Source organism: Bufo gargarizans, chromosome 4, assembly GCF_014858855.1.
Source record: "Bufo gargarizans isolate SCDJY-AF-19 chromosome 4, ASM1485885v1, whole genome shotgun sequence".
In the NCBI taxonomy this organism is placed as follows: Eukaryota; Metazoa; Chordata; class Amphibia; order Anura; family Bufonidae; genus Bufo; species Bufo gargarizans.
The window spans coordinates 217448992-217521080 of NC_058083.1; the positions used below are offsets into that span (position 1 = coordinate 217448992).

General features: G+C 42.7%; 1 protein-coding gene across 3 annotated transcripts; it reads left to right on the forward strand.

The window, feature by feature from the left end:
- Window positions 1-25759: 25759 nt before the first annotated feature.
- Window positions 25760-57731, forward strand: LOC122935019. Of its 3 annotated transcripts, XM_044290741.1 has the most exons (5): window positions 25760-25925; window positions 26040-26147; window positions 50652-50773; window positions 53719-53805; window positions 57261-57731. In XM_044290741.1, the coding sequence occupies exons 2-5, from the start codon at window positions 26135-26137 to the stop codon at window positions 57570-57572; spliced, it is 534 nt and encodes a 177-aa protein (XP_044146676.1). In that variant the 5' UTR covers window positions 25760-25925; window positions 26040-26134; the 3' UTR covers window positions 57573-57731. The 3 variants fall into 3 exon arrangements, with proteins under 3 accessions (XP_044146676.1, XP_044146673.1, XP_044146675.1); XM_044290738.1 differs by having other exon boundaries at window positions 25760-26147; XM_044290740.1 differs by lacking the exon at window positions 53719-53805 and having other exon boundaries at window positions 25760-26147.
- Window positions 57732-72089: the final 14358 nt, after the last annotated feature.

The following is a 72089-nucleotide window of genomic DNA, read 5'->3' on the forward strand; positions in this document are numbered from 1 at the left end:
CTACAGATATAAAATTAGATTGGCTGTGGTTTGCACCGTATACTGATATCTCAATGATAGTGTATCATTAAGAGTATGTGTAATATACACAGTGCCCACCAACAGTCAATAATATCGACTTCTTAATATAGGTAAATGATTATATGATGTCACAATATAAATCTACTGTGTCAATAATACTAATAGATATTCATTTTCATTGATCTCTCAAAAGAATAAAAGGAAGAAAAGCTATTCTGCTCTGTTCCAGCTCTCCTCGCCGCGCCTTAGAACAGGTGATTGTACAAAAACAGTCTTTTTAAAAGGTTTTCACTGCATCCTATACATTTTGTGATGTTATTTCAGATGACGTCAATCCATGTATTGTTATACTGATCCTGCTGGTTGTTAAAGGTCACGATACTCTTTAGGTGAGTTATCGTATATTACGCAATGAAATTCGCTTGTTCTTAATATACTGTTCTGTATTTGAAATGGTGATTCCCACAATCTTTCTTATGAGGATGTCATTATATCAAGTCTTATAGTTATACTTGCACATGTATATTTGAGTTATTTTAAATCGCCAGTTACTCACTCTTTGCGGGGTTGGAGTTGGGTCCCATATCTGCCATGGTGTCCCACGTGTGTTGCGGTCTGGGAAACCCTTACCTCCACCTTCTTTCTCTCGTGAGTATTGATGCGCAAAATTTCCTGGTTGTATGGCCGCAGGATCGAGCCAGCGAATCCTCTGTACGGAGTGTTGGCAACGTCGGCATCCCACGTGTTTTAGCGCTGTCGTGGCGGAACTCAATTTGCTAATACAACTTCTGTGATTCTTCAGGAGCGCTTCAAATTCTGTAAGTGTAACAAGCAGACTTCCAATATATTGTCAGGGGGGCCTATTCGTACCAAACGCGTTTCGGAGTTAAATACATACTCCTTCTTCAGTGGTTAAGTCCCCTTTATTTTCCGCTTGCTTAAATACCTTATCAAGGATTTCTAGCTGTAGGGTATATCAAAATTCTGGAGTGGATTTGTATTTATATACTCTCGCAATCTCATCAAATATTATCAAATATATATTTGTTAAATACATCAGGTCATCAGCTCATACAGGTGAAACTCAAAAAATTTGAATATCGTGCAAAGTTCTTTTATTTCACCTGTTTCATCTGTGTATTCAATTCTAAACATGTTCACACATTCAAAAATCCATATTCTCAATTGTGTTGCGGTTTCTATGCGGTTCCATTGCGATTTCTCAGCTGTTTTACTCAAAAGCAGATTTACCCATATGGTATAATTCAAAATATAATATCATTTGATCAAGGACTGATTTTGTTGTGTTAATTAATATCCAAATGTAAAAAAATATAAAAATATAGAAATATACTAATATAAAAAAATATAAAAATAGTTTAATTCCACACCATGTGCTTCCCTTGCATTCTAGTGTGAACTTGTACTATACGCGTTTTTTGGAACATAGCTATTCTGTTTTAATTATTAGAAAGCCTCCTTATACTCCCTATGATGAGTAGCGTATACAGTAATTATTCTTCAATTCTCATCTTCTATACAGTTTAGTATGTTGGTAGTAGAAAAATAGGAGGGGACCCTCCACCAAGAACCGATTGGGATGATGTAATCTTACACACCCCGATCTTTCATCTATAGAAACCCAAATACTTCCATTTCAGCATTAAGACCTGCCGGTTGGAGGGAATTCGATCAAATTTCCTCCTTGACTCTAATCTGGACATCTTGCTTATATGGTCCCCACCTCTCCAGTGTTCCTTCACTTTCTCCAATGCCGCAAACTTTAAGCCTGTGGGGTCTTGATTATGTTCTTCATTAAAGTGTTTCGACAATGAATGTTTGTCATATCCCTTCTTAATGTTGGTTATATGCTCCACAATAAGTTTTTTATATTTTTATATTTTTTTACATTTGGATATTAATTAACACAACAAAATCAGTCCTTGATCAAATGATATTATATTTTGAATTATACCATATGGGTAGAGTAATGTAAAATTGAGAATATGAATTTTTTAATAACATGTTTAGAATTGAATATATGAGCTGATGACCTGATGTATTTAACAAATATATATTGGATAATATTTGATGAGATTGCGAGAGTATATGAATACAAATCCACTCCAGGATTTTGATATACCCTACAGCTATAAATCCTGGATAAGGTATTTAAGCAAGGGGAAAACATAGGAACTTAACCACTGAAGAAGGTGTATGCTATTAACTCCGAAACGCGTTTGGTATGAATAAGCCCCCCAGACAATATATTGGAAGTCTGCTTGTTACACTTACAGAATTTGGAGTGCTCCTGAAGAATCACAGAAGTTTCATTAGCAAATTGAGTTCCGCCACGACAGCGCTAAAACACGTGGGACGCCGACATTACCGACATTCCATACAGAGAATTCGCCAGTTCGATCCTGCGGCCATACAACCAGGAAATTTAGCGCATCAATACTCACGAGAGAAAGAAGGTGGCAGTAAGGGTTTCCCTGACCGCAACACACGTGGGACGCCACAGCAGATATGGGACCCAACTCCAACCCAGAAAACAGTGAGTAACTCAAATATACATGTGCAAGTATAACTATAAGACTTGATATATTGACATCCTCATAAGAAAGATTGTGGGAATCACCATTTCGAATACAGTACAGTATATTAAGAACAAGCAAATTTCATTGCGTTGTATACGATAACTCACCTAAAGAGTATCGTGACCTTTAACAACCCGCAGGATTGACGTCATCTGAAATAACATCACAATATGTAAGGGATGCAGTGAAAACCTTTTAAAAAGACAGTTTTTGTACAATTACCTGTTCTAAGGCGTGGAGAGGAGAACTGGAACAGAGCAGAATAGCTTTTCTTCCTTTTATTCTTCTGAGAGATCAATGAAAATGAATATCTGTTAGTAATATTGACACAGGAGATTTATATTGTGACATCATATAATCTTCATTTACCTGTATTAAGAAGTCGATATTATTGAATGTTGGTGGGCACTGTGCATATTACACATACTCTTAATGAAACACTATCATTGAGATATCAGTATACGGTGTAAACCGCAGCCAATCTAATTTTATGTCTGTAGGTTACATTATTAGAAATATTATATTTAATTAATTATATATGGAGTTTTTGGGATATATTTTAATATAGAATACTATCAAATAAAAATAAGTTTTACTAATATTACTGAATCCATTGTGTGTCCAGATGTAGGTGGGCCTAACTATGCTAGAATATACAGTTGCAGGAAAAAGTATGTGAACCGTTTGGAATGATACGGGTTTCCGCACAAATTGGTCATAAAATGTGATCTGATCTTCATCTAAGTCACAATAGACAATCACAGTCTGCTTAAACTAATAACACAAAAAGAATTAAATGTTACCATGTTTTTATTGAACACACCATGTAAACATTCACAGTGCAGGTGGAAAAAGTATGTGAACCCCTATACTAATGACATCTCCAAGAGCTAATTGGAGTGAGGTGTCAGCCAACTGGAGACCAATCAATGAGATGAGATTGGAGGTGTTGGTTACAGCTGCCCTGCCCTATAAAAAACACACACCAGTTCTGGATTTGCTTTTCACTAGAAGCATTGCCTGATGTGAATGATGCCTCGCACAAAAGAGCTCTCAGAAGACCTACGATTAAGAATTGTTGACTTGCATAAAGCTGGAAAGGGTTATAAAAGTATCTCCAAAAGTATCTCCTTGCTGTTCATCAGTCCACGGTAAGACAAATTGTCTGTAAATGGAGAAAGTTCAGCACGGCTGCTACTCTCCCTAGGAGTGGCCGTCCTGTAAAGATGACTGCAAGAGCACAGTGCAGACTGCTCAATAAGGTGAAGAAGAATCCTAGAGTGTCAGCTAAAGACATACAAAAGTCTCTGGCATATTCTAACATCCCTGTTAGCGAATCTATGATACGCAAAACACTGAACAAGAATGGATTTCATGGGAGGATACCACAAAGGAAGCCACTGCCGTCCAAAAGAAACCATTGCTGCATGTTTACAGTTTGCACAAGAGCACCTGGATGTTCCACAGCAGTACTGGCAAAATATTCTATGGACAGATGAAACCAAAGTTGAGTTGTTTGGAAGAAACACACAACACTATGTGTGGAAAAAAAGAGGCACAGCACACCAACATCAAAACCTCTTCCCAACTGTGAAGTATGGTGGTGGGGGCATCATGGTTTGGGGCTGCTTTGCTGCGTCAGGGCCTGGACGGATTGCTATCATCGAAGGAAAAATGAATTCCCAAGTTTATCAAGACATTTTGCAGGAGAACTTAAGGCCATCTGTCCACCAGCTGAAGCTCAACAGAAGATGGGTGTTGCAACAGGACAACGACCCAAAGCATAGAAGTAAATCAACAACAGAATGGCTTAAACAGAAGAAAATACGCCTTCTGGGGTGGCCGAGTCAGAGTCCTGCCCTCAACCCGATTGAGATGCTGTGGCATGAACTCAAGAAAGCGATTCACACCAGACATCCCAAGAATATTGCTGAACTGAAACAGTTCTGTAAAGAGGAATGGTCAAGAATTACTCCTGATTGTTGTGCACGTCTGTTCTGCAACTACAGGAAACGTTTGGTTGAAGTTATTGCTGCCAAAGGAGGTTCAACCAGTTATTAAATCCAAGGGTTCACATACTTTTTCCACCTGCACTGTGAATATTTACATGGTGTGTTCAATAAAAACATTTTAAAATGTAATTCTTTGTGTGTTATTAGTTTAGTTTAAGCAGACTGTGATTGTCTATTGTTATGACTTAGTGGCACAACCAGACAGCTGAGAAGCTCTGACAGAAGCCTTTCAGAACCTCCTCCTTGAGTTTTCTTTGTTGTGGTGTTCAGTTCTTCATCTCGTTAGCCTCTCTCAGCTGTCATGTAGTTGGACTGATTGCTTCCCTTTAAATGCCTCCCCATAATGCATTACTGGGCGGCTTATACTTCTTCCTGGAGTGTGTGTGCATGCTGATCCTATTTCCCAGTCTGCTACAAAGTTAAGTGCTGTACATTTATCTGTTATTTTCTGTTTGCTGGATCCCAGGTGACCCTGACTCCCTCCGTGTCTGGTGTAGGGAGCCGGTGGTCGTGTCCCCTCACTATTGTAGGGTGTTCAGGTGTTATATAGTCGAGGTACGTGGATATGCAACCATCCACCTTTGGGATTTTTGCATAGGCTGAGCAGCCAGGGAAAGTGCCAGGTCTTGTGCAGGGGTCTCCCTTTTGGTTCCTTAGCTTTGGATCCAGTGAGTCATATATGCATGTTGCATTGTCTTGTTTCCTGTACACCATCCGTGACATTATAAGCCGCCAAAACCGTCTCAAGCATGGATCCGGTTTCACTTTTGGCTGAACGCTTCCAGGGTCTTTCATTGGAGGTAGCTGATCTCCGTAAGACTTTCTCAGCTTCAAGTGACCGGTTCAGCTTGCGTTCATGGAGTTTGTTCTGAGCCTAAGATCTCGCTCCCGGATACGTTTTCCGGGGGTAGTGAGAATTTTGTGCGTTTTAGAGAGGCTTGCAAACTCCATTTTCGCCTTCTTCCCCATTCCTCTGGTGATGAGGAACGGAGGGTGGGGATCATTATATCGCTGCTCAGGGGTAACGCTCAGTCTTGGGCCTTTTTGCTGCCGGAGGGGGCACGGCCTCTCCGTTCAGTGGATGAATTGTTTTTAGCCCTGGGTCAGATATATGATGATCCGGATCGTATTGCTCTGGCTGAGTCTAGACTACATCTATTATGCCAGGGTCAACAATCCGCAGAGATATACTGCTCAGAATTTCGGAGATGGGCAGCTGATACTGGTTAGAATGATGCTGCACTCCGAAGTAAATTTTGCCATGGTCTTTCAGAGGGATTGAAAGATGCATTTGCCTTTCATGAGAGGCCTGTTTCCTTGGACTCTGCTATGTCTCAGGCCGTTCGTATTGACAGGCGTCTTAGAGAGAGAGGAGAGATATCTCCTTCCTGTCATACTCAGTCCCAGGACAGTGCAGCGGTCTCATTCTGTGCGCAGGGGTCTCGGTCGCTGTCAGCCCCTTCTGAGCAGGAGCCCATGCAGCTGGGGTTGATTGCTTCTGACAATAGAAGATTCAGCTCGCATGGGAGGGTTTGTTTTTATTGTGGAGGTATAAATCATTTGGCAAATGATTGTCCCTCTAGGAGATTCAGGCAGTTTTCTGGGAGTAATAAAGAAACAAACAGGAAAAAATCTTTTAAAAATGTTCCGTCTGTTACTATTGGCAGGGTTGAGGCGGAAATTGAAGGTTTTCCGTTTGCTTGTAGTTCCCGTTTTGCCCTGCCTGCTAGGGTGGCGCTAGAGAGCAAGAGCATTTTTTGTGAGATTTTTGTGGATAGTGGAGCAGCTGTCAATCTCATTGATAATTAATTTGCAATAACTCATGGTTTCCAGGTGCGCACTTTGGGAAAGGATATTCCTGTTTTTGCTATTGATTCCGCTCCACTTTCTCAGAAATCATTAAAGGGCATAGTTCACAATATCCGTTTAATTGTGAGTGATGCTCATGTTGAGGATGTGTCATGTTTCGTCCTTAGCGGTTTGCCTACTCCTCTAGTGTTGGGGCTACCCTGGCTCACTAAACATAACCCCACCATTGATTGGCAAGCGAGGCAAATAAATGGTTGGAGTGACTTTTGCAGAGAGAATTGCCTCACGACATCTGTTTCTGAGGTTGCTACTAAGACTGTACCATCTTTTCTCTCTGAATTTTTGGATGTCTTCTCTGAGAGTGGAGTTCAGGATTTGCCCCCGCACAGGGAGTACGATTGCCCTATTAATCTCATCCCAGGCGCCAAGCTGCCTAAATCTCATTTATACAATCTTTCCCAACCTGAGAGGATCGCTATGCGTGCTTATATCTCTGACAGTCTGAGAAAAGGACACATACGACCCTCGAAGTCACCTGTTGCCGCAGGTTTTTTCTTTGTTAAGAAAAAAGATGGTTCTTGAAGACCTTGTCTGGATTTCAGGGAGCTGAACAGTATCACTATTCGTGACCCTTATCTGCTTCCTCTGATCCCGGACCTGTTTAACCAGGTTGTTGGGGCTAAAGTATTTTCCAAATTAGATCTAAGAGGGGCATACAACCTGGTCAGGGTCAGAGAAGGAGACGAATGGAAGACGGACTTCAATACCCCTGAGGGCCATTTTGAGAATTTGGTTATGCCTTTTGGTTTGATGAATGCCCCAGCCGTTTTTCAGCATTTCGTGAACAGCATTTTTTATCATTTGATGGGAAAATTTGTATTAGTGTATTTGGATGCCATTTTGATTTTTTCTCCTGATTTCAAGACTCATAAGGAACATTTACGTCAGGTCTTGCTCATCCTGCGGGAGAATAAATTATATGCGAAACTGGAAAAATGTGTGTTTGCGGTTCCAGAAATTCAATTTCTGGGGTTTCTTCTCTCCGCTTCTGGTTTTCGCATGGACCCCGAGAAGGTCCACGCTGTGCTTGAGTGGGAGCTTCCTGAGAATCAGAAGGAGCTGATGCGTTTTTTGGGCTTTGCCAATTATTACAGGAAGTTTATTTTGAATTATTCCTCTATTGTTAAACCACTCACTGATATGACCAGAAAGGGGGTAGATTTTTCTTCTTGGTCAGTAGAGGCGCGTAAGGCTTTTTCTAATATCAAGGAGAGTTTTGCTTCCGCTCCCATCTTGGTGCAACCTGATATTTCTTTACCCTTCATAGTTGAGGTTGATGCTTCTGAGGTGGGTGTGGGGGCGGTCTTGTCTCGGGGTTCCTCTCCTGCCAAATGGCGACCGTGTGCCTTTTTCTCGAAAAAACTCTCCTCCGCAGAGAGAAATTACAATGTGGGAGACAGGGAATTGTTGGCCATCAAGTTGGCTTTTGAGGAATGGCGCCATTGGCTAGAGGGAGCCAGACACCCTATTACCGTATTTACTGATCATAAAAATCTGGCCTACTTGGAGTCAGCCAAGCGTCTGAACCCGAGACAGGCCAGATGGTCTTTGTTCTTTTCTAGGTTTAATTTTGTTGTCACGTTCCGCCCTGGAGTTAAGAATGTGAAGGCAGATGCCCTGTCACGTTGTTTTCCGGGAGGCGGGAATTTTGAAGACCCGGGTCCCATTTTGGCTGAAGGTGTGGTGGTCTCAGCTCTTTTTTCTGAATTGGAGGCAGAGGTGCAGGCAGCCCAGTCAGAGGCTCCTGATCTGTGTCCTCCTGGGAGGTTGTTTGTGCCTCTCGCTTTAAGACACAAGATTTTTAAGGAACACCACGATACGGTCCTTGCTGGGCACCCGGGGGCAAGAGCCACACTGGATCTCATCGCTCGGAGATTCTGGTGGCCTGCGCTTCGTAAGTCGGTTGAGGGTTTTGTGGCAGCCTGCGAGACTAGCGCTCGTGCCAAAGTCCCTCATTCACGGCCATCAGGTCCTCTCCTTCCCTTACCCATTCCTTCCCGTCCTTGGACACATCTGTCCATGGACTTCATAACGGACCTGCCTCGTTCCTCGGGGAAGACTGTGATTCTGGTGGTGGTGGACCGTTTTAGCAAAATGGTGCATTTCATCCCTTTTCCTGGTTTGCCCAATGCTAAGACGCTGGCGCAGGCATTTATTGATCACATTGTCAAATTGCACGGTATTCCTTCAGACATAGTCTCTGATAGGGGCACGCAGTTTGTTTCCAGATTCTGGAAGGCTTTCTGTTCTCGCTTGGGAGTTCGGTTGTCATTCTTTTCTGCTTTCCACCCGCAGTCGAATGGCCAGACAGAGCGCGTCAATCAGAATCTGGAGACATATCTGCGCTGTTTTGTGGCGGAGAATCAAGAGGATTGGTGTTCTTTTTTGTCCCTTGCTGAGTTTGCTTTAAATAACCGTCGTCAGGAGTCCTCTGATAAGTCACCATTTTTTGGTGCATATGGGTTTCATCCGCAGTTTGGGACTTTCTCGGGAGAGGGGTCTTCTGGTTTACCTGATGAGGACAGATTCTCCTCGTCTTTGTCATCTATTTGGCAAAAGATTCAGGATAATCTAAAGAGCATGAGTGAGAGATATAAGCGTGAGGCAGATAAGAGACGTGTGCTTGGTCCGGACCTGAATGTTGGTGATCTGGTGTGGTTGTCTACCAAGAATATCAAATTGAAGGTTCCCTCCTGGAAGTTGGGTCCTAGGTTTATTGGGCCTTACAAAATCCTGTCTGTCACCAATCCTGTTGCCTACCGTCTTGATCTTCCTCAGACTTGGAAGATCCATAATGTTTTTCATAAGTCCTTATTGAAACCTTATGTTCAACCCATTGTACCCTCGTCTTTGCCTCCTCCTCCGATTATGGTTGATGAGAATCTTGAATTTCAGGTCTCTAGGATTGTGGATTCTCGTCATGTCCGCGGTTCTCTTCAGTACCTTGTTCATTGGGAGGGTTATGGTCCTGAGGAGAGGATGTGGGTCCAAGTGACGGACATTAAGGCCTCTCGTCTCATCAGGGCTTTCCATAGGTCCCATCCTGAGAAGGTGGGCTCTGAGTGTCCGGAGTCCACTCGTAGAGGGAGGGGTACTGTCACAACCAGACAGCTGAGAAGCTCTGACAGAAGCCTTTCAGAACCTCCTCCTTGAGTTTTCTTTGTTGTGGTGTTCAGTTCCTCATCTCGTTAGCCTCTCTCAGCTGTCATGTAGTTGGACTGATTGCTTCCCTTTAAATGCCTCCCCATAATGCATTACTGGGCGGCTTATACTTCTTCCTGGAGTGTGTGCGCATGCTGATCCTATTTCCCAGTCTGCTACTAAGTTAAGTGCTGTACATTTATCTGTTATTTTCTGTTTGCTGGATCCCAGGTGACCCTGACTCCCTCAGTGTCTGGTGTAGGGAGCCGGTGGTCGTGTCCCCTCACTATTGTAGGGTGTTCAGGTGTTATATCGTCGAGGTACGTGGATATGCAACCATCCACCTTTGGGATTTTTGCATAGGCTGAGCAGCCAGGGAAAGTGCCAGGTCTTGTGCAGGGGTCTCCCTTTTGGTTCCTTAGCTTTGGATCCAGTGGAGTCATATATGCATGTTGCATTGTCTTGTTTCCTGTACACCGTCCGTGACACTTAGATGAAGATCAGATCACATTTTATGACCAATTTGTGCAGAAATCTATATAATTCCAAAGGGTTCACATACATTTTCTTGCAACTGTATGTACAAATAACATAGACTTGGTGAGTCGAACAGTTAGAGCACCCAATCCGGATTAATTCACCTATACATATGGGGTATAAAAAACCTATACATATGGGGTATTGTTGTAATCGTACTGACCCAGAGAATGGACGGCATGGGTCAGTTTTGCCACAAACGGAACGCCATGGGAACAAAACCCGTAAATCGGTGGAGGAATTGCATTTTTTTGCCCAATTCCACCCCATTTTTTTTTTTTTTTACCACTTCCCACTAATTAATTAATGGTGATATTAGAAAGTATAACTTGTCTCATACAGCTATGTGAACGGAAATATAAAAAAAGTTATGGCTCAAGGAAGATGGAGAAGAAAAATGAAAATGCAAAAAACAAAAAAAATCTCTGGTATCCTAAGGCCCCTTTCACACGAGCGAGTGATCCGCGCGGGTGCAATGCGTGAAGTGAACGCATTGCACCCGCACTGAATCCGGACCCATTCATTTCTATGGGGCTGTTAACATGAATGGTGATTTTCACGCATCACTTGTGTGTTGCGTGAAAATTGCAGCATGCGCCTCTTTGTGCGTTTTTCACGCAATGCAGGCCCCATAGAAGTGAATGGGGTTGCGTGAAAATCGCAAGCATCCGCACGCAAGTGCGGATGCGGTGCGATTTTCCCACACAGTTGCTAGGAGACGATCGGGATGGAGATCCGATCATTATTATTTTCCCTTATAACATGGTTATAAGGGAAAATAATAGCATTCTGAATACAGAATGCATAGTACAATAGCGCTGGAGGGGTTAAAAAAATAAATAATAATTTAACTTACCTTAATCCACTTGCTCGCGCAGCCCGGCATCTCCTTCTGTCTTGATCTTAGCTCTGTGTAGCAACAGGACATTTGGTGACGTCACAGTCATCACATGATCCATCACATGATCTTTTACCATGGTGATGGATCATGTGATGACCGGAGTGACGTCACCACAGGTCCTGCTGCTACACAAAGCTAAGATGAAGACAGAAGGAGATGCTGGCTACGCGGGCAAGTGGACCAAGGTGAGTTAAATTATTTATTTATTTTTAACCCCTCCAGCGCTATTTTACTATGCATCCTGTATTCAGAATGCTATTATCTACCTTCACTGACAGGTAGACTCTTGCAAGAAGGAACAATCGCCAACTGAATTGTCCTGTGTAAAGGGACCTTAACACACTGAGTAAATTGACATTATTATGGCATACTTACCAACATTGCAGGACAAACAGCCCCACCCAGAAATTCTCCTAACCTGATGTGAGAGACTGTTTATGAGCAGGGTTTACATAAGCCCGCCCATTTTCCCACACAGGACAACCCGAATTTGCAGGGACCACTTCTGAAAATTCGGGACAGTCCCTGCAAATTCATTACTGTTGGTAAGTACTCTACAGTGGAAACCAGCTTATGTGTTGTACTGATAGCCCATGCCTGCCTCTGCGCCACTCAAAATAGTGGGCACAGGCTTCACATTACTCACCCAGCTGGCTTCTATGCTTTCCCTTCAGTCCGGACCCGCTTATACTCCTCTACCCACCAGTAGCAGGTCTAACTGCCAGTATTCCATGTGTCATCTCCTGCTGCAGGATGTAGCTTGTGCTTCCTTGCCAGATTCCTCAAGTCTGTCCCTAGGGTGTGTGTGCACTCTCTCAGCCAGCCCATTGTGCACCCTTATCTTATACAGCCAATGACTGGTTACCTCTGGGCACTTAAGACACCTTCCCCTAGAGAAGGGTGCCTGAGGTTTAGGCTGTCTACCTTGCTAGTTCCCTGCAAAAGTGTGCTGTTCTGACTGCCCCTGTACAGACCTATGTCTGTTTACTGATTCTGATCATCCGCTGCCTGATCTGACCTTTGCCTGTTTACTGTATTGACTCTCTGCCACCTGCCCTGATGTCAGAGTAGTTTGACAGATTCACATGTACTCTGCCTGCCCTGAACTCTGCCCATTCCTTACTATGAGTATTGTCTGACCCCTCTCTTGACCCCATGGGTCAGCAGCCAAAAACACCAGGACTATTTCAAGAGGTAGCAGACTGGTGGCTCCCCTGCAGCAAAGTCCAAATCCCTGTACAGGGTTTAAAGGGTGAAAACCATGGGACTACCAGGACAATGCTTTCACTGACTAGCCCTAAGTCTAGTGGTATACAGTAGTAGATATGTTTTCCTGTACAGTTAAAACTGAGTGGTGCAGGAGTTAGTTTCTTTTTTTTCTTAAACTATAAAGGCAGTTTCTTTTCTGGACACTAAAATGAACAGCCCTGTTTCTAGACTTTTGTTATGTTACTGTGTCTATCGGAAACTTTATATATATATATATATATATATATATATATATATATATATATATATACACATATATATATATATATACACAGTACAGACCAAAAGTTTGGACACACCTTCTCATTCAAAGAGTTTTCTTTATTTTCATGACTATGAAAATTGTAGATTCACACTGAAGGCATCAAAACTATGAATTAACACATGTGGAATTATATACATAACAAAAAAGTGTGAAACAACTGAAAATATGTCATATTCTAGGTTCTTCAAAGTAGCCACCTTTTGCTTTGATTACTGCTTTGCACACTCTTGGCATTCTCTTGATGAGCTTCAAGAGGTAGTCACCTGAAATGGTTTTCCAACAGTCTTGAAGGAGTTCCCAGAGATGCTTAGCACTTGTTGCCCCTTTTGCCTTCACTCTGCAGTCCAGCTCACCCCAAACCATCTCGTTTGGGTTCAGGTCCGGTGACTGTGGAGGCCAGGTCATCTGGTGCAGCACCCCATCACTCTCCTTCATGGTCAAATAGCCCTTACACAGCCTGGAGGTGTGTTTGGGGTCATTGTCCTGTTGAAAAATAAATGATGGTCCAACTAAACGCAAACCGGATGGAATAGCATGCCGCTGCAAGATGCTGTGGTAGCCATGCTGGTTCAGTATGCCTTCAATTTTGAATTTATCCACAACAGTGTCACCAGCAAAGCACCCCCACACCATCACACCTCCTCCTCCATGCTTCACGGTGGGAACCAGGCATGTAGAGTCCATTCATTCACCTTTCTGCATCGCACAAAGACACGGTTGTTGGAACCAAAAATCTCAAATTTGGACTCATCAGACCAAAGCACAGATTTCCACTGGTCTAATGTCCATTCCTTGTGTTCTTTAGCCCAAACAAGTCTCTTCTGCTTGTTGCCTGTCCTTAGCAGTGGTTTCCTAGCAGATATTCTACCATGAAGGCCTGATTCACACAGTCTCCTCTTAACAGTTGTTCTAGAGATGTGTCTGCTGCTAGAACTCTGTGTGGCATTGACCTGGTCTCTAATCTGAGCTGCTGTTAACCTGCTATTTCTGAGGCTGGTGACTCGGATGAACTTATCCTCTGCAGCAGAGGTGACTCTTGGTCTTTCTTTCCTGGGGCGGTCCGCATGTGAGCCAGTTTCTTTGTAGCGCTTGATGGTTTTTGTGACTGCACTTGGGGACACTTTCAAAGTTTTCCCAATTTTTCGGACTGACTGACCTTAATTTCTTAAAGTAATGATGGCCACTCGTTTTTCTTGACTTAGCTGCTTTTTTCTTGCCATAATACAAATTCTAACAGTCTATTCAGTAGGACTATCAGCTGTGTATCCACCTGACTTCTCCACAACGCAACTGATGGTCCCAAGTATCGGCCTCCCATCAATAGTCACGTGATCCAAGTCACATGATCGGATACCATCAGGTACACAAACTATATTAGGGAATATTCATGTCAAAATGTAGGTCTGGACCACTGTATACCCGGAAATCCCACAAAGGAACAAATATGGGAATCCAGGATCCAGCGCCCTGTCAACCTTATTGCTGGCCATACAATCACCCTAGCGTGCACATAATAGGCAGGATTGGTGTCCAACGGCAGCGATTGGTCATATCAGCGATCCAATCACTGTCGGGCTGAGGAGGTGACGACATCGCAAAGGTCCTCCCTGCGAACCGTCGTCCACCCCAATGGACCACCTCACCCTCCAATCCGTGCTCAGAGTGTAAATGCCAGAGCTAAATATAATGGTAATAAAAATAAACAACATCTTATTGGAAAACCGTATATATGTATTATATTATGTGGGTAGGCTCCAAACTGGCATGGATCATGCTCCACATCTGCACCAGAGCAGCAGTCGGGTCATCGTGTATGTGGACGTTATCAAGAAAAACTGTGGGTAGCCAACCGGATCAGCGATGTTCCATTCACCATACAGGGCATCAGTCATGACCATGATTAGTGTATAAATCTAAAAAACAAAAGAAAGAATTTTTTGAGAAATTCAAAATCAATTAACTTGATTATTATGTACACATGTACACTCAACCTACAATAGGGGGTAAGGACCCAAGCGTACCAAGCGAGAGACACCACTAATCCACCCTGAAATCTACATTCAACCCGTTGGGCTTCAAGGTTTTTAAAGTACAAATCCAGAAAAGCTCCGGCTTTTTAAGGAGAGCTTGTCTGTCTCCTCCACGCCTTCCTGATTCTATCTGTTCCAATATGCGGAACCTTAGATCTCTCTGTGTGTGTCCTGCCTCTTTAAAGTGGTTGGACACCGGCAGGTCCATCTTTTCTTTTCTGATGGAGTATCGGTGTTGATTTAACTGTGTCTTCACATCCCATGTGGTCTCCCCAGCATACCACTTCCCACAGGGGCATCTCAGCTGGTAGACCATGTAGGACGAATCACACGTCAAATACTGGGTGATTTTAACCATTTTGTTGGTAGCCGGATTGAGGAACGTATTCCCTTTCATCATAAGGTTACAGTTAATACTGTGATAACAAGGGTAGCAGCCAGTCCGTGTGGAGCCGCACAATGCTCTCACACTGGTCTTGGCACTACCCACGTCAGATATCACCAATCTATCCCCCAAATTGCGTCCTCTGCGATAGGAGAATAAAGGAGGTTTATCAAAAAAACCTCGACCTGAGGGAAACTGTTCCCTATCATCCTCCAATATTTCCGAATGACAGCCGCAATTTGCGGACTGTCAGCGGAAAACTGGGAGATGAAGAGAAGACAGGTTTTTTGGGGACCAACCTGGGACTGGTTGTGGTGGCAATGTTATCAACTCACGAGATAGTATCTCTGATCAATTTTTTAGGGTACCCCCGAGTGGCAAATTTCTGGCCCATTTCAGTGAATCTTATGTCTCTGGTTTGTACATCCTTCACGATCCTCTGCACCCGAAGGAGCTGGCTGAAGGGTAATAACCGAATCATAGGGCGGGCATGATGACTGTCATAACGCAACAGCGTATTTTTATCGGTAGACTTCACAAACAAGTCAGTCCTCAAACCCCGTCCTACGATCCGGACCTCCGTATCGAGGAACTGCAATTTATCGGTTGAATGGACCACAGTGAATTTAACTGTTGGATCGATTTCATTGAAAAATGCGTGGAACGTGAGGAGGCCCAACATGTCGCACATCCGCACCAGGAAGATATCGTCGATATAGCGCCACCACCCCAGAACATGTCTGAAGTGGTGGCTGCCATATATAGACGACTCCTCGAGGTGGGCCATGTAGATGTTAGCATAAGTGGGCGCCACGTTGGACCCCATCGCCGTCCCACGCATCTGCACATAAAAATCGTCCTGAAACAGAAAATAATTTTTGCTTAAAACAAATCTCAATAATGTCAGCATGAAAGTTTGGCAAGCCTCAGTGTGATCAGAGGCCTTGAGGCATGTTTCCACTGCCTGGAGGCCCAGTTCATGGTCAATCGACGTGTATAGACTACACACGTCGAATGATACCAGGGCTGCCCCTGCAGGAATGTCATTTATTTTAGATAGAAAATGACCTGTATCTCTGATAAAAGATTTCGCAGAGATGGCATATTGGCGCAACATTTATCAAGGAAAATGGCCACATTACAGAATAGTGACCCCCTCCCGGAGACAATAGGGCATCCGGGGGCGAAACCAAACTTTTGTGGATTTTGGGCAAGGTGTACAAAATGAGCGTACATGGTTTGTCACAGTACAGATATGAGAAAAGTTTATCATCGATGATATCGGCCTCCCGGGCCTGGTTCAGGATATCACGCAATTCTCTAAGTAACCCAAATTTAGGATCCTGTGTAACCCGCTTGTACACCTGTGCATCATTTAGTTGACCATAGATCTCCCGGATGTACTCACTGGTGTCCATAACCACAACCCCACCACCCTTGTCGGCCGACTTGATGGTGAGGCTGTGGTTGGAGACCAGAGAGTCCACTGCGGTGATCTCATCTGATGTAATATTGCCATATCTCAGGCAATTGTCATCGGAAGCATGTTTTAACTCGTCAATATCCCTTCGTATTGCTAGAAAAAAAACATCAACAGCCGGGTGATCAATAACAGGGTTAAAATTGCTCTTAGTATATAGCCCTGTGTTACACAAAGATAATTCAGTTGGTCTAGCCCCATCACATCTAGGGGTTTGACACTGTGTGGAAAACCAAATTTTAAGTTTACTGTTGCGTAGAAACCTATGTAAGTCCATGCTGAACCAATCCGTCTTGGACACCGGGCAAAAAGAAAGCCCCGTGTTCAATATGGATTGCTGTGCATCATTTAAAGGGAAAGAATAAATATTTACCACTGTGTCCTCTTTTTGTTTAAGTAGATAAAAAGAAAGAGACAAGGGGCAGCGCCTCGTGTGTAGAACCGTATGATAATATTAAAAACAACAACATCGAGCCGGCACTTAGCAGACCAACTGTGGGCTGCATACCAATAAGATCTAACACGCCATGCCCGCAAAAGAACATACTTGAGTGGCCGAACTAGCGCGGCACAAACGAAACACACCGCCCACAAAACATCGGGAAAAAAAGCATAAGAGTCACTGCTGGAAGTGCCCAACTCTGCCCACGTATTACGTCACGAAGACCGCACCCACAAGCGAGATGTCAGCAAGGTCCTCCAACACTACACCGTAGCCGGCACTCAGCAGACTGGCTGTGGGCGTCATACCAACAAGAACAACACATGCGTCCAGGTCTCATGGTCTTTGGATCTCGGTCGCATGTTTCTTTTATCAGCAGAAAAATTCTGTCTCCTATCTCCTCCTCTAGTATTTTTGGGATCCCGTTGCCACACATAGATAAACCCAATTGTATAATCCTCCATATCCTGCAACCATTTGTGTTGTTTCTTTTCTTGCAGGTCAGATTTTAATTTATCAAAGTGCGGTGCACATGACGCAATATATGCAGCATATTCCTCAGTGGACAACAATTCTTCCAATAGTGTGGTATTTTTTTGGATGGTTTCCTGTACCACCATTATCTCTTTTTGTAGTAACTCAACATTGAGCAATATCATATCAAAGGCAAACTTATTGCATATTTGGGTAAATCGCGTACAGAAATCAGCATTGTTGGGGAATAAATCTGGTCTCAACTGTGACCTCATGCCACGTGGTATTCTGTGGTTCTGATGGTACTCACACAGAGTGTACATATGGAGCTCCAAATTGATTAGGCGTCTGGATTCATATTCACATTGTTTCTTAGTGTCCAACAATGACTGGTGAATAGAAAAGTGGTGTCTCTCACCGTGTCACGCAGGATCCTCAGTTCATCCTCCCTGCTGTAGGTGAAGACATCTGGGTCACGGATATCAGATGGTGTAGCCATGTTGTAGGTGCAAGCGTCCTCTGGTGCAGGAAATATACTTTGGAAAAATGAGGATGCAGCACACTGTAGGATGCGGGTGCAGATCAAGCCAATGTGAACCGGCACCTGGGTCCAATGCGATAAAATAGTAAAAAAAGGCCAGCAGCACACCACGGATTTCAACGGAAAACGTGTAGTTTATTCACCCAGTGTCAGCAGCGACGTTTCAACAGCTTGTTGCTGTCTTTCTCAAGCTATGTGCACATGTTTTACAGGCAAGGACAGAAATTCATAACAGTAATTTATCTTAATCAACAAAATCCATAAATAGTGTCTCAGGGGTTACAGGATACAGTACATATAGCAAGTGTCAAATAAAAATATATAGTGTTTACAATATAAGACAAGTACTGTAATTACCCCTAATTAGTGCAAGTGTGTCCACGTGATCCCAAAACATTAAAAACTCACAGTCAGCTGATGGTTCACAGCATATGCATATGAAGATACGAGATGTTCAGCACCTGAAACTACGGATACTGGAAGCCTGTGCTAGCTATTCTCCTGCGGTGTTGCTATCAGTGTGTGAAGAGTGGGAGAAGAGGGTTGCATTGACAATCCAACACAATGGGCAGCACATTGAACACATTTTATAAGTGGTCAGAAACTTGTAAATAACTCATGAAAGAATAAAGTTACGTTAAAACCAAGCACACCATTGTTTTTCTTGTGAAATTCCCAATAAGTTTGATGTGTCACATGACCCTCTTCCTATTGAAAAAACAAAAGTTGGATTCAAAATAGCCGACTTCAAAATGGCCACCATGGTCACCACCCATCTTGAAAAGTTTCCCCCCTCACATATACTAATGTGCCACAAACAGGAAGTTAATATCACCAAGTATTCCCATTTTATTAAGGTGTATCCATATAAATGGCCCACCCTGTATATACAGCAGTGTACTGATATGTGAGTCATGAGGTATAATAGATGCAGTGTGTACAGATATATAGCATATACAGTAGTGTACTGATATGTGAGGTATGGGCTATAATTTATACTTCATACCGCACGTTTCAGTACACTGCCAGCCAGGAATAAGTAGTGGGAGCGGCTATGAATGGGGCATGGCGGCCCAATTTAGATTCTTGCTATGTGGCCCAGTGACGTCTATGTACACTCCTTTTTTTGTGAAATACTACATTGGGCAATGCTACAGCCATGGTTCTTTCAATCTAGCTTTTTTTTTTCATTAGATATAGTAATAATCAAATGTTGCAATGCTAAATTAATTAGTAGTGCCTACTCCAGTCTATAGTCACCAATGTCAAGAAAAGACCTGTCCTGTTCAAAAGAAAAATATCACATTACAAAATCAATGCACTGAAGTGAGTAAAGAGTAGAGTAAAACTAAACCAAATGAACAGTAATTACTAAACTATATCTTTCTCTATTCCATGGCCAGAGGAAATATATTAATTATTACTTAGATTGTAAAACAGAAGTAAATTGAAAAGACTACTCCCTTATTCAGGCCAGATTTCCTGTGACACATTTTCAGCTCCACCTTAAAGGGGTTGTGTCACTTCAGCAAAAGGCATTTATTATGTAGAGAAAGTTAATACAAGGCACTTACTAATGTATTGTGCTTATCCGTATTGCTTTCTTTGGTAGCTGGATTAATTTTTCCATGACGATCAGTTGTGGCCGTACTTGCACACTATAAAAAAATAAACACCAGCCCATCATCTGAGCTCCCACAGTCCAGGCCACCAAAGAGGCCGGCACTTTTTTCTATATTGAAAAAACATGAACACTAAGCAAATTTTTGATCTTTGTTTGGAAAGGAGGGAGCATTTCCAGAGGTCCTCCATAGAGGAGAAATTGATACGTTTTGGCAATAAGTCAGATAAACTCCTAGCGAGATTGGCCAAGGGCAGGTTCCCCCCCTACACATATCCAAACACTTTGGTCACCTGAAGGTACCTTGACATCTGACCCTCGTGAGATTAATGACATTTTTCAGAAGTTCTATGCCACTTAGTATTGCAAAACCTCGCAAGATGGCATAGCTCTTCTCAATGAAATATCCTTACCATCAGTATCTCCAGAAGACTTACTGGAGCTGAAGCCAACTACCGAAATAGAAATCAAAACGGCCATACGTAATCTACATAACTCAAAGGCACCTGGCCTGATAGCTTCTCAGGCGAATTCTATAAGATTCTAGTGGACTCCATCACGCTAACACTGGGAGAATATTTCAATACTATTTTTACTACTGGGAAAATTTCAAGTGCCTCAAAAACAGCATACAGCAAACTGCTTTGACCTAAGCCGGGCAACGATGTGCATGACCCTCAGTCATATAGACCCATCTTCCTGATAGACCAGGATGTAAAGCTGATCTCTAAGGCCCCTTTTACACGAGTGAGTACTCTGCGCGGGTTCAATGCATGATGCGAACGCATTGAGCCCGCAGGGAATCAGGACCCATTCATTTCAATGGGTCTGTGTACATGAGCTTTGGTTTTCACGCATCACTTGTGTGTTGCGTGAAAATCACAGCATGTTCTATATTCAGCGATTTTCACACAACGCTGGCCCCGTAGAAGTGAATGGGGCTGCGTGAAAATCGCATCCGCAAGCAAGTGCGGATGAGATGCGTTTTTCACGGATGGTTGCTAAGAGATGTTGTTTGTAAATATTAATTTTTTTACGCGATCGTAAACAAAACTGAATGGACTTGCTTGCGAAATTGCGCATTTTTCGCCTATCACTGTTTCTCCCCACTTTAATAGGTTCAGCAGAGGAGGGGTTCGTTAAAAAGCGAGCAGCTGTCACTAATATCAGAAAGGTACTTGCGGTCCGAGAGAGGACCCATCTAGCCCCTCATCTGGGAGAGCACCCCACAAAAGTAGCCCTGCATGCCGTAAAGGCATTTGACAATGTCAAATGGTCTTGGGTTGGGGAGGTGATGGATAAGATGGGCATCTTGGGAACTTTTAGATCTTTCCTGACAGCTCTATATACCTCCCTAATGGCCTGCGTTCAGACGCCGGGTTTTATATTGACCCCTTTTCCATTAACCAAAGGCACCCAACAGGGGTGCCCCGTTCACCCCTATTATTTAACATAGCTATAGAGACCTTGTATAAGGGAATAAAGGTGGGTTCTCAGGAAGTTAAGGTCACCCTATTCGCAGATGGTGTCCTATTATTTTTTAGTGATCCTTGGAAAGATCTTCAGAGGACTTTGCAATTCATTTCTGACTTTGAACTTCCCTCAGGGTACGGCATAAATCCTGGCAAAAGTGAAATTTTGGATTTAGGGAACCAGGTACCGCCCAGTTTTTGGGAGGTTCTTGGAACGGGGATGAAACCTGCAAAATCTCATATCACATATTTGGGCGTAAAGATTGGGAAAACTCCCTCTTGTATCTATTCCGTAAACTACCCACCGATTTTTCAGAGGATCAAGCAGCAGCTCTCAACATGGTACAACCTCCCCATCTACTTTCTGGGGCAGTGTAATTTGATAAAAATTATGTTGTTCTCGAGATTGTTATACCAGCTACAGACTATCCCATTATTATTATTATTATTATTATTATTATTATTATAATAATATGGATGTTGCTGGAAACTTTCTCTACCTGATAAATGCCACTTGCTGAATGGCACAACCTCGTTAACTTATGCATATCGACTCTCTACTTTAGAGGACCCCCCCAGTAGACCACCTTAATCCAATTTTAGGTGGTTGTCTCAAAGAGATTTCAATGAATTATTTGTTTCTCAAGGTCTTTTTAAAGGGAACAAAGTCCTATAACGATAGTAAAAGCTTGCCTTTATAACTAAAAATACCAAATTACAAGTTCCATATTATACTATCAGGTAGATTACTGTAAAAAGAGTTCTTAAACAGGAAAATATATTCAAACTTCTAGATGTTGTTAACAGATATCTGGCAAATATCCCAAAGTAATGGATTCAAAATAAATTTCTTTCTTGAAACATAAGCACTTTCTATGAAATGACAGTGACCTTCCTGCGGGTCACTCTTATCAGTGTATTCCTGCAGGTGTGTAGAAATGAGTCTGGGAGTCTAGCCATGATCTTAATGTTACCCATCCTTATTTATTGGCTACTCTATAAATAAGAAGTATAAGCTGGATAGATTTTAAATAAACCATATATACTCATGGGAAAGATAATAAAATACACTCTGATAGCTAGGGACTGGATCTATCATCACTAGAAGAAAAGGAAAATGAAAAATATGAAACACATACTATCCCAAAAGAAAATAACGCTGCAATGATTAGTAAAATTACTAATATACAACACAGACTTGCTCTAACACTTACCAATGCAAAAAGAAGATACAAACAGAACCAGTTTCTGTCTGTTAGGTCCACAACCTATGTATGTACTCCAAGGAGTTATATGTACTGGAATTCTGGCAATCCACTAGCTATAGTTCAATTGTGATTATTTTATGGAGCCCATATTTTTTAAGGGTATATATGTGTTGTAAAAAATTTCCAACTATGGTACCTATAGGAAAAAATGGCAGATACACGTGCCAAGAGTATTCATAGTACAAGCCCGTGCTTCTGGTTTGGCACTCTATATAAATATTTCCCCATTACATAACCAATATAGGGTTGGGCGATATCAAAATATTCCCACAGTAACGATATTATGAAATGTATTGTGATAATCTTTATCATGATAAATATCCATTTACAAGAAGAAACACTCAAAACATGTACTTGTGTTTTAGGTCTTTAATGGGAAAGTATAAAAATATTACAGTTACTCCTATTACAGGTAGGCATAGGATTTAGAGAAAAAAAAACTTTATTAACATATCCTGTTAACACTGTCTATCCTGTTAACACTGTCCATTCTGGTCCTCAGGCAGGCCACAGCCCTCCGGCCCAGGCTTGCTGTCCTATAAAGGCTACTAGGAGACATTATACTGTATAGGGGCAAGAAGGAGACATTATACTGTATAGGAGTCACAAGGAGATATTATACTGTATGGGGTTTTACAGTATAATGTCTCCATCAGGGGCGTAGCTATAGGGGAAGCAGGGGAAGCGGCTGCTTTGGGGCCCTGACCCAGAAGGGGCCCAACCAGTAGAAGTAGGACTAAAAGATTTTGTCAGGGCCTCTCAAATTATATACAGTCGCAGTATAGACGGATGGAACATCTTCCGGGCCTGGTCTGAGAGAGAGTTTTTTTACTAGCCACAGGAATGGGGGCGGCATGAAAGGAAGGGGTTGCAAAAAAATTACTGGAGGAGGGGGCCCCCATTCAAAAATGTACTGTGGGGCCCAGTCATTTCTAGCTACGCCACTGGTATCCATGTAGCCCCCATACATTATAGTAATGTCTCCTTGTGGCCCCACTGTCCCACACAATGTAATGAGGCCCAGGTTGCGGAGTGAGGGGTGAACAGGGTTTTACTCACCAGCATCACTACTCTTAGTCTGAGCTCCCTGGTTTTGTTGTGTAACATCACTGTGACACCTATTGTTTTAAGTGTGGAGCGTACTGACAAGTAATGTGCGCCAAATGCCGCTGCTGGGACGTGTTGTGCGTTGGCACACATAACACGTCAGTATGCACCTACGTGGTGCTCGTTTTAGAAGAGGTTAGCTCTTTTAAGTGATATTGCCACATCGCCATCTCTTAATACTACAGTATATTGTAGATACCGGTATATCGCCCAACTCTAAACCAGTATAGGCATGGACTAGGTAACAACATAGAAGTCCCTTGAAGGGCACACAGAAATTGCATTTTGTTACAGTTCTGGGAAAACCTACTTCAGTTTGGTATAGTTACAAGCCAATAGTGGTGATGGGCAATAGAGGCAGTGGCTGGACTTAGATTGTGAACATTTTAGTGTGTCTTACGTATTGAAAAAATGCACAGCTCAACTCCACAGTCAACAACAGGCAAGTTAGGCATACTGCCACTAGGTGGGATCATACAACTGGAGAACCCTGTTGTGCTGTCCCAGCTAATGGCTCTTGTTTAGAATCCATCAAACTTGTGTTATGTCTGTTAACCACTTACTTTGTATACTTTGCTGCCATCTAATAGGTATTGTTATATTTGGTTTATGAAGTTATCTGTGCTGTAATTTCCATATTATTTATCCTGTAACCCCTCCTCTTCTGTGAGCTCATATTCTGTGTCCTTCAGTATTTTTCTGTTTGTCAGACATGCTTCACAGAGAGAGAGGATTTTCCTTTGACCTCAATCACAATTTTTCAAGGTACATTCAATAAATTAACTAAAGATATATCTATTGCATCTCCATCACTTACGTCTACATGCAGCTGGTGTCACTAGAAGAATGACCACAGCAGGTTCACTATCTTTGATTGCTTGTACAAGAGATTGCCACTCACACTAATCAGAGACTTCTCTCACACGCATTGGTGGCAGAATACCTGTATAATGGCAGTACTACTGTACAGGGTCAATGCAGATGCCATCTATCCCTATAGCCCCTGAGCTGGTTACTCTTGCTTTTAGAGGCCTCCTTGTAATGGTTTTACTTTATAGGGGTTGATCTTTACAGATAGGTTATCAATATCAGATCAGTGGGGGTCTGACACCCAGCATCCTTACTGGTTTGCTGTATCAGGCAGCCGTCACACTGGAAAGTATACGGTATATGAAGCAAAGCTCCATACCTGGTGTAGTGGCTGTACTGGGGTAATGCAAGTGCCTTGGCGTTTGCTGGCATTGGAAACGACACGGTGTGCAGAGCCTTTTGTTTCCACTCTGTACACTGTATAGTTTCCGGCTGCCCAAAACAGCTTATCGTGGGGGTACCAGGTGTCAGACCCCCCCATATTCTGATATTTATGAGCTACCCTTTCAATTGAAATGCTCAAGCAATACTTACACCTGAAGGTACTGAATCGATGCTGCTAAACCTGTAAAACAGCTGAGCATAATTTTTATTTGGTCTTCGACAACACAAGTAAGGCTGAGTTCACATCAGTATTCAACCTTACCATTCTCCTGCTCCGTTATAGGAGCAGGAGAATGGAAAGGAGGGATTCGGCACATAACTGAGCCGAACAGGGCCTACAGACCCCATAGAGTATAATGGGGTCCGTTAGGTTTCCGCTCAGAGGAAGATTTTTGAAGCGGAGACAAAAGTCCTGCACGTACAACTTTTGTCTCCGCTTCAAAAATCTTCCTCTGAGCGGAAACCTAGTGAACCCTATTATAGTCTATGGGGTCCGTAGGTTCCATTCGGCTCAGTTAAGTGCCAAATCCGTCATTTCCGTTCTCCTGCTCCTATAATAGAGCAGGAGAACGTAAAGGCTGAAAACTGATGTGAACTCAGCCTAACACTGATAGAACACTAAGCGCCTTTATTCTATTTCAAGTTTTTAGACATCTCAACAAAAAGTTTCTCTTCTGGAACGGTTGAAATCTTGTTTTTAATTTAATAATAGCAACACATTCTACAATTCTGAATTTACTGGTGTCACTCTTTGTCTGAATGTGTGAAAAAAGAGGCCAATTTAGGTTTGGATTACATAATATACAGGTATAATATAGACACAAAATGGTTTGGTTGTATGATGACTTGTTATTGTATGATGGTGTTGGCATAGTATCTAGCTACACGTGCATGGAAAACATTTTGTGCTATAGACTAAAAAATGGAATTGTAAACGTGTAATATGGCCTTCTTTCCTCCTTTTGTTCCTCCTCCAGTGTCATGACAGCCGGAATGTCTTTTGAGATATGTCCTCTGTCACACATAGGACCAAAGTTTCTTTTTGCCCAATGCCCTGACATCTTCCAGAACAACAGGATGTGGATATTTCTTTTGCTTGGCAAGGATTATGGACTGGATTTGCTCAGTTTTGTATTCTTAAAGACATAGTGAGACCCTGACACATTTTCCACTCTTATTCATCCCTTCTATTAACCGGTGACCTCGTCATATCACATCTTTTGACATTCTTTAAAGGTTCCTATTTGTATTTTTTTTAAACTATTGGAAATCATATGAAACATGTTAATCTTTCCCCTAAATTGAATATTTTCCTGAATTTGCCATTCCTCTGTCCTTCTTGTAAACTAGTTCTTCCTTTTTGCTATATAAATGGACCTGGGACATGGTGGATATATGTGCTTCCAACAACACAACAATGGAAACAATGTAAGAACTGGCTGGGAATGGATGTAAACCGTAAGTATTACAGATTTAGACTTATAACTATGTTTCCGTTTGTAATATCTGATTGCTCTGGAAGTTGGAACATCAGTGCTTATATATTATAAAGCTGCAATATTTTTACTGATCTAACCATTTTGTAATAATTCACATAATTAGCCCTGAATAGCCAGGTTGCCTTTTGCTGATAGATGCATGGTTACTTAAGTGGATTAGCTTTTTTTTTTATCGTCCTATCAGCCAAAAACGTCAATAGGGCTTTTTCACTTTTTCCCTATTTTAATGTCTACATTAATCAAACAAGTAGGTTAATACAATGTAGGGTAAAAAAAAAATCATGGCTTCTTCTCATATTTTAAAAAAATCCCCATATCAATTCTGACTGGTTACTGGAATGCTAAAGGTGGAAAAGGTGGAAATGATTGTGTTAATTGCTTTTATCATTGTAGGTGTAGAGTAGTAAATATTTGTTGCATATGGTTTTTGGGGAAAGTGATAGCGGTCATGTCATATGTTTACACGGGTTGACTTCTTGTAGGTACATCATGGCTATATTGCAGTTGTGTAGGACCCTGTTTAAAGCTGTCCTTTGGCATTGTATTTTGTATTTATATCTGATTTAATAGATGGTTTTCGTCCATTTTCAACTGTCTATTTTCCAAGGCAAGACTTTCTGGAAAAAAATTATAATTTATTGGCCAACTTTTATTGCAATGGCTGATTGACTGTGATCAGTCACTGATTAAAGGGGTATTCAGCTTTCTAATATTAATAGTCTATCTCCAGGACAAGCCATCAATATTAGATCAGTGATAACTCTCTGTGAACAACAGTTAAAAGACATACTTTGCAGCAGACACTTGGACATATGCAACTGGTGGAAAATGCATCATTCATGGGCTGTTGACTTTTCTTGGGCAGTTTTGTGGGCATGCACTGTGACCTTTGCAGAGGTCAGTACGCAGGGAGGGTGGAAGCGATGAGCTGTCACCACCTTCACCATCACCTATTCTGAATTGTATGATCTTGTGTTATCTTCCTTCAGCTCAAAAGTAAACGCGTTACCGTTAGTTGTAATCTTACCTATGATTATACTGAGATGACTGATCTCTACGGAACAGTGGTAAACCCACATTTTCTTTTATACTCATAGAATTAATATAATGACATGGACAATTAAAATATATATTAATTTAAATGTGTTTAATGCAAAATAACTTGATTGAAATGAAAGACAATTTCTGATAACAGGTTTCTTTTAAAAGGGACTTGTCTCCTCTCCTGACCTGTCTGTTTTGGTAACTATTTGCATTCCTCATGTGATAACAATTCTGGAGTACCTAATCTTATGACTCTATTTTGTTCTAATAGTCTTTTTTATGGCCGTCTATCCATTTTTTAATGCCCATTTTGCTTCAGTTTTTCATCAAATGAATTTCATTGGCTTTTTTTTTTATAACGATCCCAACCCCTGCAGTGTCTTCGGTACACATAATGTCCCCCATAATCGCCCCCCGCAGTAATAATGTCTCCCATAGTGGTCCCCATTTGTAATGATGTCTCACATAGTGGCCCCCAGCAGTTATAATGTCTCCCACAGTGGCCCACAGCTTAAGCAATGCCTCCCATAGTGTCCCCAAGAATTAGTAATGTCCCCCATACTGGCCCATAATGTCCCCCATACTGGAGCCCAATGCCCCCCCTAGTGGCATCCAGCTGTAATGTTTTGCTTTAGAAAAAAATGAAAACAAATACTCATCCACTTATTCACTTGCAAGCACCGAGGCAGTCGCTCCTCTCATCATTGAAAAGGATATGCTGAAGGACCTGTGCTCAGCGTCATGACGTCACCGCGTGCTCCTAGCATGAGCGCCTAGTAACGTCATCACCCTGAGCGCAGGTCCTTCAACAGGTCCTTTTCAATCAAGAGTATCTAGTGTACCGATGAATTGGCTAAAAATAGAACATGTGCTATTTTCTGATGGATGCTATTCACTGGCTGTTCAAAAAACAGCAATGTGAATAGCCCCATAGACATTCTTTAGTGCAAAAAAAATGGCCGTATGACGGCTGTTACTTAAACTGCCGTTACACTGCCATTTTTAACAGTTGTGTGCATGTAGCCTTATTCCTACTAGAAGTTTATGAATGAATTGCCAGCAGTCTGCAATAAATGTCCAAATGGGTGTTACCTGTTGGGGGGGTGTACCCGCACAGTCTCACACAGGCAGCACTAATTGCATAGTGTCAGAGCTACGCATATGAATAAGCTACTGTTTCAGCAAAGAAAAGAACAGTCCGTTCGTCTGCTTAGTAAAGGTCCAGGAGGTCAAACTCCCACATTGGTAGCCAATCCTAAGTATATGCCATCAATGTTTTCAGCCTAGAGAATTCCTTTAACTTAAATACATCAAGTATTGGACCTGGTATTTTTCTTGGATGAGACATATTGCAAACATTACAATATCTAAATATGGGTTAAAACTGAAACAAAATTTTATGAAAAAATATTTGTAGCAAAGATAATACTTTCCCTGTTAATTAAGCAGGATGTACAGTAGTGCTCAGAGAAAACCCTTATTTGTTCCATGTACTAATGTAAACGAGCATTGAAGGTCAATGGAAAGATAAACAGCTTCCGCTGGAAAGTAATAAGATCAGAAAACATATTTTAATATACACTACTCACAAAAAGTTAGGGATATTTGGCTTTCGGATGAAATTTATGGAAAACTTAAAAAGTACACGCTACAGTGATATTATATAATGAAAGTAGGGCATTTATGTATAGAAAATGCAATGGTGATTTTCTCATCTCAAACTATTTATTGAAACAAAAGCCAACAACAGCGGTGGGTATACCCCCACAAAAAATGTCAATGTCTCAATGTGTCAATTGAGCATCAATTACAGCTTGACAACAACGTCTCATGCAGTTCACAAGTCGACTGCTGAGGCATGACATCCCACTCTTCTTGAATAGCGGCCCTCAGGTCATTGAGGTTCTGTGGTACAGAGTTACGAGCCTCTACATGGCGATTAAGCTGATCCCATAGGTTTTCAATGGGATTCAGGTCTGGAGAAAGGGCAGGCCACTTCATTTGAGGTGCCTCAGTCTCCAGCAGCCTGGATGATGCAACCTCGATGAGCTGGCGCATTGTCATCCATGAAGATGAAATTAGGCCTGTGTTGTTCATGCAGAGGCACAATGTCTCGATTAATGATGATGTTCAAGTAGAATGGGCTTATCCCTGTACCATTCACAAAGTGTAGGGCAGTTCTGTATTGACTAGACACACCTGTCCACGCTGTAACACCACCACCACCAAAGGCTCATCTGGTGACAACAGTGGCTGATACATAGCACTCTCCTTGACGTCTCCAACATCGTTGGCAGCCATCATTTCTGCTCAGCATGAATCGACTTTCATCAGTGAACAGCACTGAGGCCCACTGGTCCTTCATCCAGTGTAGATGCTCTCACCTCCCTTACATGTGCCTGGAGTTGTGTGGCATTCATCATGTGGTTCCGCAGGGCATTGTTCACAATGAAGCGGTCATCAGTGTGGGATATGGCCAAAGGACGTCCACTTCTATGCCCTTCTGTGACTCTTCCAGTCTCTCTGTTGCAACCTGCTGATGACACTCTGTGGCCACTTCCGTCTGAGAACATCCTGCATAAAGCATCGCAATGGTGAGGTACTGTTGATCAATTGTTAGGTGTCGCCTTAGTCCCATGATGTCAAAATGTGAACAGCATGATGAGGAGGACTGTTTAAATACCAATTCTAATTGAACCAGGAAATGTATTGGGCGATTCATAGATCAAATACCTGTTGTGAATTTTGCTGTTACGCTCCTTGTTAGAGACCAGGAAGTTGTGCAAAAAGCACTGAAAAGCTGAACAGTTAGACATGTGCGTTCAAAAGTTTAGAGAAGGTCACATTAAGTTCATCTGTAAGGCCTCTTTCACACGGGCGAGATTTCCGTGCGGGTGCAATGCGTGATGTGAAAGCATTGCACCCACACTGAATCCGGACCCATTCATTTCTATGGGGGTGTGCACATGAGCAGTAATTTTCATGCACTTGTGCGTTGCGTAAAACTTGCAGCATGCTCCTCTTTGTGCGTTTTCCACGCAACTCAGGCCCTATAGAAGTGAATGGGGCTGCGTGAAAATCGCAAGCATCTGCAAGCAAGTGCAATTTTCACGCACGGTTGCTAGGAGACGATCGGGATAAAGACCCGATCATTATTATTTTCCCTTATAACATGGCTATAAGAGTAAATAATAGCATTCTGATTACAGAATCCATAGTACAATAGGGCTGGAGAGGTTAAAAAAAAATAATAATAATAATTTAACTCACCTTAATCCACTTTTTCGCGCAGCCCGGCTTCTCTTCTGTCTTCATCTTTGCTGTGCACAGGAAAAGGACATGTGGTGACGTCACTACACTCATCACATGGTCCGTCACATGATCCATCATCATGGTAAAAGATTGTGTGATGGACCATGTGATGAGCACAGTGACATCATCAAAGGTCCTATTCCTCAAAGAAGAAGACAGAAGAGAAGCTGGGCTGAGCGAACAAGTGGATTAAGGTGAGTTAAATTATTATTATTATTATTATTATTATTATTATTTTAATCCCTCCAGCCCTATTGTACTAAGCATTCTGTATTAAGAATGATATTATTTTCCCTTATAACCATGTTATAAGGGAAAATAATACAATCTACACAACACCGATCCCAAACCCGAACTTCTGTGAAGAATTTCGGGTTTGGGTACCAAACATGCTGATTTTTCTCACGCGCGTGCAAAACGCATTACAATGTTTTTCATTCGCGTGTAAAAATCACCCATTTTCCCGCTACACACCCGCATCTTATCCGGGCCAAAAACATGACGCCCGTGTGAAAGAGGCCTAAAAGTTACATTTTAGGTTCATCCAGAAATTTCACCCACAAGCCAAATATCTGTTTTTGTAAGTAGTGTATCATTTCATGCACCATCAATCTGTAAATCAGTAAAATTAAAAGGTTTTAACAAATGTGACTACAAACAAGGATGACTTGTCATCAAAAATCCAAGTATGTTGTAGACAGGGGCATAATTTTTGTGAACTGTGCTGACTGCTCAAGTCCAAAATAAATTTTCCACGACATAGAATTATAGCTGGATGTTGTCTACAGTCATATCCATGAATCAGCAGATTTGCCAGTGTTTTACTAATTTCGGATATCATTTGCCCCTGATTGTGGTAGTGCCCTCGGGCGTACGCAGATCTTATCTGTTGCCAGATATACGCCAAACATTGGCGTATATATGATAATAAATGATCCCCTTTATTTCCTCCATACTTTCTTGTAATGATGATTATCACCATGTGTCCAATTACTGCAGAAGCAACATTAATTTACTTCCTCCAATACATGTAATATACAATATACACATGTAATATAAGTTGTGTGCCATAATATGATAAAACACACCTCCAGTAATATAGTTGTTATGGAAGGATTTGATCAGTATGGGAATAAGTTATGTACTAAGAAATATAGGGGGTCATTTTTTATTAGTGATGAGTGGCAGGGGCTATATTCGAATTCACAATATTTCATGAATATCTAGGAGAATATTCGTCATATATTCGCAAATTCAAGATTATTTTCTTGATTGTGAAAAATCAGCAATGTAATATTCGTGCAATGCGCGCGAAATACAGGCGTGGGTCACTTCTGCGACATTGTCCAAGCTGCTAGAAGTTTCCTGAGACTGGAGAAAATGGTTGGCACGGCAGAACATTAAAAATGGCTTTATATACAGTTAGAGTGCTCCAATATATTCGCGATTGTGCTAATCGGCACTAATGATGCAAATATTTTGGCGCAATATGTGAAACTTCACATTTTAGCAGGTCTGCATGTATGTATGGACAGCAGAACATATCAGCTACACCATATCAGGATCTAACCTACACTGACTATCTCTCACTAACTATCTGTATGACATATATATAAGCTATCTAACTATCTATCTACTGTAGTGTGGAAAGCACAGAGCACAGCAATTACACTGCTGTCTTTCTCAGAACTTTAAAAAAACTGTGGAAAATGGCTGCTGGGAAGGTTCTTATCTAGTAAAGGGGTAGGCAGCTTTCCTATTGGTTGCTAGGGATGTTGCTAAGCTCTGACAAACATACTGCAGCTTTCTCATTGGTCCACAAGCAAGAAGAGAGGTTACTGATGAAAAAAAAAAATCTAGAATATTCTAAATTTCGAATATATATCACTATATTGTAAATATTCACAAATTCTCGAAGTGCCGATATTTGTGATTAATATTCACGATTCGAATATGCGCGCTGTGATGAATACCACCCCTCGTGCCCGCTGACGTCAACCACGTCGAGCTCACGAGACCCGGTATGATCCCAGGGTTTACCAAAAACGTGAAGTTACACCCTTCAGAGGAGCACGTAAGGTCAGGCTGGTATAGTTTACACACACACCTCCTGTCCACGCGGGCACAGAGAGGCAACAAGCTGGAAGAGCCTTTTCACTGCCACAGTGAAAACAGCCCACACTCAGCCCAGGTAACTGCCACCAGTTTCTCGTTTGATATAAGCCCGGTCCGCTAACGGGATTATATAGGGTCAGAAACCAACCCGCGGTAGCTTATAACTAGGCCAAAACACGGACGTGGGGATTCGTGATCGAGATACAAGATAGCACAAGATTAAATTATAGATTTAATCGCTGTAAGAGCACACTAGATATGATACAATATACACAGACAATATATACAGTGGTCTGAGGTTACAGATACAGATTATATGGGTACAACAGGGTTAAGCAGTGTAAAAGTAAGTTACCAAGTATGATGAAAGTTCCTTGTGATGTCCTGAGCTGGAGTCCACACGAAGGGCTGTGATCTCCTGATATTTCCTGGGTCCCTCTTCAGAGAAAGACCGCGCCTACTTGCTGGCACCAGGCTTTTAACCTGTAGCCGGCCCATCCCCTCCCTGCCTCAGGGAGGGGTCAACTCCCCCTCTTCTGGGCTGACGGTGAATAACCCACAAAACCCTTTAGGGTTCATAGCTCCAGACCAGAGGGTCACAGGGAGATGGTTCTGGGACTAATGGACCTGCCTGGGTTCCGGCTACAAGTAGAGCCCAAACCTGGTACCGGTAGGTGGTTTCTATGGGGAGATATGGGTATCTCCCTACCCCGACTGGGTACGAGTAAACCAAGACCATGGGACCGTACCTCGTGGCCACCGGGACACAAATATGTATCCGGTTTGCGCCTGCGATGGCCGGGCGCTTCATAATTCCTTATGAGAGGTAGGTGCCAACATGTCTGGGAAGTCTCATTGATATGGGCAAGAGCGGATACCCCCTGCTGAGAGTTTTCCTGCCGGATTCAGGTGGCTCCAAACTGGTGCCTGGAGGTGTGAACTTCTCTTTGAAGCTTGGACCCCCTGGGGCGTCTTCCTGGCCCACTGACACTCAGATGGCGGGGGGGGGGGGGGGTGGAAACTTATTTTGCATATACACTGAATCATGCCAAGAGGTGCATAAAATTACAATCAGGGCTGGGGACTTTGAAGCAGGGAAATCCTGTGGATTTCCCTACCTCTGCTGTCTGTCAGCAAATGGGGGGTGTGAGGACATGGCTGACAGTAAATATTAATCCATATTCCTCACACGCGCCCAACACTATTTATTAGCAGATATATGCCAATTTTTGGCATATATCTGGCACAGATTGCGGTGCAAAGGTGCAAGTTTTCCCTGCTCGTGCCAGCTGCAATGTAATACAAAAAGCAGCACACAACAATCGCATTCACCATGTATACTATGAGAACACTGCATACAGCACAAGCTAGCCTACATTATACATCTCACCAGACAATTAAGCAGTACAGACAATGATAAGGAATGGGGAGTAGGAAGAATGAGATACGGAAGGGAAATCAGAGGCACTTTCTTTAGACAGACACATAAAGAGGATAGATCGTCATCTACATCTGGTCTGTCCAAGAGGGAATAGTCTCTAAGCAAGCTGTAGATCAGAAAGTAGCAGTCCAAGACAGACAGTCTCTCCCTTTTCAAGCCCGATAGTTTGCTCAAAACTGTTCATAAGGCACCAGACCTCTTGGATTGCCCCAACAGTATAGATTCCAGGAAATAGTCCATAAACCACCTGTGTGCTTTAGGCTGCTCCTGGGCCCAGGAGTTCATGTTCCAGGGCATCCAACAGACCCTGTGCAAAGGACCACTCCCAAAGCAGGTACTAAGTTATGAAGGTGAATCGGCACCTGGGGCAGTATCAGGTTTTACTAAACTTGCTGGCATGCATGAATGACCTAAAAGGCAGCCCTTACTTGGATAGTCATCCATGAAAAGTCCTTTTCTCCACTGATTAACCTACCTGATGACACAGTAGTCCATACTGTTTCTGTGGAGTCCGCAAAGACCAGACCACGTCCTTTGTTCTGAAGAGCTTTCTGATCATCTTGGATTATCACATGTCTGGTTGTTTGGACCCTCCTGTTATTGCTCCCTCACAACCAAACAAGTGTCCTTGGACATAATAGTCTGCTTTATTCTGTCCATTTTAGAGCTCCAAACAAAGTGAAACACTGTCCTGGTGATGGTCCTGAAACCATTGGCAAGAGGCCTCGGACCATGCCTGTGTGGTGTACTGGAGCAGAGGTAGAACTTTGTTACAAAGTTGTGTGAATGTAGCCTTAGTCGTAGCAAGGTGGTGTGAATACTGGTGCTGCTTATATCTGAGGCTGTTAAACAGGTTTCTACACTGAATATTACAATAGAATTTGGCAATCATCCACACACTTAGCTATATATCTCCTAAAAACATGTCCATATCACAGGGCAATTGATGGTTCAGGGGGCTTGGAACTGTTGGTGCTGTAATTGAGTCTTGCAGGTAAGCCAAGTATCTTGGTGTCCTCCCAACACCCTGGTCTCCTCATGTTACAGAGCACTCTCTCCCTGGCAGACCCGAGCTCACAGTCGTCCAGTTCAGGACAGGGGCTTATGCAATTTTCCTTGACACCAGTTTTAATAAATCTCCCCGTGTGTTCTGTAAGTGGTTGCAGCCTGCTTTCCCATTGAAAAGGTGACTCTGCCAGTCAGAGGTGGAGATGCACACCGCAGACTATTAAATGCTGAAGCTAGATGGATATTCAAATTGGATACATGTGTACCCAATGGACGAAACGGCAAGCAAGATTTGATATTACATTAATGACTTTGACTAGTTTTGGTGTGTTTTTTTATTTTTCTCACTTTAGTTTTTCCCATGTATACTGCTGGCTGTGTCTGCTGTATCTGAGGTTAGTGGGGGTCATTCACTGTGAGCTGTTATAACACATGCATTACATTGTCTTATTAATTGAATTTAGCTCCGCCCCAACCTCAGATATAAGCAGCACCAGTATTCACACCACCTTGCTACGACTAAGGCTACATTCACACGACCGTATGTGTTTTGCGGTCCACAAAACACTGATCTGCAAAAAAATATGAATAATGTCCTATTGGCATCCGTATTGCATCTGTTTTTTTTTGAGGATCTATTGTAACAATGCCTATCCTTGTCCGCAAAACAGAAAAGAATAGGACATGCTCTATTTTTTGGGGGGGGGGGGGGGCTTCGGAACGGACATACAGATGCTGACAGCACAAGGTGAGATGAATAGGTCCTCATCCAATCCGCAACAAAAACGGAACGGACGCTGAAATAAAATATGTTTGTGTGAATGTAGCCTAAGGATGTTATATACGCCCGAAACACGCTCTGTGTGTTTGGCATACCTGGATTTTATGACTATTTTTCATTAAAGGATTCCATTGTTTTATCCAGAGGATGGAATAAACTTTTTCTTGAGTTTGCATTTGTTGGAGTGCCATGCTTTTCCGTGCCACGGACCTCTGCATTGGAGCTGGACGTGATTATCTTTTGCTTGATCTGGAACCACTTGCAATATCCCGGATGGTCTCTACTCTCTGAGCAAGTGCTCCTACCAACAAGCCCAATCAGCAAGTCCACAGTGTAAGCAGTGCTCCATAACCACCCGTCAGATCCCAGGGTCACTACTCCTCTCATAAGGCCAAACTCCAACCATGGATTCTCCTTAGGGTGGGTTCACATCACGTTTTTCCTGTCCGCTTAATGTATACATATACATTAAATGGATGCCCCATCGAGTTCAACTGTAAAAAAAAAAACTACCATATTTTTTGCCCTATAAGACGCACCGGCCCATAAGACGCACCTAGGTTTTTGTGGAGGAAAATAAGAAAAAAAAATATTTTGAACCAAAAGGTGGGTTTTGAACTAATGGTGGTCTGTGGATGACACTATTATGGGGGATTTGTGGCTAACACTGTTATGGAGGCATCTGTGGCTGGCACTCTTATGGGGGCATCTGTGGCTGGCACTGTTATGGGGGCATCTGTGGCTGGCACATATAGCATCTTATGCTAAGTCATCCACAGACCCCCCCCCCCCCATAACAGTATCACTGTGTAGTGTGAATGACTGCCAATACAGGGCGTGGGGGCTGGCATCTAGTTTTGTAATGGCAGCGGGGCCGGAGCAGTCACTGTATTTTATTGCACCGGGCCCGATCACTGTAGTAATCCTATCTATAACTGTAGGCAATGTTTAACTATTATCTTCAATCCAATCCATTAATCTTCACTTACTAACGTCTGTAACAGTCAGGAGGCCGGGCGGGTACTGGCAGCGTAACTCACTACGTCACGCGCATGCTCCGCCCACTTTATGAATGAAGCAGGCGCAGGCGCGTGACGTAGTGAGTTACGCTGCCAGTGCCCGCCCTGCATCCTGCCTGATACAGACGTTAGTAAGTGAAGATTAATGGATTGTATTGCCTACATTGTATTGTACATTGTACATTGTGTATTGTACATTGTATTGTACATTGCCTACAGTTATAGATAGGATTACTACAGTGAGCGGGGCCCGGTGCAATAGAATGCAGTGACTGCCACGGGCCCCGCTGCCATTCAAAACTAGATGCCGGCCCCTAGTCCCTCCTCCCTCCCCACTGATACACCCGCCGACCGCGCTGTGCAGCATGCAGTCGGCGGAATATCAGTGTAAGGCCTCATGCACACGACCTTTGTTTTATTCAGTGTCCGTTTTTCGTGATTTTCAGCGGACCCATTGATTTTCAATAGGTCAGTTGAAAACTCAGCTAATGCACCGTTTGCCATCCGCGTCCATGATCCGTGGTTCCAGTTAGTCAAAAAAATATAACCTGTCCTATTATTTTCGCGGAAAAAGGTTCGCGGACCCATTCAAGTCAATGGGACCACAAAAGAACGCGGAGGCACACAAGATTGTCGTCCGCGTCCGTTTTTTTCCTATCATTTGCATGGCAAACCTGTCTTCGATTTTTTTTTACTTTCCTTTATGTCTGGTGGTCCTCCAAAAATAAAGGAAGACACACGGAAACAAAAACGGATCACGAAACAACGGAACCCAATTTTGCGGACCGATAAAAACAACTGTCGTGTGCATGAGGCCTAAACTGCAGCATTCGCCCCATAAGACACACTGCCATTTCCCCCCTACTTTTGGGGGGAAAAAAGTGCGTTTATAGGGTGAAAAATACAGGTACTTTTTTTTACCATTGTAAAAAACGTATACTTTTTTTTACCGGACTGTGCAGGATACAAGAACGTGGTGTGCTGCGTTTTTGTATCCTTTTTTTTTTCGTATAGTCAAACAGAGGCATAAAGCCACCCTTACTGTTAACTAAATCATAGCAGAGGCACCTGGGCTCAGCACCCTGCCATATACTCTCTGACTGACGGACCACAAGATACTCTCCTATTCATTACCTACCTACCGCACTGCTACTGCATTCACACATATGACTCCTGATGTCTGTCAACCCGTGTGGCCACTGCTGACCTGACAACACATCTTAAAGATGCAGTGACTGTAATAAAGTGAATCTCAAACAGCACAAATTCATGTGCAGAACATGGTATAGCATATAATAACATTAGTCACCAGTTCTCTACAGCACTCTGTAGATTAAGTTACTTTCACACCTGCGTTCAGAACAGATCCATTTGCGTTATTCTTTTAAAAAAAAGTCTAAGTCAAAACGGATCCGTCCTGACTTACATTGAAAGTCAATGGGGGACAGATCAGTTTTCAATTGCACCATATTGTGTCAGTGAAAACGGATCCGTCCCCATTGACTTAGATTGTAAGTCAGGACGGATCCGTTGGGCTCTGCATCGTCAGGCCGCCTCCAGAGCGGAATGGAGGCTGAACGGAGGCAAACTGATGCATTCTGAACGGATCCTTATCCATTCAGAATGCATTGGGGCTGAACTGATCCGTTTTGGGCCGCTTGTGGGAGCCCTGAACGGATCTCACAAGCGGACCCAGAAACGGCAGTGTGAAAGTAGCCTTAAATATGCTTTAAGGGGTTGTCCGGTTTCCGATATTGATGACCTATCCTCAGGTCCTGCCTTCATTTGGAGTGCTACTGTATATTTTCCTGTTGGTGAGACAGGATTGAGGACGTGAACCTCAAAAGCAATGTGCTGTTTCTCCTCGGAGTTCTTAACATTGATCACCAGTTATTTCACTGGAAGGTCATACTGATTGATGAAGTGCTCCGACAGTCCTTGTCAGCACACTCCTGACGTGCTGACCTCTCCTCCTGCTGCAAGCTATTTTTTGGCTGCAGCGAACTTTTTGATTCAGCAATATTATTGATTTATTTTGTACCTATTTAAATTCTATACTGGACTCAGGATATAGGAAAAAGACACATTAAGCAATTTTTACATTTCTACGTGGAATTCCAACGCTAGCGAGGCTAGGCATTACTGTATTTCGATAAAGAATGGAAGTGGGGCACTCTCTATAAGTAAAGGGAACTTTTATTGAACATAATATAATAGAATAAGTGATTTGCACAATATAAAAAAATCAACAAAAAATCGACAATGATATAAAATTCGACAATGTTCTAAAATTCAACAAAGAGTATAATATTTAACACTAATGTGAATTTAGCAGAGATTACTGGTGGTGAGGTTAGAATAATAAAATCAACATGAATAAGATCCCAATATACGAATAATTAAAACCATAAATTCGGATATTATTTGTGTATTATTCACTGATAGTAATGCGTTTTTCCAATGCAGAATTTTGGTCTCTTGGAATAATCGCTTGTTGTCGATTATACTGGTCAGCTTGTAATCGATCCTCTGGCATATAGATGTAATGGTTCGGTGCGAAATATTGGTGATACAAATAATAGCTTGCTACCGAAATATAGCCAGTTCTTTAATGCATGTAAATTCCTGTGATCGAGAACATAGGCATGTGTAGCCTTAAACAGTCTATGTCGACTAGATTTCGACTGCTTGTGCGCACAGTGGCGTCCCGCTGTATTAGTATAGAAAGCGATCGCTTGGATAGGATATGCGATGTCTTACCGGAGGTCTTGTACTGGACAGTGGGCCCTCGACACGGCGTATAATCTTTCGGATCCCGGTCTCAAGGGCTGCTTGTACGAACTTGATTTTCGCGCCAATAGGTTGTTTGGCTCCACGTGGGTTTGATGTCTTTTATATGATGACGGTTTTTCCCCCATCAAGAAATAGGATATTGCCAGATTTGAGGAGGCCTGGACATATTCATAAGTACAACGAACTGCTAAAGCGAAAAACCGCCATGTTCAATCTACATAACTGTGTACATAAATGTTTGTATAATATATATATATATAAATAAAGGAGCGCACTTTACTGTCGATGATTTTTAAAGTTGAGAGGTTTGAAAGGAAACAATTAATCTGCTCATGGCCATCGTTTCCTGGAAGAGATATGCTCAGGAAGCTAAAGGGGTGGGGAAGAAGACACTTCCAGTAAAGTTTGTCAAAGACCCCTGTTGTGTCACATTCTTCCCCTCACAATCAGGCCTGGATGTGATATCAAAACAGACAACGTGCATTATCACAAGTTGTGTGAATGACTTCATTGCTTATGTAAATGAGAGATAATGATGGTTCACTCTGGCTAACTGACCAAATATTTCCTTGGGATTATGTCACATAGGAGTAGGAAGCATCCAGTTTGCTTCTTATATGCATATGTACATATGCAACTGTGATATACATATGATATGGATACCACTGAAAACAGTTCCATTAAAGGGGTTATTACACTAGTAAAAAAAAAATGTATTGTATATGTCATAAAAAAAAATTAACATCTGCCATTTGCATAAGAGATTAAACATTTATTTCTATAGTATAGTGCCACCTAGTGTTTAAAAGGCATATTAATGTGCACATCCACCTATTAAGCTACGTGCTGGTAGACATGCCTGCCAAGTCACTTGTATTGATTAGAGATGAGCGAATTTCATATTTTGAAATGTGTTCACGCTTAGTTTACTGGTAAAAGGTGAATTGCGTTATGGATTCCGTTACCATGGACCATAACACAATTCTATGTCGAAAAATGCATAACAGAATGCCTTTAGTGTAATACTGCTGCTAATTGCCCAAAGCCTGCTTAAAAATCTGTGCTTACCGGCAGCAGATTGTGCTGTCTAATAGCGATCTGCCGCTGGCAAACCACTAGAGAGTATGGGGATGAGTGATGACATGCTTCTCCCAATGCTGCAGAGGAAATAGCTGCCTTTTATAGTAGGAAAAAATAATGACAAAGGTATTTTTTTTTGCTGGAAAGAGTACTCTAAAATAGCAAAAAACAGCCATACACTGTGTCCACAGAATATAATACTGACACATACTGGGGCCCCAAGTACATTAATGTCACATAAAGTACCCCTGTAAATAAGTGACATGCATAGTGCACTTTTTAAATAGCTGCCATGTTAGTTCCCCCTGTAAATAAGTGCAATCAGTGCTCCTAAATATGGGCCATCATTAGTCTTGAGCGAATTGAGCTTCAGATCATAGGTTCGAAGTCGATTCGTTCAAAAAGTTTGATTTTAATGTTGCCTCCGTACAGGCATTTGGGTGATACAAATTTTGCCTACGTGCGGCCCATACATCTTAATGCTGTATAGAGAGAGCATTGAAATAGAGGTTTTTGAACAAATCAACTTGGGATCTATGATCTGAAGCTCGATTAGCTCTAGGACCAGCCTTTATAGTGCCACCATGCATAGCACCCCCTGTAAATATATGGCATGCAAAGTGCCATGGTACATATGTCATATGTAATCTGCCTGTTGCTTCACGTTCATCCAGTCACTCCCAGTTACTAACTTGAAACTGAATCTGAGTTTGGTTATAGTCTAGCCTCCCCTGGTTGATTAGGGTGAAGTGCTGATTGTTACATTAGTTTAGATCAGGGGTGCACAACGTTTCCTGGTTGGGGGCCACATTGCCAGACTGAACCAATGACGAGGGCCGCAATAAAAATTTAAAGGTGTATTAACAACTGAAATATTGTACTTATGGCATATTGAACACACATTATATACCATTAATGTCTAGTTACACTTCTAGGACTCCCATCTAATGGGAGAAATATATAAAAAATGCATGTGAGCAGCCACAAGACATAGGCATACATGTCTGTTACCAGATGGTTGGGGGACGCACAGAATAGTATCAAGGGCCGCATGTGGCCCCCGGGCCGCAGGTTGTGCACCCCTGGTTTAGATCCAGGCATCCCATCATTTCGGTTGCCAGATATAGTGTTTGCCATGTGCTTTTTCTCGCAGATTCTGCTATTCTGAACATGGTCTTGTTCAGTGTGTTTTCTGTATATTTTGGGTTCTGTAGTTTCAGAGTTTAGTATGTTGCTGTGCCGTTGTATTGTCCTGGCTGGGGAAAATTTGCTGTCATTCATTCCCTATCTAACTGTATGCTACATATCTGCCATCCACACCATTGCATATTTGTCAACAGTCCCAACTTTGCAGGGACTATTCCTAATTTTCAGGGACAGTCCTTTTAAAATCAGACTATCCCAAGCTGAAAATGGTTGGGCTTATGTAAGTCCTGCCCATACGTGGGTGGCCCGACTCCTACTAGACTTACATGTTAGTAAGTATGCCATTACTGGATCCTCCCTCTTTCTTTGACTCTCAGCATGGGGTTCCTGACATCCACACCACTGAGTTTGCTTAAGCATCTTGTTTTCTGCCAGCATTAATACGTGTTTCATTTATGATTTATGTGATCTGTGCGACCATCCAGTTATTATGCAATTCAGCCCGAATGTAACTCCTGGGGAAGTCCAGTTCTGTGGTCTTCAGCACAAACAAATCATTACACATGTGCCACCACAGTGCTCCTACAAATATGTCACATATGCCACCATAATGCCCTCTGTAAATGTGACAAAATTCCCCCATAAATATGTGCCATTTTCTTTAAATTGCATCACTGCAAGGTGCCAACTGCTAGGGTAGGGAGACATTTCTAGCTCTGATACACCCCTGCAAAGTTTACTGCCAAGATATCTTTGTTTCCACATGATAGCCACAGATCCCCTCTGTGACCGGCATGAAGACCCTTGTGCTGTAATACTCATGTCAATGAAGAGCACTACTGCAAAGTGTGGTGCCCTAAATGATTCCTCATTGACTCCTTTCTCCATGTGTCCTGCTTTAGCTGCACCCTCAAATAATTACTCTCCAGAATTATTTGCTCCATAATTTGCTACTTTTCACTTCTCTCACCACTTTTCAAAAGTGTTGAGAAAAGTGGGCTGGCTTAGCGGACAGGGTGTGACCTCCCTCGGACAGGCAGAAACTGGCACATACCGTAGATGCTGTAGATTTGAATTTCAGCCACACAAGCTTCCTCAGCCTCTTAACAAATTTGAAAATAGAAGTTCACTGAACAATAGTCACCACTGAATCCAGTCATTGGCTGCAGCGGAACAAAGGATCATGCCCATGCCGGAAAAGGAAATAAACAAGCCGCTGTAAATACAAGGGAGCCAGTGCGCAGGACCGCAGCTAAAGATAGCAGGTAAGTATGATTCTTCCAAGATACATTTTTTTGAACGTTTCTTTTATTCACTATTTGGACTTGCACATGATTCTCTGCATTTCCAGGACTTTAGATTAGGAAGTTCAGAAATTGTATTTCAACAAATATGTTTTAAGATCTATCTAAGTAACCTAATTACTTACATGCTACTGTAGTAAGAAAAAGCCCAATGTTACCATTTTACTACAGTAAATGTGTTATTACTAAATTACTTTAGTCAGAACCGAAGTCGGAATGTAATAAAATGCAGGAGTCGAAGTCAAAACTTACGAACCCTACGGCCCTGCACAGAAATATACAGCATGAAACTGCTGAGGCCAGTGACTGGCTGCAGTGGTCATGTGCCATATACCCTTACGTTACTGCTGCAGCCTTGTCTTCAAACACTGGGAGGAGGACCATAGCTATAGTAAAGGAGTGTGGACTTTGTCTCCTGGGCTCCCATTATATCCTGGGCAGAGATACTGGGCATAATGTAACGTTAGAAGAACGGAGAACAACTTGCACAAACTGAATTATGTACTGACTCAAAAATGGTTGACTAAAGGCAAACTACTGAAATTCTCTCAATCAACTGACTTCACAAGGTAGCCACCTGATGTTCCTGCAGTCTTAAAGGAGTTACCCATATTTCTGAAACTTTGGCTGATTTACTTTCACTTATCAGTCCAACTGTCATCAAGTTATTTCTATTGGCTTAAGGTCAAATGACTGTTGAGAGCAAGCCATCTGATGCAGCACTTCCACATCTTCCTCTTTTTCTCAAATATTTCTTACACAGCTTAAATGTCTTGTTAGAACTAAAATAACAATCCAATAAAGCGATTGTGTATCTTAGGGTGTTAAGTTCCGTCCTAGGGGCTCAATACCGGAAAAAAAACTATCAGTTTTTTCCTAATGCATTCGGAATGGAGAATGCATCAGGATCTCTTCAGTTCAGTCACTGTACGGTTTTTGGACGGAGAAAATACTGCATGCAAAATTCTGGAACACTTGCCGGAATTCCGGATCCGGCATTATTTTTAATTGAAATGCATTAATGCCGGATCCAGCCCCAAGTGCACGTTCCTTCTTTTATATATACACACTCACCTAAAGAATTATTAGGAACACCTGTTCTATTTCTCATTAATGCGATTATCTAGTCAACCAATCACATGGCAGTTGCTTCAATGCATGTAGGGTTGTGGTCCTGGTCAAGACAATCTCCTGAACTCCAAACTGAATGTCAGAATGGGAAAGAAAGGTGATTTAAGCAATTTTAAACGTGGCATGGTTGTTGGTGCCAGACGGGCCGGTCTGAGTATTTCACAATCTGCTCAGTTACTGGGATTTTCACGCACAACCATTTCTAGGGTTTACAAAGAATGGTGTGAAAAGGGAAAAACATCCAGTATGCGGCAGTCCTGTGGGCGAAAATGCCTTGTTGATGCTAGAGGTCAGAGGAGAATGGGCCGACTGATTCAAGCTTATAGAAGAGCAACGTTGACTGAAATAACCACTCGTTACAACCGAGGTATGCAGCAAAGCATTTGTGAAGCCACAACACGCACAACCTTGAGGCGGGTGGGCTACAACAGCAGAAGACCCCACCGGGTACCACTCATCTCCACTACAAATAGGAAAAAGAGGCTACAATTTGCACAAGCTCACCAAAATTTGACTGCTGAAGACTGGAAAAATGTTGCCTAGTCTGATGAGTCTCGATTTCTGTTGAGACATTCAAATGGTAGAGTCCGAATTAGGCGTAAACAGAATGAGAACATGTATCCATCATGCCTTGTTACCACTGTGCAGGCTGGTGGTGTAATGGTGTGGGGGAAGTTTTCTGGGCACACTTTAGGCCTCTTAGTACCAATTGGCCATCGTTTAAATGCCACGGGCTACCTGAGCATTGTTTCTGACCATGTCTATCCCTTCATGACCACCATGTACCCATCCTCTGATGGCTACTTCCAGCAGGATAATGCACCATGTCACAAAGCTCGAATCATTTCAAATTGGTTTCTTGAGCATGACAATGAGTTCACTGTACTAAAATGGCCCCCACAGTCACCAGATCTCAACCCAATAGAGCATCTTTGGGATGTGGTGGAACGGGAGCTTCGTGCCCTGGATGTGCATCCCTCAAATCTCCATCAACTGCAAGATGCTATCCTATCAATATGGGCCAACATTTCTAAAGAATGCTATCAGCATCAAGAGAATGCCAAGAGTGTGCAAAGCAGTAATCAAAGCAAAGGGTGGCTACTTTGAAGAACCTAGAATATGACATATTTTCAATTGTTTCACACTTTTTTGTTATGTATATAATTCCACATGTGTTAATTCATAGTTTAGATGCCTTCAGTGTGAATCTACAATTTTCATAGTCATGAAAATAAAGAAAACTTTTTGAATGAGAAGGTGTGTCCAAACTTTTGGTCTGTACTGTATATATACTAACTATCTAATGTAATGACAGGAAAGCAGAGAGCACAGCAATAACACTGCTGTCTCTCTCAGATCTGCAAAATACTGCATACAAGGGCTGCTGGGGAGGTTCTTATATAGTAAGGGGTAGGCAATTTTCCTATTGGTTGCTAGGGATGTTGCTAAGCTCAGACAAAGACATTGCAGCCTTCTGATTGGCCCACAAGCAAGAAGGGAGGTTACTGTTGAAAGAAAATATCTAGAATATTCGAAATTACTAATATATAACGCTATATTCTAAATATTTGCGAATTCTCGAAGTGCCGATATTCGCGAATAATATTTGCTATTCGAATATTCGATCCCAACACTAATTATCTTTTATGGAATGTCATCAGCCATTATCCCTGGATGAAGTATGTTACCGATATGATTTATATGTACTCAGCTACTATCTTTGTATGTACTCAGCTATGATCAACCCCCTGAGGAACCCAGTAAGGGGGAAATGCATCAGGGTGTGATTATCAACTAATTATTATCAAGGGATATTTTGTCACTATCTTTTCTATCTACCCTCTTTTGAGGGGAACTCTCTTTGTTTAGGGCCTCCTAGGGTCAGTTAGGGCAGGTACGAGGACAGGGAAATCCCACTATCAGGGATTGTCCCTGGGCAGAGGCATAGTTAGGGCTTGTACAGGGAGATTTTTTCCTCTTTTTCTCCCCTGCACTAAAATTATTGCCCCAGGCCTCTCATTTCTGTCACTGGTATTGACCTAGCTATTGCCCTTTTCTAAGGTACTCACACATTCCATTACTGGAACTATCCAGTGGATGTCACATGCTCAGTGGTAGTTAGGCCATATCTTTGCTTTCGTTCATTTAATTTCATCCGCCTTGATATATAGTTTTTTTTTTTAATCTTATCTCTATTAAAAGTTATGTCTTAAGGGTCCTAAAATTATTTTGTTTGATGTTTTTTGTACTTTTTTCAGAAGGACACTGAAAATATCTTTATGACTATCTATACTCAGTGTTTTGTATTTCCTAACAAGTAGTTATTATCTCAATTAGACAAATCCTGCATGTAGCTGCAGAATATCCTGTCATGGTAGCTGCTAATGGGAATGATCGGTTTCTTGTATGTCAGCTAACAGAAGAAGAAACCAGGATTAGCATAAGCCCAAGAACCAAAAACTGACATCAGCGTATGAGGTGTGATGTCAGAGCATTGTTCCACAATGCAGGTTGAGTGGAGCTAGTAAAAAGATTTTTAGGGCCCCAGGTTCCACACATTGGATGGTCAACGTGTGATGGCCATATCAACTGTAGCTGACCTGTGAATTTTGTTAGTCTTGGGGCATTGTCCATTGAAGAGCATCAGTAACCTGGTGCTCATTGGAAGAGCATCAGTGGGCTGTGATACTGCATTAACTTGCCTATTGCCTATTGCAGAGGAAGCAGTAGGCAGGGGCTTGAAGTGTGTGACGCAGAGATAGTGGGACACCTGGTGTACTTTTGGGGGACCCATGGGTGAGAGCCATATTGCTGAGCAAGACTTGGAGAGTTGTAATTTATGGTAAGTTTTAATGTGAGTTAAATGCAGAAGAAAAGAAAATACAATTAAGTCTATTTTCATATACAACATTTAAAGACCACTGTACATAACGGGAAAGATCAATAAAACTATTTCAATGAAAAACTGTGTTTGTTTCCCATAGAAAATAATCACAATGCAGCTTTCATTTCAGAAGTGAAATCAGTTATTCGCAAAGTTGTGCAAGACTTTATTGAATGACTTCGGCAGTTGATTTTTAAAGTGGAAAACCACTCTTAAACTTGGAACTGAAGCTTTGACTTTTAGTTTTCAGGCTTTTTATTTTTACCTAAAATGTATTGCCATATAGAAATATATATTTATATCCCAGTGTATTCCGCCCTTAACGCAAAACCCCGTGCATGTACAGCGGGGGATGCTGTGCCAGCACAGATTCTGCTGTATATGCACGGTGGGCTGATCGGGCGGGTGCAGGAGCTGCGCCCGCCTGATCACTACAGGGGTCTGCCAGTCCCTGGTAGCCGAGCCCCTGCTGTACCTGCCGACATCACTGTTACAGCGATGCTGGTGGATTAATCCCTTCTATGCCGCAACATAGAAGTGGTTTGCGGCAGGCGAAGGAGCGCATCGGGTCCCCATGCTGCTGTGGCGGGGACCCGATGTGTGACAAGGAAGCCCAATGCCGTGCAAAGGCTGCCCAATGCCTTGCATGGCATGGGGACCTGCTTTCTACGGGTGCCCAGGAGATCCAGCCTCAGGCTGGGTCTCCTAGGCAACCTGTTAGTATATTACTCAGTGTAATACACTAACAGGCAATGCATTACAATACAAATGTATTGTAATGCATTGCAGAGGGGATCAGACCCCCAAAAAGTCCCAAAGTGGAACAGAAATAAAGTAAAAAAGTGTTTTCGATAAAAAAAATTAGGTATCACCACGATATATATATATCACATAATCCACCCCGTCTGATAGACACCATAAAATAAAAAAAAATGTGTAAACCCCCATTTTTGTCACCTTACATCACTAAAAGTGCAACAGTAAGCGATAAAAAAGGAGTATGCCCCCCAAAATAGTACCAATCTAACCATCACCTCATCCCGCAAAAAATGAGCCTCTACATAGGACAATCACTAAAAAAAAACTATGGCTCTCAGACTATGGAGACACTAAAACATGATTTTTTTTGTTTAAAAAAATGCTTTTATTGTGTTAATTGTAAATAAATAAAAAAAAGTATACATATTAGGTATCGCCACATCCGTAGCATCCTGACCTAACCCCTCAGGTGAACACCGTAGAAAAAAAAAAAAACGGTGTAAAAAAAGCAATTTTTGGGTCACCTTACATCACAAACAATGTAATAGCAAGCGATCAAAAAGTCATACGCACCCCAAAATTGTACCAATCAAACCGTCATCTCATCCCGCAAAAATGATACTCTACCTAAGACAATCACCCTAAAAATTTCAAAAAAACATAATTTTTTTTGTTTGTTTCAAAAAAGATATTATTGTATAAAACTTAAATAAATAAAAAAAGTATACATATTAGGTATTGCCACGTCCGTAACGACCTGCTCTATAAAAATTTCACATGACCTAACCCCTCAGATGAACACTGTAAAAAAATAAAACTGTGTCAAAAAGCCTTTTTTTGTCACCTTACATCACAAAACGTGTAATACCAAGTGATCAGAAAGTCATAAGCACCCCAAGACCATACCAGTTAAACCCTGATCTCGCAAAAAATGAGCCCCTACCTAAGACAATTTCCCCCCCCCCCCCAAAAAAAAACTATGGCTCTCAGAATATGGATACACTAAAACATGATTTTTTTGGTTTAAAAAAAAATGTTATTGTGTAAAACGTAAATAAAAAAATGAAAAAATATACATATTAGCTATTGCCACGTCCGTAACGACCTGCTCTATAAAAATATCACATGACCTAACCCCTGAGATAAACACCGTAAAAAAAATATAAAAAAATTGTGTCAAAAAAGCCATACCATGTACTAATTATTATATGAGGTATCACTATCTGTTTTAAAAGCAGAGAAATTGAAATTGAAAGCTGCGAATTTTTCCAAATTTCTGGTAAATTTGGTATTTGTTTTATAAATAAAAATTAAATATTTTGACTTAAATTTACCACTGTCATGAAGTACAATGTGTGACGAAAAAACAATCTCAGAATGGCTTGGATACGTAAAAGCATTTTAAAGTTATCACCACATAAAGTGACACATGTCAAATTTGTAAAAATCTGTGTGGTCCTTAAGGTGAAAAATGGCCTTTAAAGGGAACCTGTCACCTCCCAAAACCATCCCAAACCGCCAGCAGTAACTGCATGTAGCCAGCAGTGTGTTTCTGATGATGCTTTCTTGCTGAAAGCAGATGCAGCAAAAGTACTGAAAACGTTGTTTTATCCCCTGCCCGGCGCGCTTCTCCACACATGCTTGAAGTCAAGGAGGCGGCGGCCTCCTAGCTTCAAGTCACGGTAACCACGCCCCCTTCCCTGCCCCTTCGCTGTGACTGACACCCGGCAGTTCGGCAAAGGCAGCCGAACTCTTGTGCATAAGCGCTGTGTGAAGGGGCAGGGAAGAGGGCGTGGTTACTGTGACTTGTAGCAAGGAGGCTGCTGTCGCCTTGACTTCAAGCATGTGTGGAGAAGCGCGCCGGGCAGGGGATAAAACAATGTTTTCAGTACTTTTGCTGCATCTGCTTTCAGGTAGAAGGGCATCATCAGAAACACACTGCTGGCTACACGCAGGTACTGCTGGCGGCTTGGGATGGTTTTGGGAGGTGACAGGTTCCCTTTAAGGGACTGATAATGGGCTGATTTTAATTAGCATGAGTACATAGTTTGCTCAGCATGCATGCTGGTATTTGTAGTCCCTGGATTCATTGGAGGCCATTTTGGCACCATAGAGATATAAACCAAAAGAGGCCCAGCATGCATGTGGGACCTACACTTCCTGAATTTCATGGTCGCTGTTATGGCACCCAACAGGTGAGTTTAGTGTTAGGACCCGTCTTATAGAGATCACCTTGGCATGCGGCAGACGGGCTAAAATAATTTTGTGCTAAACATCTCTAATTTATTAGCATAGCATTTGCAATACAATATATCTTTGTACTTTATTTGGTTTGTAGAGTGCTGTTGCATTTTGTGTTGTTCTATATGTATTTTCAGCCAATAGCGACATGCACCTGCGTATTGGGATGTGCTGACCTCCCCCCTCTTTGTTTTGTAGGTTCCCTTTAAGTTGTATGCTAGCTAAGTCATCAATATCAGATTGGTGTGGGTCTGACACCCTGCACCCCCACTAATTTAGCTGTTTTGGCAGCCGTGGCCATGCCAGTGTACTGCAGCTCAGCTCTGATTCAATATCTATAACATTCATAAATGGCGTGAGATCACTGTATTTATACTCAAGTATTGCTTTCTGATTTCCTTGTAGGAGTCTATCTTCTCTTTATTCTTGTTCTGAGCCCTGGAATGAACAGGACATCCAAAATAATCTGCGACCATCGCTTCGTATTGGTCTTTGTGAATCGAACCAGGACTACACAGAGGATGGCGGTGAGGAGACGCTTGTGTGAAGAGGGCAAGAACTCAGTGATATGACAAAAGGGTGCTGATCCAAGCAGTACACCATTAGGGGTATGAACACTGGCAGGAGCAGCACGTAGACAAACCAATGTTCATATTTTAGGGACATACAGCAGGTTCATTTATCACACCTCACCTCTGGGACTCGCACCTATCTCGTAAACAGAGCTGGGAAAGCGAAGGAGGGCGCACTGCACATGCGGGGCAGCCCTCCATTCATTTATGTGGAGCTGCTGAAAATAGACGAGCAGCAGCTTGGCTATTTCTGTCAGCCCCATAGAAATGAATAGGAGCACTTTGCTCAATGGGACTGACACAAATAGCCGTGTCAGTGCGTTGTGCCTCCCTTCACTTTGCCAGCACAGTTTACGAGATAGGTGCTGGGTCCCGCACCTATCAGACAATAGGGGCATATACTAGCGATATGCCCGCATTGTCTGAGACTGGTATACCCCTTTAATGGAAATGTTCCATTGGAAAATAATATGCACAAGAGGACTGTCTCATTAGTACCACCTTCTAGAAGGCAATGTCCTACACTGACTCAGAGGGTGGCACTAGTGGGACAGTTCTCTTTCTGTGGTAGACACCTCTTTTGCAGATATACAAATTGTAATGTAAGGAAAACATAGAAGAACTTGGTAAGCATGTATGCATTCAACCATAATATGGATGTATCTTTTAAACTATCTATTACATATGAATCCCTAAGAAAATAAATTGTAGTATTAATTTGTAGTAAACTTATAGTATTCATGTTATTATGTTGTATTGTTTAAGTATTCTCCCCTGCAACTTATGTGAATCCAAAGAGATTCTGAGTTAAAGTTCATGCACTTACACTAGGTCCAATTAAAGGGAATTTGTCATATATTTTATGCTAGTAACATAGCTTTATCTGCCAGTGAAAAGTGTCTGGAGCGAGTCTACAATTTAGAGAGAAGGTGCTGCCAGAGAAGAGTCCAACTTATTCAAAATCGCTGTGTAGCCGATCCCTTACTATTGTGGCTGCGCTTGAATTCTGGTGTAAATTGAGGAAAAGTTTGACTCATTTATAGCACAATTTGGCGCATGCCATTTTAAACATAATTAGGCTACTTTCACACCTGCGTTTAGGTGCGGATCCGTCTGGTATCTGCACAGACGGATCCGCACCTATAATGCAAACGCTTAGATCCGTTCAGAATGGATCCGTTTGCCTTACCATGAACAAAAACGGATCCGTGCAAACGGATCCGTTTTGACTTTACATTGAAAGTCAATGGGGGACGGATCCGTTTGAAAATTGAGCCATACTGTGTCAACTTCAAACGGATCCGTCCCCATTGACTTACATTGCAAGTCTGGACGGAATGCAAGCAGCGTTCGGGTGTCCGCCTGCTGAGCAGAGCGGAGGACAAACGGTGCCAGACTGATGCATTCTGACCGGATCCGCATACACTCAGAATGCATTAGGGCTGGACGGATCCGTTCGGGGCCGCTTGTGAGACCCTTCAAACGGAACTCACAAGCGGAGCCCCGAACGCAAGTGTGAAAGTAGCCTTACGAAGCAAGTAAGCCAAAAATAATAATCTACTGTGCCTTGACCACTGCGGGGGCATGGTTTCATGGCAAAAGGGGCATGGCTTAGGGTACTTTCACACTAGCGTTATTCTTTTCCGGCATTGAGTTCTGTCCTAGGGGCTCAATACCGGAAAAGAACTGATCAGTTTTATCCTAATGCATTCTGAATAGAGAGCAATCCGTTCAGGATGCATCATGGTGTCTTCAGTTCAGTATTTTTGCCTTTTTAAGGACGGATGCTGCGGTTTTATCTCCGTCCAAAATTCCAGAACACTTGCCGGAATGCCGGGTCTGGCATTTTTTCCCATTGAAATGCATTAATGCCGAATCCGGCCCCAAGTGTTCCGGCAAAACGGATCAGTTTTTGCGGTCTGCGCATGCTCGGACCGCAAAAAAATGTGAAAAAAATAAATGCCGGGACCGTTTTTCCAGATGACATCGGAGAGACGGATCCGGCATTTCAATGCATTTGTTATACGGGATCAGGATCCTGATCTGTCTGACAAATGCTATAAGTTTGCATATGTTTTGATGGATCTGGCAGGCAGTTCCGGCGACGGAATCCTCTGCCGCAAGTGTGAAAGTACCCTTAAGATGCAACAATTTGTGTCCCAATTCTGTAGCAAAGTTAGAAAAGACAGACTAAAGAAGAACCAGATTCATCATCCAGCACCAGCCACTCTCAAACATCTGGTGGATTTTTAGACTTCCTGTAAAAGTTTACACTGTCCAACCATTAGTGGTTGTTCACACATCAGTGATTCTCTTGGAGAACACGGACATCACATGGATCCATTCCATTCTATGTGTATTCAGGTTTCAGAGTTTTTCTGCATACTGTCGGACCATGGAATAACATGTGATCATGTGCTGCTTTGGTCTGTTTTGCAGACAGAATATACCCCTTCTATTCAATGGGTCTATGAAAACCGCACAGACAGCACACGGATGCCATCCATGTGTGGTACATGTTTCACTGCTCCATTCTGTGATAAAGTGAGAAAACATTTGTATAAAATGGACAGCACGCGTGTGTATTAATTTAAGTGTGTTTATTCACACATCTTTCTTTTTCCACTCATTGTGGGTCAGTACTTTGCACTACATATACTACTTTGGTTCATTTCTGGATCAAACATGCCCATAGAAATCTGTAAGTCCATGAAAACCACAGACAGAACATAGATGTTATAGATATGCCACCATGGGGAAAACGTCCTCACCAACTTGCAGTATGTGTAAAAAGCAGAGAAAATGACATTTCGGGGTCATCATATCTCAACTCAGCTTTCCTCACAGATGGCTACATATTTATTGAGATATATTGATCTTATTATAGTCTTTCTCCTCAGGCTCAATGTGAAGACCAAAAAATTCTGTTGACTCCTATTAGTATTCCAAATGTTGAAGTTAGAGTTGCAGACTGGCAGAACATGACAGTAAGTGACATGTGTTGTGTATAAAAGTAACTCTTGTCTCATGGGCTCACCCGTATCTCTGAAATACCTGCCTTCAAATTAAAACGTTACTGAGTTTTGATAGAGAAAAATCTGAATTCTGAGACCCCCTGATTTCTAAAAGAAGGAAAGAGATGTGCTCTCATATCACTCTCCCTCTCTTCTCTGCAGGAGAGGAGGACACAAGATGGACTCAACAGAAAGTCGGACTTGATTCCATCCCCTGCAGTGAGGAGAGCAAGATATGCAAGCACTTCTCTCTCCTCCTAACAATCAGCGGGATCTCAGAACTCAGACCTCAACCATTAATATGTCACCATGACCTATCATAGGTTTCAGAAAAAATCTGTGACCCTTTAAAGAATGTTCAAAGCCCCGGTCGTTTGGCCACAGAGGGAAACCGGGACACATCGCAAGGGAAAAGGAGAAAAGAGGGAAGTGGGGAAGGGGAAAGAAGGGAAAAAGGAAAAGGGGGAAAATGTTTAATTCAATAATAATAATAATCAGTTTTTTATTAGCACGGAGGCACTTTATTGATGAATTGATAATATTTAAGGAAAAATTATGTAGATAAATTCTATTGTGTCCTTTTAATGACAAAAAAAATAAAAATTCTTTGTCAGCAATTAACTTTCTAAATATGTTTATACACAATACACATACCGAACCATATAAAAATCCTTCAATCCTGCGCTTAAAATAAGAAAGTTTAAATCCGATTGGTTGATTTGTGCGCTGTGTGTTCTCTATAGTGACACATAATACTGAACAATACAAACCCCAATAATGGTGCTCAGTATGGTCCTATAATGCTTACCTTATTTATTTATTTTTTTGCAGGATGAGTCATATTTTTAAAGGTACCATTTGGGATACATATGATTTTTTTGATAGTTACATTTTTATTTTATTTTTTTGCTAGGCGAGATACAAAAACACAGGAATTCTGGTATTGTGCATTTCTTTTATTACCAGACTGTAGAGAAAAAAAGACATGGATCACACATCCACATACCTTACATTGATTGCTTCACAGCATAATTTATAAACTGTACATGAGGAACTTTTTGATCAAAATGCATAGGTCCACTCACCGCGTACATTTTTTACGGCGTTCACTGTTTGGAATAAATAATGTGATACTGTGTTTTTTTTAATGCTTTTAGGCTACATTCACATGACCGTGGTTTTGGTCTGCATCCGAGCCGCATTTTCTTTTGCGGCTTGGATGTGGACCCATTCACTTCGGTGGGACCGCAAAAGATGTGGATAACATTCTGTGTGCTGTCCGCATCCGTTGCTCCGTTCCGTGGCCCCACAAAAAGAATATCTGTCCTATTCTTGTGTTGCAGACAAGAATAGGCACATGGGCGACATCCGTGTTTTGCGGATCGGCAATTTGCGGACCACAAAACACGGCACGGTCGTGTGTATGTAGCCTTACTGTTATCCAATTACAGTGAGTTGCGCATGCAGGACTTTTTGTTCAGCCGAAATCCGGTGTTAATGCCGGAAAGCAGCCGGATGCCTTTCTGATCCTTTTGCACTCAATGGGGATCCAGCACGGGGCCCTATCCGGCTATGCCAGGTATGGTGAAATCCGGCAGTGTGTTCCTCTGCTGGATCAAGCTACCAGAGTTCACATCATATATATGAACATAGCCTTATCTGGCCTATTGGCAAGGCACACTGGCCACTAAGGGGCACATTTTTTAAGACCGGCTTTTAGACACCGGTCTTAATAAACCCCTAAGCTGGCGGTGGTTCCGCTGAAGTTATGAAGAGGTGCCGGCTTCTTCATAACTTCGACGGTTCCACCAGTTCTAAATGTAATAAAGTTCCTAGCTGCCTTATCAGCCCGTCCCTTTCCGCACCCATGCCATGCCACTTTTTTAGACCTGCCGTGAGCGGGAAGAAGTTGCAGATTGCACATGCATAAGCTTACCATAAACGACGGTATTATTTAACCAATATTTCTTCCTATTTGTACAAAGAATAATATAATTGCACAGATTACTATCAGTTCCTAACTGCAACATATCCTGAACTGTAGAGTCATAAAGTTCAACAAGCCTCAGACAAATGTGCTCTTTTAAAACTATGCAACTTTCAGACGAAACTGTCCCATTAGCTCAGTTCTTATGTGTGTCACAGATCCGGTCACAAATAAAGAACAAAATATCTCATTATGCAACGCTATTCTGTCCCGTAAGATGACAGACACCATGAAGGAAACCTAATGGACCCCATTATAGTTAATGTGACAGATCCATTTTGTTTTTGCTTGCATTGTATTTTTTTGTTCCTATGACATGACAGAGCATAGTAAGAGAATGTTCAATGAAGCCTTACTATGATGGTCATAAAGAAGAATTGCATAGACTATTGCATATTTGTGTAATCTAGGTCTATTGGCAGCGCCCACTGCAGAGTTTGCTACATCTGTATTTATTATAGTGCTTTTATTGCTTTAATAGGATCTGCATAATTATGTATGCAGGCAACTCTAGTGACATGGTTTACAGTATGAGGGATACTGCTAACAGTATTATTTATTGGGAGCACTCTACTGACACTTCAGCAAATGGCCTTTATTGGGCAGCGGTAGTAGTTCCACCTGGGAAATATGGCATTTTTGCTGTGTAAACACTACCGTAGATGGTATTTATTATGTAGAGAAAGTTAATACAAGGCACTTACTAATGTATAGTGATTGTCCATATTGCCTCCTGTACTGGCTTGATTTATTTTTCCATTGCATTATACACTGCTCAGGGTTATAACCACCGGCATAGAGCAGATACAAGGTAGCCGGGATGGGAGGTGCTGTGCATGTGTGCCTTTGCGCACTCCCACCAGAGAGGCTAGTCCTATTTCCTATAGTGTGCAATCCAACCCTGGATACAAGCAGTGTATAATGTGATGGAAAAATGAATCCAGCCAGCAAAAGAGACAATGTGGACAATCACAATACATTAGTAAGTGCCTTGTATTAAGTTTCTCTACATGATAAATGCCATTTGCTGAAGTGAGACAGCCCCTTTAATGGTATTGTTAATGGCTGTCTTTATAGAAGCAGGGACTGTATTTTTAGGCAGGGTTTACAAAGCAAAAATGTCAGTGCCATATCTCGTGTCCCTGAAAAGTATTCTTAAAAACAGTCAAGTATTTTTATTGGTATAGGGCAGAGATGGGTGAACTGCGGCTCTCTAGCTGTTGTAAAACTACAACTCCCATCATGCCCTGCTGTAGGCTGATAGCTGTAGGCAGACTGGGAATACTGGGATTTGTAGTTTCGCAACAGCTGGAGAGCCGCAGTTTGCCCATCCGTGGTATAGGGTAAATATGTTGAGGCAATTGGCATGTTTAAATTTTTATACCCACCAACAATGATGGATTATTCATCAATAATTATTTTTTGTTATGTTCTTTAACAGGTGTTGCAGCAAGGGAATGAGGTTTTATCTCACCTAAACCTTTTTATGAATGTCACACAACATTTAAAGACTCCTGAATGTATGTCCCAGCAATTGAAACAACTCACGCGCAGTATCAGAGCGGTACATGGCCTTGTTAATAAGGCATGGAAGCAAGCTAATAACAACACTCAAGAAGCTTTTTTTGTTCCATCAGATTCAGTTTCCACTATTTCTTCAGACATCATGGACATTTTTCACAGATTTGTCAAACTGCTTCAGGGGAAAGTAACCTTCCTTTTGAATACCCTATGTGATGTCAGCTCCAGATGAGAGCATCTAAGCATGTAAACTACTGCTAATCAAGGGACATGTAACTAGATCTCCACCTGACCTATGTTGATTATTGCGTTGCACTTGGACTGGAAACTTCACTATCATGTATATATCAGTTTGTTCATGGGACAATAAGTCAAATAAACTATTTTTATTAATTTTAGAGAGTTTTATTTGCCTCACTAAATCTTGTATAATAAACCAGTCCACAAGGCTCACACTGAATACATATGTGGCTCTCAAAATCAGTTTCATTTTTTGGAGGATGTATAAGACATTGAAATATTTCTCTCTTCAGATTATTGTTTAACTTTCTTCATGTACATCATGACTGACTGCAAGCAGAGGGGTAACTTGAGGCTCCTGGACCTCAATGCAAAATATGTAACAGAGCTACCAACTACAATGTGGCAATGGTTAATGGTGGCTTCTCATGTGACAGTGGTGTTAGCGTAACAGAAACTAATACTAGATTGGTCCAGCTACTGTACATTATGCAGCCCCACACACCGTAATCACAGGAGTAGGACCAATGTGATGGTCTCTTGTGAAGGCCTCTATCTGGCTATCATTGCATCTCAGACAAAAGCGGGACTCATCGTTGAAGAGGATAAACCTCCATTCCAGTCTCCATTGCCATCTTGCTGTACACAATGATAGACTTTGAGAGTGGTGGCGTAAGGTCAATAGAACACCTTAGCTGGAACTCTGGCTCGTAGCCCAAAATCTTTCAAATGTGTTCTGATGGTTTATGTAGACACTGTTTGCTGCCCTAGGCTTGGGATGTGACTTCCATTTTCACTTGCAGTACAGAATGGATCACTACACACCATTCTTCCATCTGTGCAGAGGTTTGCCTTCATGCACCTCTTGCTGTCATTCCAGTTTGTTGTTGTTCTTCCAACCACCAGGACACACAATGTGGAACAGTGCTGACGTCTCAGCCTAGGCACATAACGATCAGCTGGAGTGATAAACCAAGGTCTTTCAGTTTATGGATTCTGCTCCTCTCAATTAGAGACAAGTGGTGATAACTGGCTCACTGACAAACAAGAGACATCACACAATCATCCCAGTTGACTTCTAACTATTTTTGAGGTGGCTAAAACACTTTGCTTTCAATCTGGCTTCTATGCCCCTCCCACATGCCACAGATTGGAGCCACTTGCTTAAAAATGTGATCATTTGCACATCTTAGCAACACTTTCTACTTCCTTGATTTGCATAACCTTACAGTTTGTCTTTCTTGCTGTTGTAATTTAATTGCTGAGGAGTATAGTAATGTAGATCCTTCATTATAGAATGCAAAACGTACACTGTGCATGCGCTAAACAGGGTATTTGAGACGTGCAGTAGAAACAAAAGGATGGTGACAATGGAGTGTGATATACTTACTAGTGCACAAGCACTGGATGTGGATTCAGGCATGTGTACTAGAAACTAAAAGATAGGTGCATCCTTAGAGACATAGATACAGTATGTGGGTCAGGTCATGGCCCAGATAATGCAGTAGGAGTATTTTTACTGTGCAAAAGTTAGTGACCAGGTACTGTACAAAAATATGGAAAATGCAGGTAATACCGTAAAAAGTTTAGCACTTTTCCATTAATCTCCTTTACTGTGGTCTTGTTTTGTCTTATATTATAGTTAAAACTGCGAAATATATAAAGAACTCTTCTCTAAGTGTCCCTGGAGATGAACCATACCCTTCTCTGTTGTAAGTGTAGTATAATTTCTTACTAGTGGCTGAAAATGTATAGAAGGTATCAACACATGGTGGTAGGTTGTAAGTGCTCAGTGTAGCCTTAGATGACTAGTGGCCACTGAATTATAGATTAGAAGGTAATGTGAGAGCCCGAGGTGCACAAATGCCCCAGGAATCCCACCGATTGATGGCATACTCTCAGAAAACATTAAGGAATTTTGGTTGGATGTCAAGTTAATTATGACAAAATATGCATCCTGCATTTATTCATTTGTTTGTTTTTGTATATTTAACCACTTCAACCCCCCCTAGCTGAAACCCCCTTAATGACCTAGGCCACTTTTTACACTTCTGCACTACACTACTTTCACAGTTTATTGCTCGGTCATGCAACTTACCACCCAAATTAATTTTACCTCCTTTTCTTCTCACTAATAGACCTTTCCTTTGGTGGTATTTCATTGCTGCTGACATTTTTACTTTTTTTGTTTTCATTTGCAAAATGTCATTTTTCACTTTCAGTTGTAAAATTTTGCAAAAAAAACGACATCCATATATACATTTTTCGCTAAATGTATTGTTCTACATGTCTTTTATAAAAAAAAAATGTTTGGGTAAAAAAAGAAATGGTTTGGGTAAAAGTTATAGCGTTTACAAACTATGGTACAAAAATGTGAATTTCCGCTTTTGAAACAGCTTTGACTTTCTGAGCACCTGTCATGTTTCCTGAGGTTCTACAATGCCCAGACAATACAAACACCCCACAAATGACCCCATTTCAGAAAGTAGACACCCTAAGGTATTCACTGATGGGCATAGTGAGTTCATAGAACTTTTTATTTTTTGTCACAAGTTAGCGGAAAATGATGATTTATTTTTTATTTTATTTTTTTCTTACAAAGTCTCATATTCCACTAACTTGTGACAAAAAAATAAAAAATTCTAGGAACTCGCCATGCCCCTCACGGAATACCCTGAGGTGTCTCCTTTCCAAAATGGGGTCACTTGTGGGGTAGTTATACTGCCCTGGCATTTTAGGGGCCCAGATGTGTGAGAAGTAGTTTGCAATCAAAATCTGTAAAAAATGACCGGTGAAATCCGAAAGGTGCTCTTTGGAATGTGTGCCCCTTTGCCCACCTAAGCTGCAAAAAAGTGTCACACATCTGGTATCGCCGTACTCAGGAGAAGTTGGGGAATGTGATTTGGGGTGTCATTTTACATATACCCATGCTGGGTGAGATAAATATCTTGGTCAAATGCCAACTTTGTATAAAAAAATGGGAAATGTTGTCTTTTGCCAAGATATTTATCTCACCCAGCATGGGTACATGTAAAATTACACCCCAAAACACATTCCCCAACTTCTCCTGAGTACGGCGATACCAGATGCGTGACACTTTTTTGCAGCCTAGGTGGGCAAAGGGGCACACATTCCAAAGAGCACCTTTCAGATTTCACCGGTCATTTTTTACAGATTTTGATTGCAAACTACTTCTCAGGCATATGGGCCCCTAAAATGCCAGGGCAGTATAACTACCCCACAAGTGAACCCATTTTGGAAAGAAGACACCCCAGGGTATTCCGTGAGGGGCATGGCGAGTTCCTAGAATTTTGTATTTTTTGTCACAAGTTAGTGGAATATGAGACTTTGTAAGAAAAAAAAATATCATAATTTTCCGCTAACTTGTGACAAAAAATAAAAAATTCTAGGAACTCGCCATGCCCCTCACGGAATACCTTGGGGTGTCTTCTTTCCAAAATGGGGTCACTTGTGGGGTAGTTATACTGCCCTGGCATTCTAAGGGCCCTAATGTGTGGTAAGTAGTTTGAAATCAAAATGTGTGAAAAATGACCTGTAAAATCCTAAAGGTGCTCTTTGGAATGTGTGCCCCTTTGCCCACCTAGGTGGCAAAAAAGTGTCACACATCTGGTATCACAGTACTCAGGAGAAGTTGGGGAATGTGTTTTGGGGTGTCACTTTACATATACCCATGGTGGGTGAGAGAAATATCTTGGCAAAAGACAACTTTTCCCATTTTTTTATACAAAGTTGGCATTTGACCAAGATATTTATCTCACCCAGCATGGGTATATGTAAAATGACACCCCAAAACACATTCCTCAACTTCTCCTGAGTACGGCGATACCAGATGTGTGACACTTTTTTGCAGCCTAGATGCGCAAAGCGGCCCAAATTACTTTTAGGAGGGCATTTTTAGACATTTGGATCCCAGACTTCTTCTCACGCTTTCGGGCCCCTAAAATGCCAGGGCAGTACAAATACCCCATTTTGCAAAGAAGACACCCCAAGGTATTCAATGAGGGGCATGGCGAGTTCATAGAATTTTTTTTTTTTTTTGGCACAAGTTAGCAGAAATAGGTTTTTGTTTGTATTTTCTCACAAAGTCTCCCTTTCCGCTAACTTGGGACAAAAATTTAAATCTTTCATGGACTCAATATGCCCCTCACGGAATACCTTGGGGTGTCTTCTTTACGAAATGGGGTCACATGTGGGGTATTTATTCTAACCTGGCATTTTAGGGGCCCTAAAGCGTGAGAAGAAGTCTGGAATATAAATTTCTAAAAAAATTTACGCATTTGGATTCCGTGAGGGGTATGGTGAGTTCATGTGAGATTTTATTTTTTGACACAAGTTAGTGGAATATGAGACTTTGTAAGAAAAAATAACAACTATTTCCGCTAACTTGGGCCAAAAAAATGTCTGAATGGAGCCTTACAGGGGGGTGATCAATGACAGGGGGGTGATCACCCATATAGACTCCCTGATCACCCCCCTGTCATTGATCACCCCCTGTCATTGATCACCCCCCTGTAAGGCTCCATTCAGACGTCCGTATGATTTTTACAGATCCACGGATACATGGATCGGATCCGCAAAACATATACGGACGTCTGAATGGAGCCTTACAGAGGGGTGATCAATGACAGGGGGGTGATCAGGGAGTCTATATGGTGTGATCACCCCCCTGTCATTGATCACCCCCCTGTAAGGCTCCATTCAGATGTCCGTATGTGTTTTGCGGATTCAATCCATGTATCCGTGGATCCGTAAAAATCATACGGATGTCTGAATGGAGCCTTACAGGGGGGTGATCAATGACAGGGGGGTGATCAATGACAGGGGGTGATCAGGGAGTGTATATGAGGTGATCACCCCCTGTCATTGATCACCCCCCTGTAAGGCTCCATTCAGACCTCCGTATGATTTTTACGGATCCACGGATACATGGATCGGATCCGCAAAACACATACGGACGTCTGAATGGAGCCTTACAGGGGGGTGATCAATGACAGGGGGGTGATCAGGGAGTCTATATGGGGTGATCACCCCCCTGTCATTGATCACCCCCCTGTAAGGCTCCATTCAGACGTCCGTATGTGTTTTGCGGATCCGACCCATGTATCCGTGGTTCCATAAAAATCATACGGATGTCTGAATGGATCCTTACAGGGGGGTGATCAATGACAGGGGGGTGATCAATGACAGGGGGGTGATCAATGACAGGGGGTGATCAGGGAGTGTATATGAGGTGATCACCCCCCTGTAAGGCTCCATTCAGACGTCCGTATGCGTTTTGCGGAATCGATCCATGTATCCGTGGATCCGTAAAAATCATACGGATGTCTGAATGGAGCCTTACAGGGGGGTGATCAATGACAGGGGGGTGATCAATGACAGGGGGAGATCAGGGAGTGTATATGAGGTGATCACCCCCCTGTCATTGATCACCCCCCTGTAAGGCTCCATTCAGACGTCCGTATGCGTTTTGCGGATCCGATCCATGTATCCGTGGATCCGTAAAAATCATACAGACGTCTGAATGGAGCCTTACAGGGGGGTGATCAATGACAGGGGGGTGATCAATGACAGGGGGGTGATCAGGAAGTCTATATGGGTGATCACCCCCTTGTCATTGATCACCCCCCTGTAAGGCTCCATTCAGACGTCCGTATGCGTTTTGCGGATCCGATCCATGTATCCGTGGATCCGTAAAAATCATACGGACGTCTGAATGGAGCCTTACAGGGGGGTCATCAATGACAGGGGGGTGATCAATGACAGGGGGTGATCAGGGAGTGTATATGAGGTGATCACCCCCCTGTCAGGCTCCATTCAGACGTCCGTATGTGTTTTGCGGATCCGATCCATGTATCCATGGATCCGTAAAAATCATACGGACGTCTGAATAAAGCCTTACAGGGGGGTGATCAATGGCAGGGGGGTGATCAATGGCAGGGGGTGATCAGGGAGTGTATATGAGGTGATCACCCCCCTGTCATTGATCACCCCCCCTGTAAGGCTCTATTCAGACGTCCGTATGTGTTTTGCGGATCCGATCCATGTATCCGTGGATCCGTAAAAATCATACGGACGTCTGAATGGAGCCTTACAGGGGGTGATCAATGACAGGGGGGTGATCAATGAAAGGGGGGTGATCAGGGAGTCTATATGGGGTGATCAGTGGTTCATAAGGGGTTAATAAGTGACAGGGGGGGTGTAGTGTAGTGTAGTGGTGTTTGGTGCTACTTTACTGAGCTACCTGTGTCCTCTGGTGGTCGATCCAAGCAAAAGGGACCACCAGAGGACCAGGTAGCAGGTATATTAGACGCTGTTATCAAAACAGCGTCTAATATACCTGTTAGGGGTTAAAAAACGATCGCCGCTGGCAGGCTGGAGATCCACTCGCTTACCTTCCGTTCCTGTGAACGCGCGCGCCTGTGTGCGCGCGTTCACAGGAAATCTCGGCTATCGTGGGAGGACACGTATATGCGTCCACCCAGAAGAGCAGGGCCGCCGCCAGGACGCAATCCTGCGTACGGCGGTCCTGAGCAGGTTAAAGGAGTTGGCCACTGTCTGGTACTCATAAGTAATGTGTATATAAGATGACTATATGCTACTTACTAACATAGCCTTTGTTGATATTCTGTGCCGTTTGCTATATTGCATAACGTATGACCAGTGTCGGACTGGGGTACCTAGGGCCACTAGTAAAATTTATTTTGGGGGCCCACCATACGGATACATTCAAATATAATAAATAATTTAACAAGTTTTTTTATATGAACATAGACTGGTTGAGGTGCTGCATATTGAATATATGTATGTAGTGCAGTAAGTCTACTGTGTTATGTGCCACTTGTGCAGGGGGTGGGAGACTAGGGGCCCACCTTGCTCAAGGGCCCACCGGGGGATTCCCCTGTACCCCTGTGGGCCAGTCCGAGCCTGGGTATGACCCCTTATGGCCGCTGATGAAGGGTCATGTGACCAGACATCACTCAGTCTTCTCAATTCAAACACACTGCACCTGCACTAAACTACCAACAATGAAGTGCAGATGGCAGGTGCATTGTATCTGAAGGAGGCATCACACGGAGGTGATTTGCCTGGTCACATGACCCTCCATTAGCAACCATTTTATGAACAAAACCTTCAAAACCGGCTTCAGGAGATCCTTTTGTTATCTCCAGACAAGAAGTGGATCTTTCTAGAGCCAGCGGCATCTCCAAATCAACTGATTCCAGTGGTTCCAATGATCATTCCTATACACTGATAGATTTGATGTTACCATCTTCTACTATAGATAGATCCTAGCAATAGGATGAACTCCACTTTCTCCACACTTTCTGGATCCCAGCCTATGAAGAATAAACTGTCCAGTCGGGTGAACATCCATTCTACTGAAAGCTGCAATGCCACTATTCACACAGCAGCAGCATGCACCTTATATGCCTACTGTATACTTCAGCCTCTGCCTCCTCATCTTCAGCCTATTCCTCTATTTCCTTGGGCAAACACAAGTTTAAGACTGTATTAGTCCTGCAGATTAAGCAGGCGATTGTTGGGAAGGAAGCGTTCCTGCTTGCTGCTCGTCAGTGGAGGGGACCACTGCTGTTACATGCAGCGATGTCTTCAACTCAGTGTCGGACTGGGATGCCTAGGGCCCACAAGTAAAATTCATTCTGGGGGCCCACTGTACACCGACATGTAAATATTACCCGCCCACACAGAGGCAGACAGCAACAAGACACTACAAAATAATTGATTATGGGGGTCCCTGCAACAACCTCAAAAGCTGGCTCCCAAGGAAGAGAAGATACTGGCTGGCCTGCCTCTATTCCTAGAGGCCTTCTTAACCTTCCGATGCTTCCATAATAATAAACTGGATGGTCTAACCAGTTTTTTTATATTGCTATAGGTTATTTGAGACGCTGTGCTGGTGGATTGGGGGCCCACCAGAGGATTCCCCTGTTACCCTGCTTCCACTGTATGGGAAGGAGTGATTGCTAATGCCATCGCTCATCCCCACACTAAATCATAGTTTTCTGGCAGCAGATTGTGATTAGACATCATAATCTGCTGCCAGCAAATGATGATTTTTAAACCTGTTGAAAGATTGGGATTGATGCTCGTTTATCGGGTAATCAGCAGCAGTACTACACTGCCAGATCACTAACGAGTGTTACCACGAACACTCGTAAGCAATGATCTGGCAGATTATCTGCCAGTCTAATACAGGCTTTTATTCATGTCACATCACACAGAATTCATAATCCAGTAATTTCTCAGAAGCGCAATTGATCATAGGTATTAGATTGCCGGATGTTTCGGCCTGTCAAGGCCTTCTTCAGTGGTCTATTATCTTAATGTGGCTTCAATGTAGCTCCGGTGCTGGATCACAGGATCTGTGTCGGGAATTCGCGCCTTATTTAAAATGTACGGGAGCATTCATATTCAACATTGAATATGGTTCATACTATCACTTTTGCAGTGGCGTCGCCAGGGGGGGGCCAGAGGAGGCCACGGCCCCCCCTACATCATGCTCGGCCCCCCCAACTAAAATGCGCCCCCCCCCCAAGTGAGCCGCCGCCGGGCACAGGGAGATGAGCACTTCCATTGCGCTCATCTCCTTACTACTGCCTGTGCCAGCGGCGGTGCAGGGGAGGGAGAGGCGTGTCCCTTCCCCTTGCTCTGATAGGCTGCAGGCACTAGGCCGGCAGCCTATCAGAGGCCGGCGCAGGCGGCGCGATGACGTCATCGCGCTGCCTGAGCCATACAGCGTGGGACACAGGCCAGAAGAGGCCTGCATCGCATCGCTGACACTGAGGTAAGTATAAGTGTTCTTTTTTTTTTTTTTTTTACAATAGTGATACTGAAGGAGGGGGGGGGCTTAATAATGGCACATGATGGGGGGACTTAATAATGGCACATGATGGGGGGGACTTAATAATGGCACATGACGGGGGGGGACTTAATAATGGCACATGATGGGGGGACTTAATAATGACACATGTGGGGGGGACTTAATAATGGCACATGATGGGGGGGGACTTAATAATGGCACATGATGGGGGGACTTAATAATGGCACATGATGGAGGGGGACTTAATAATGGCACATGATGGGGGGGACTTAATAATGGCACATGATGGGGGGGGGACTTACTTAATAATGGCACATGATGGGGGGGACTTAATAATGGCACATGATGGGGGGGACTTAATAATGGCACATGATGGGGGGGGTTTATTACTGGCACGTAATGGGGGGCTTATTACTGGCACGTAATGGGGGGCTTATTACTGGCACGTAATGGGGGGCTTATTATTGGCACGTAATGGGGGGCTTATTACTGGCACATTATTGGTGGGCACTATAGGGGCATCTACTGAGGCAACACAAAGAAGGGGTGTTTTATATAGGGGGCTCTGTACAGTAGCATTTTATACTGGGACACATTATGGTGGGTACTATGGGGAAGGGGGGAGAGGAGTACTATGGAGTCATCTACGGGGGCACTAAGAAGGGGTAATTTATACTTGCAAAATTATGGGGGACACTGAGGGCATCTACTGGGGCATTTTATACTGGTACATTATGGGGGGCACTAGGAGAAAGGGGGAGAGGAGCACTATGGGGGCATTTACTGGGGGCACTATATAGGGGTATTTTATACTGGCACATTATGGGGGACATTAGCTCAACTGGGGGCATAAGGGGGTATTTTTTGCATTGTCACATTATAAGGAAAATTATTTCTACTGGGGGGCATAATGGTGGGCTTTATTACTCCCCCATGGTATGACCCCCTAGTAGCAGCACCAGCCTCTCTGCTCTGCTATCCCTCTGCCCCTTCTCCAAATCCTTATTATGAAATCTTTCTCATTAGGATAAAACACAACATCAGCTCCGCCGAGCCCCCGGACAAAGTGTGGAAGTGGCGTCCGAGATCCCCAAGGGCCAAGCCAAGTAACTGTAAGTGTTCATGTGAAATATGTTTATGTTATAGACATATAGCCTACACTGTGCCACACGATATACAGTATACCTCGACACTGTGCCCCACAATATACAGTATACCTCTACACTGTGCCACACGATATACAGTATACCTCTGCACCGTGCCCCACAATATACAGTATACCGCTACACTGTGCCACACAATATACAGTATACCTCTACACTGTGCCACACAGTATACCTCTACACTGTGCCACACAGTATACCTCTACACTGTGCCACACAGTATAACTCTACACTGTGCCGCACAGTATACCTCTACACTGTGCCACACAGTATACCTCTACACTGTGCCACACAGTATACCGTATACCTCTACACTGTGCCCCACGATATACAGTATACCTCTACACTGTGCCCCACGATATACAGTATACCGCTACACTGTGCCACACAATGTACAGTATACCTCTACACTGTGTAGTCTGTTCTATAAGCACCCTTGTTCTGTGGCGGTGGACAAAAAATAATCTGGAAGTGCCCCTCCCGAGACCAGGCTCTGGATCCGCCACTGGTCTGGACCACTCCCAGGAGTGTACATTTCTTCTAAACTGTAATCCATATCCTCTGACCTGCAGAAATCAGCGCTTGCTCAATAACAACTAACAGGCAGTACCTGTAGGCTGTAGCCTGGCCCTGTTACCGAAGCTAGCCGAGTGGTGTAAGGTTAAGGTACTAGTAGAGATGAGCGGCTGCTGAATCCTTATTTAAAGTTAAAGTTACTGCAGGATATGGATTACGGTTTAGAAAAATGTCAAATGTACACTCCTGTGAGAGGCGGGGAGGGGGATCTGTGGATGACACTGTTATGGAGGGGGAAATGGGGATGACACTGTCATGGGGTGGATCTGTGGATGACACATATAGCATAAGATGCTATACATTACACGGTATGTGGCATCCACAGATCCCCCCCATAGCAGTGTCATCCACAGATTCCCCTCTCTATAAAAGTGTCATCCACAGACAGCTGGACTTTTCTTCCCTGTTGCGGTTTTAGGTATTGGGTAAAGTATCGCAGCATTTCGAAGCGTACTTGTGTAAATGTATCGTTGTTATAGCTGCCCCCCCTACTTTTGTCCTGGCCCCCAGTGTGCCCCCCCAAATTTTGAAAGCTAGAGACGCCACTGCACTTTTGCACTTACTTTTCACTTCTAGGGCATTGTTATAAATTGGTAATGGTGTCAGTATTCGTTGACCTGAGGAAGGAGGTGGACCACCTCTGAAATGCATTACCCTCTGCTTGTCCGTTTTTATTGTTTTTAATGATTTATGTGCAATAAATTACAGTTACATTATGTTTTCGTTTTCACTCATCTATATTGGGTTACAGCACGGATGTCCCATTTGGTTGCGAGCTGCATTTACTCACACATTTTAGGTATGCACCTCTCAGAGTTGTGCCTGAAGTGGAAGTCAGAATAAATCCCTGGATTAATGGCTTGGTAGGCTGAACGTTGCCTTAACTATTGGCCCGCCCTGCATCGCCTGGAGGAAATATAGGTTTAACTTAATGGGGCAGGCTTATTAAAATGGATTAAATAAAGATAGCCTAAAACCAGAGGATCTGGGCTGACTAGTCATCAAATTGTAAACAAATAGTGATGTAGAGTCGCCAGATCCCACCAGATCTTGCGGTCGCCCGGAATGCAGCAGTCTGCCTGGAACCCTAGATCCTTAAAAGTTCCTGTATACAGAGTCCAATGAATGATAACGGAGGCAGCATGTCCGGTGAAAAAAGAAATCCCTTTATTGGGAACTTGCTACGTTTCGGCTAGTCCACAAAGGCTATGGACTAGCCGAAACATAGCAAGTCTTTTTTTACACGTTATTTCATATTAGCAGTTCCCAATAAAGGGATTCTTTTTTCACCGGACATGCTGCCTCCGTTATCATTCATTAGTCATCAAATTGATCGCTAGGTGCTGTTTGATAGATTTAGCATATCTTTGGTGGTACACTTTAGAACTATATTTTGCGATAATGCCATGCAGATATTCTAACGATACAACCTAATATGGTAAACGTGTTACAAAGCACTATTCTATTCACCACTAAACTACTATAAGGCCTCTTTCACAAGAGTGAGTTTCCCATCTAGATGGGATGCGTGTAACAAATGCATAGCATCTGGACTGAACCCTGAACTATTCATTTCAATGGGTCTGTGCACAAGAGTTTTTCACGCATCATCTCTGCATTCAGGAAAAATCACAGCATGTTCTATATTGTGCCTTTTTCAAACGTCGTATGCTGTTTAATAAATTTGTCTTATCCTTAAACCTAAGGCCCCTTTCACACGGGCGAGTATTCCGCGCGGGTGCAATGTGTGATGTGAACGCATTGCACCCGCACTATATCCGGACACGTTCATTTCTATAAATCATTTCTATGCACATGAGCTGTGAATTTCACGCATCACTTGTGCGTTGCGTGAAAATCGCAGCATGCTCTATATCACGCAATGCAAGCACCATAGAAGTGAATGGGGCCGCGTGAAAATCGTAAGCATCCGCAAGCAAGTGCGGATGCGGTTCGATTTTCACTCATGGTTACTAGGTGACGATCGGGCTGGGGACCCGATCATTATTATTTTCCCTTATAACATGGTTATAAGGGAAAATAATAGCATTCTGAATACAGAATGCAAAGTAAAATAGTGATGGAGGGGTTAAAAATAAAAAACATTAACTCACCAAGTCCACTTGATCGCGTAGTTGCGGATCTCTGTCTTCTTCTGTAATGTTGAGCCGCCGGCTAAGGACCTGTGGTGACGTCACATCACATGGTCCAATCACATGGTCCCTTACCATGGCGATGAACCATGTGATTGGACCATGTGATGAGCACAGTGACGTCACCACAGGTCTTTTGCCAGGTTCTGAAGATAGAACAGAGACCGGCAGCTATGCAGCAGGTAAGTTAATTTTATTTTTAATTTTTTAACCCCTCCATCCCTAATTTACTTTGCATTCTGTATTAAGAATGCTATTATTTCCCCTTATAACCATGTTATAAGGGAAAATAATAAAATCTACACAACACCTAACCCAAACCTGAACTTCAGTGATGAAGTCCGGGTTTGGGTCTGGGTACCAAACATGGCGATTTTTCTCCCGCGCGCGTAAAACGCATTAAAACGCTTTGCACTCGCGCGGACAAATTGTGCATTTTACCGCAACAAACCCGCATCTTTTTGGGCCCTCACACGCCACGCTCGTGTGAAAGAGGCCTAACACTTCCGTCTAGAAAAGCTACTCCAGTTTTCCTACTCCACCCTCCTACTGAAGTGAGACTGCTACTTTTTTGCGACGTTTAAAAAAAGTCTCAATGATAAATATGGAGTGAAACTCATTAACATAGCTAATTAGAACTGTGCCCGCTTCTGCACCCATATTTTAAAACTAAAATAATTGGTGTAAAAATGCAAAAAGTCGCAACATTTTTACATTTACTATAACTTTCGCCAGAAAGTGGCGGAAGTTATAGCTGAAGTCTACGCCAGCCTGTAGCTGGTGTAGACTTAGGTTTCTGGAGCAGAAATGCACCTTATTTGTTAAGAGGGATCTGCCTCTTAATAAATTAGGGGCATTTCATGCCACTGCATGGAGACCAAGACTGGAGTATGGATGCGCCAGTCTTGATAAATTACCTCCATTGTGTTTTTCACTGATGGTTATTGGGACTTGTAGATTGTTATTTTTCTATTTTTCTTCATGAGCGTGAAAAACACATGCAATTCAGAAGCAATCCGGACAGAAAAACGCACACACTGAATGCAATCTTGGGAAAAACTAATTAAACATGCGTTACAGACAGATACTGACACACTCCATATTGCTCATGTGAAAGAGGCCTAACTGTGCGAAATCCTAAATGCACCAAAATTCGGGAGCAATACAGAAAAGAGGCACTACAACATTGATAAATGTTCCACACTGTATTTTGCCTGTCCAGTCCTAATAAAGGGGTTATCCAATTTCACAAACAACCCCCCCATGTGCCGGCCCCCCTCACAGGCAATATACTTACCCCGCTCCCCAAGCCGCTCCTGGTCCCTGCACCGCCACGGCTGCTTCTCCCTGTACACGGATGAAAACATCCGGTGTCAGGGGAGGAGACGTCACCCGCAATGCTAGCGTCACGCACAATGCTAGGAAAGGCTCATCCCCGTCCCCGCCTGCCATTGGATGCTCCCCCCAACACTGGACAGGGAGAAGCAGCAGCAGTGGTACGAGGACCAGGAGTGGCGCCGGGAGCGGGGAGCCAGATAAAAATATTACCGGTGAGGGCCCCTGCACATGGGGGGGGGGCTGTTTGTGAAATTGGATAACCCCCTTTAATTATTAGGGGTTACAGTTACTCCTACATCCCAACCCCCCCATTTATTAGAATGACATGCACATTGAAACACCAAACCCCATCTGAATTTTTATTTATTTGTAACCCATTTATTAGAAATAAATGTAGAGCATTTCCAGCACAGCCC

Coding starts and splice junctions, on each gene's coding strand:
- LOC122935019 (XM_044290738.1), top strand. CDS start 25,964: ATGAAACATGTTAATCTTTCCCCTAAATTGAATATTTTCCTGAATTTG. Junction 50,774..53,718: donor GGACTACACAGAGGATGGCG/GTGAGGAGACGC, acceptor CTTTCTCCTCAG/GCTCAATGTGAAGACCAAAA. Junction 53,806..57,260: donor CAGACTGGCAGAACATGACA/GTAAGTGACATG, acceptor GTTCTTTAACAG/GTGTTGCAGCAAGGGAATGA.